Consider the following 66598-nt stretch of genomic DNA (forward strand, 5'->3'; position numbering starts at 1 on the left):
TGAAGATCTAATTCGAAAAAGAAATAACATGGGACTCATTTTGTAAAGGAGAACGCTGAATTCTGGAAAAGGATGGAGAATTGCCTGAGATCAATCCAATTAGGAGTGGGACATGTGGTATACAGAAGTCGAGTGTCCTGAATCCCACTCATGGAGGGTTGGAAGATAAATCCAATGGTTGCTCCTTATAGTACTACTCTTGGCTCAAAAGGCCATTTGCATGAGATTTCCCATTGATGAATATTGATTACTCAGTGTTTTAAACCTATGTTTGGGGCAGGGCAGAGATTGGTGGGGGGAAAGACCTTGGTTCTTTTGGTTTCCAGTTTTGAGAGGATGAGGAAGATTGGGAAGAAGCCAACTTGTAGAACTTTGATCATGTCCCCATTCTGAGCTTATTACGCTTTGGAGAATTTTCCCCTGGATTAGATTCATATTTCTGTCTCTCTCTCCCCCATATATGTACTTTCTCTGATTTCTGTTTGCTATCACATTGGAAAAATGGATCTGTTATTTGCTATATATCCATTATAGAACTAGCATTCGGTAGAAAGGGGAGCAAACCTTGGATATAAAGCTTGCTGCTCTCCTTTTCTCATTAATGAGTGGCAATCAGGAGTTTAGCCTGAACCTGAAATGCATTTCCCTTGAGGAGTAATATCTAGGGGAGCACACAGATATAATTCTAGCCTAATACCCACCCCATCTGAGGAGAACAGTCGCCAACTTCTGGCCCCAATTTCTTCCCATTCTGGTAGGAATCTGAATCTTCCTAGGACAATCCTCCTTGGAGGAGACACAAGAGATATGTATTCTTGCTTCCGTGTGAACCACCTCTAGACAGATCCATGGGGACATACATAAACACACATCCTCTTACAAAAGGAAAATTAATTCCATCTTAGAACTCTTTTCTCAGTACCTGCTCCTTCACGGAAACAGATCCAAACTTAAGCAATAATTGGGACCAAAGAAATCCTTATCTCATCCTTTATTTTGATTGGAGGGATCCTCGACCTGAGAGATTGTTTCACTAGAAGAAAGGGAGGAAGGAGACGTCAAAAATGGAGACGGAGCCTAGGAAACTCAAGAGGCACAAGGGGATCATAAAGGTCTGGGGGGAGGGAGATAATAAATGATCAATTATTAAGAGGCTCCTCTGAACCAGGTATTGTGCTAAGTGCTTTCTGCATAATGTCTGATTTGAGCTTCACAATCCTGGAAAGTAGATTTTAGTATTATCCCCATTAAATGACATGCCCGAAGCCACCTATGTAGAAAGTGTTTAAGGCTGGATTTGAACTCCTCTTCCTGCCTCTAAGCCCAGTTTCTTATCTACTACAATACCTAGCAACCCCAAAAGAGAAGTAAGAGATCATGGAGAGGATAGTGGACAAGTAAATCTTGGGGCGATGAAATAAATCTAAGGAAGCAAAAATGTTCAAGTTTTGTAGATGTTATTACATGGTCCCCCTGAAAAACTATCTTAGCTTTAAGGAAAACTGTCGACTACCCAGTATTCAAACCATAGCTCACAAGCTCCTACCAATGTTTTCCCCCAAGACCAATCAGAAGATGAGGTGAGTTCAAAGCAAAAAATATTTGCTACTTCTTTCATTGTTATTGCATCTCCTTTGGTAGAGACACTTTAAAGGTCTTTTGTCCCTCAGGGTCTTTCCCTTTGAAGCCTTTTTTTTTTTTTTATTACATTGGCCATTTTACCAGCAAATGCATTCTTTTAAAAATATTTTATTTTCCCAAATACATGCAAAGATAATTTTCAACATTCACCTTTGCAAAACTTGTGTTCCAAATTTTTTTCCTTCTCCCCCTACTCCTCTCCCCAAGACAGCAGTCGATTCTAAATAAATTAAACATGTGCGATTCTTCTAAATATATTTCCATATTTGTTATGCTGCACAAGAAAAAAGATCAGAAGGGAAAAATATGAAGAAGAAAAAACAAAACAAGCAAATGATAATAAAAAAGATGAAAAATTTATTCTTTGATCCACATTTAATCTCCATCTCTCTGGATGTGGAGGACATTTTCCATCCCAAGTCTACTGGAATTGCCTTGAATTACTGCATTGTCAAAAGAGACAATTCCATCACAGTTGGTCATTCTATAATCTTGTTGCTGTGTACTATGTTCTCTTGGTTCTGCTCACATCAGTTTGCATCAGTTCATGTAGGTCTTTCCAAGCTTTTTTGAAATTAACTCTCCTTTCTTACAGAACAATAATATTCCGTAACTTTCATATACCATCACTTATTCAGTCATTCTCCAATTGATGGGATCCACTCAGTTCTCAATTTCTTGCTACTACAAAAAGGGCTACCACAAACATTTTTACACATGTGGGTCCTTTCCTGCTTTTCATGATTTATTTGTGATAACAGATTCAGTAGAGACTGCTGGACCAAAAGGTATGCAGTTTGATAGTCCTTTGGACATAGTTCCAAATTGCTCTCCAGAATGGTTGGATTGTTTCACAGCTCCACCAACAATGCATTAGTGTCCCAGATTTTCCCCATTCTCTCCAACATTTATCATTATGTTTTTCTGTCTGAGAATTTTGAAGTGATACCTCAGAATTGTCTTGATGTACATTTCTCTAATTTCTTCATTTGCAAATTATCTGTTCATATCTTCTGTTTATCTATTAGAGAATGGCTTATATTCTTATAAACTTGAGTCAGTTCTCTACATATTTTAGAAAAGAGGTATTTATCAGAAATACTAGCTATTAAAATTGTTTCCCAACTTTTTGCTTCCCTTCTAATCTTGGTTGCATTGACTTTGTTTGTGCAAAAACATTTTAATTGAATATAATCAAAATGATCCATTTTGCAATTCATAATGTTTTTTAGTTCTTCTTTGGCCATAAATTCCTCCCTTCTCCATAGATCTAGCAAATATGTTCTTAGCAGCCCATATCAGGCTGTTGGCTAGGAAGGGATCATATTGAAATCAGACCCCAAGGAACTAATTGTTCATTTCCAAACAGATAACAGAACACGTGTGATTTCTCAATTCTGATTTTATCTTTGTTTGAAGGCTAGACTAGATGGGGTAAATGGGGACTTGAAATCCCCAGATAGGTGAGGAGATGGCACGAGAGCATTTAAGAATATAATCAAAATGATCCATTTTGCAATTCACAGTGTTTTCTAGTTCTTCCTCGGCCATAAATTCTTCCCTTCTCCATAGATCTAGCAGCCCACATCAGGCTGTTGGCTGGGAAGGGATCATATTTAAATCAGATCCCAAGGAACTAATTGTTCATTTCCAAACAGATAACAGAACGCGTGTGATTTCTCAATTCTGATTTTATCTTTGTTTAAAGGCTAGACTAGATGTGGTAAATAGGGACTTGAAATCCGCAGATAGATGAAGAGATTGCAAGAGGGCATTTAGGCGCCCTCCATTTGTTTGAGTTGCCAGACCCCAAAAAACTCCAAAGTTCTTTCTTCACTTGTGAGGTAGAGACTCAAAATTTATGCCTAATAAAAACATTTTGTCATCGATGTCATCACCACCATCATCATCATCCTCACTGCTATGCCTTCTGGTTTGTGAAGCACTTCCCATTTATTGTCTAACTTGACCCTCCGAACAATCCTACAGTATAAATGCAATTATTGCCCTCAATATACAGATGAGTAAACTGAGGCAAACAGTTGACTATCCCATGAGCCTGTTCCTGATCCAAGTCTAGGAATCTGTCCATTAAACCACCTAGAGTTTGTTGGAATTGCTCAACTCCACCTTGCTCAACAACGTGAGAACTGGATCGTGAACCTCTAGCTCCAAGTGGAGAATCTCAGGTGATGGCTGAAGGATAGTCACTAGAAGAGCCAATGGCTGTTTATGGAAGGGAATAAGAACAGAGAAAACAGTTGAAGCCTACAAACAAACAAGACTGCAGAATTCTGGAGGTTCAGGAGTACGTCCATCAGGACTCGGAGCCCTCATTTTTTCCCTTTTGTTTGCACCTCCAATAACTAGGTCTTTAGAGGAGGCAACCTGGAAGCAGAAAGCTAGACAGCTCCTGACCTTGCCCCAGTATACCTTGCACCTTTTTTTTTTTTTTTTTTTTTTTTTTAAGGCAGTAGGGGTCAAGTGGCCAGGGTCACAAGGAACTGTGTCTGAGGTAAAATTTGAATTCAGGTCCTCCAAGCTAGAGCATGTGCTCTATCCACTCTACCATCTAATTGCTCTTTTTTAGGATTGTCTTTTTATTAAAATGATAAATTTACATAATCTGAACAGTTTTCCTCAGTAAGATTCATGTTCTCATGCACAAAATAAAGGGTTCAAAGGACAGTGGAGGAAACGTGTGGCAGACTAGCAGGTTGTCTCTAAGACAGGAGGCCCCAAATCCAGCATTTTACAATTTAAGGTCTTTGAAACATTTTTTTTCTTTCAATATTTCCTCTAATACATGTCAAGATAGTTTTCAACCTTCCTTTTTTGAACTTTTGAGTTCCAAATTTTTCTCCCTCCCTTCCTCCCTCAACACAGGAAGCAATCTGATATAGGTGAAATATTCTTTTTTTTTTTTTAATAACTTTTTATTGATAGAACTCATGCCAGGGTAATTTTTTACAGCATTATCCCTTGCACTCACTTCTGTTCCGATTTTTCCCCTCCCTCCCTCCACCCCCTCCCCCAGATGGCAAGCAATCTTTTACATGTTAAATAGGTTACGGTATATTCTGGATACAATATACATGTGCAGAACTGAACAGTTTTCTTGTTGCACAGGGAGAATTGAATTCAGAAGGTAGAAATAACCCGGGAAGAAAAACAAAAATGCCAGCAGTTTATATTCATCTCCCAGTGTTCTTTAGGTTAAATATTCTTTTAAATTTATGTCCAAATTTGTCATGTTGTGCAAGATAAATCAGACCAAATTGGGGGAGGGGGGGACATGAGAAAGAAAAGCAAAAAAAAAAAAATGAAAATACAGCTTCGCTTGACATTCAGTCTCCGGAGATCTCTCTGGATTCGGATGGACGTTTCCATTGGAAGTCTATTGGAATTGCCTTGAATTTTGGAATTGCAGTACAAGGTTGTTAAACTGGCACCTGGGACTCAGTTTCTCGTCTTTGAAACGAAATGGTTGGGCTAGGTAATTTCTAAGCTGCCCCAAAGAGCTCAGCCAGAGGGCCTGGGAGGGCACCGAGGAGTCCTCCCTGGCTAGGGCACCGAAGAGTCCTCCCTGGCTAGGGCACCGAGGAGTCCTCCCTGGCTAGGGCACGGAGGAGTCCTCCCTGGCTAGGGCACCGAGGAATCCTCCCTGGCTAGGGCACCGAGGAGTCCTCCCTGGCTAGGGCTAGCGCTGCAGGGGCACTTCTAGCTCGGAGCTCAGAGAAGCCTCAGGGAGGGGAGAGCGGGAGCAGAACCGTGGGTTCTGAACTCTGTCTGGCCCAGGCTGGGGGTCCGAGGTGGCCGGGCTGCAGAAAGGCGGGCCCTGGCTCCCTCGGCCGCCCCTCTCCAGGGCCCGAACCTCCTTCGCGTGAGGTCTTTCCCGAGGGCCCCCCACCCCAGCAGCTCCTCTCCCCAAATTACCAGCACGCTTCCCCCCAGAAGGAAGCGGGCCCCTGGCACTGCCCCCCACCCCCAGTGGGCTCTTAGTAAATGCTTGCCCGCGAAGCCCCTGCAGGTCTGACAGCCGCCCCCTGCTGCGGGGCCCGGAGACTGCGCGGCTCCCTGCTACCCTCAGCGGCAGAAAGACGAGGCTGGGGGGAGGGGGGGCAGAGGGCGCCTCCTGCAAAGGCTCTCGAGGCCCCGTGACCAGAGGTGAGACTCAGCCTCCAGGCCGGGCTGCTTCGGCGTCCTGGGCCGGTCCACACAGCGCCCCACAACGAGGGGTTCATGGGCATGGCTGATCAGCAGAGGCAAGAGGCCCGCCTCAGTCTCCCCATTTGTAGAATGGCCCTTCAGTGCCATGGAACCAGGCCCAGGCTTCACCACCTGAAGCAGGAGGCCACAGTGGTGGGCTCTGGGCCCAGCCTCAAGCTCCGCAGCTCGAAAATGGGTTGAATGATCGAGGAAAGCGCTTGGTGAACTTCACGAGACTGCCACTAGGCAGCCAAAGGCTTCTGGACAAAGGTCAGGGAGGGGACACAAGGACCCCGGGCACGGATCAGCATCGGGGTCGTTCCGGCCGGACCTTTCATCAGCGACCCCGAGTGGAACCGCGGCGCGCCTGTGTCCTCGCCGGGACCGGAGAGGGCGACACACTTAGAGCTGCTGGGGAGGTTCAGGATAGAGGGACTGAAAAGAGCATCGAGACGAGGTGGAGGCTGGCTAGAGAGGATCCATCATTCCTTCCTACCCAACCATAGAGAGTCCCTTGGAGGTTTGGGCTAGAGCGATCAGTCCCTGCGTGGCCGGGAGGGGCCACGAGGATCATAGAGAACGTCCTCCCCTGCCTGCGGGCTAGAGAGCCTGCGGTATGTTGGCGGGTGAGACCCTCCCCCCATCCCCCGCCTCGCGTGGGAGGACCGAAGGGAATCCTGCCTCCAGAGGGCACGCGCTGTTAGGGTGTAGTGGCGCCCCCTGGCGCCCTCGGCTGGATGCGGGGGCGGACGAGGGGCGGGGAAATGCTTTACTGGATCTCGAGTGGGCCCCGCTTTCCCAGCCTCAGTCTCCCCACCAGTAAAGTGAGAGTTGGCCACCTCTAAGCACCTTCCGGCTCGCCTCTGGATGCGAAGCGGATTCTAGACTGGGGGGGGGGAACACCTGGAGCCCAATCCAGGCCTCAGTTTCCCCTTCGGTCAGACCAAGCAGTCTTCCCTTCCTCCTCCTCTGCCCCTGCCCCACTGTGGGCGTCAGTTATTGGGGGAAGGGGGAGCTCTCAGCCCAACCGCCCCCCCAGAGGCTGATCTGAAGCCCCCCATACAAGAACCTGGCGGGGCAGGGAGGGTCGGTGGGACTGCAGAACAAGGGCGTGGGGTGGGATGGTGTTAGCTGTGTGTGCGCGTGTAGGGACACGGTTAAATCAGCCTGTGGGGGTGCAGGGGCACCGGGGACCAGAGCCTCCCCGGGGGCTGCCGGAGAAGGGTGGAGATGAACATGGGGGGCGTTAGAGGAAGGAGAGCCGCCCCCCCCACACACACACGTGCAGGGTAGAGGATGGAGCTCCTGGATGGGGAAGAGGCCATCGGGGTTAAGTGACTTGCCCAAGGTCACACAGCCAGGAAGTTTTAAGTGTCTGAGACCAGTTTGAACTCAGGTCCTCCCGACTTCAGGGCTGGGGCTCTACCCACCGCGCCCCCTAGCTGCCTTTTTTTGGGGGGGTGGGGCCCTTTTGAGGGTGAGGGTTCTAGGGTTTGGGAAGGGGAGACACTGAGCGGGTGGGCCCAGAGATGTAGACGGCGATGAGAAGTGATTCTGAGGGGCAGAGGGAAAGGGAGAGCCAGAAGGGAAGGTCAGGACACAGAGAGGGCAAGGGGAGAGGACGGCTGAGGTTTGCGGTAAGCCCGGGGAAAGGGGAGCGATAAAGAGAAAGGGGAACCTTCGGGAGGGCACAAGCGTGGGAGGCGGGGGACGCTGGGAAATGGGCCACGGGAAAGGCAAGACCGAGCCGGGGAGAAACCCCGGGGGAGGAGCCGGGAGGGGCTGGCGAGGATGTAGAGAAGGACTGGGGGGGGGGGGGGGCCGAGGCTGGGAGCGTCCCACGGGGAGGAAGGGGGAATAGCAAGCCCTGGCAGATGCGGAGCCCGAGGGATGGCGGGGGCGGCGGGGGAAGGGGGGCGATCCCTCCCTAGGCCTGGTCCCCCGGGGATGGCCCCGCCCCACGCTCTCCCTTGGATTCGGTCTCATGTTTGGGGATCTCCAAGCACCCTTCGCCCCAGCGTGAAGCGGGAATCTCGGGGTTGCAGGCCAGGACCTTGCCCACACACCCACTCCGGCTTGGTCTGGGCCGGGTTGGGGGGAAAGGGAGGGCCCGAACACGAGACGGCCCTGGCCTTTCGGGGCCTTATTTCCAGCCGGAGTCTTTTGGGGGGAGCGCGCAATGAGCGCGCGGCCTGTCCCTCTTCCCGGCCGCCGAGCTCGGAGGGGGAGGGGCCAGCCGGGGCTGGAGGGAGGGGGAGACGCGGGGAGAGCCCGAGAGGTTCCAGAGGCTCGGCTGCGCCTGTGCCAGCTTCTGCGCCTGCGCCTGGAGAGGCGGCGCGGGAGCGAGCGTGGGCGTGCACGCGCGGGTGCAAGCCCTGGGGGCGTGCGCGCGTGTGAGTGGGCGCGGTGATTGTGATCGTGACTGTGGGCGTGCACGTGGGTGGGGGGGGGAAGGGAGGGAGGACGTGAGAAGAGAGGGTCGTGGGGGAGGGCTGGGGGTAGGGAGGGTCCGGACCCCTCTGGGAGGGGGGGCGCATTTATAAAGCACCTACTGGGTGCTGGTATATTGTGTCGCTGGATGGAGATTCCCCTCCGAAGGGCGGTCCCCGAGGTGGGGAGACGGGGGAGAGGAGGAGATTCTCAGCCCAAGAACCAGGGGTGGGGAGTGCCTCGGGAAGGCCCAGCCGGCAGGGAGCGTTTCGGGGTGGCAGCCTGAGATTCTCCCCCTTTCCTCCAGTCCGCAGCCGCACCTCCCGGCCTCTGCCTGTGAACCTCCTCCAGGGACACCATGGATCCCTGCCCGCCTCGGGCACCGGCCTCCCCCGAGGGGCGCCCGGGCTCCCCCGAATCCCTGGCCCCCCAGCCTCCCCCAAAGCTAGGCCGCCACTTGCTGATTGACGGGAACGGTGTCCCCTATATGTATACGGTTCGTCTGGATGAGGAGCGGCCACGCAGGGAGCTGGAGGCCCCCCAGGGGGAGGCCGCGGGGGGCAGGGGCACCCCAGCCCAGGGTTACAGCTGCCCAGAATGCTTCCAGGTCTTTAAGAGCCCCCTTTACTTGAAGCGCCATGGGATCTCGCACTCGGACCTCCGGCCCTATGTCTGTGGCGTCTGCGCCAAGACCTTCAAGAGGTCCAGCAGCCTGTGCCAGCACCGCCTCACCCACCGTGCCAGGGGCGGCCGTGCCCACGCCTGCCCCCTCTGCCCACGCCGCTTTCTGGACGCCGGAGAGCTGGCTCAGCACATCCGCGGACACTGAAGCAGAGGCCCCATCCCCTCCGGCCCACGGAGACGGACAGAGGGGGCTCCTGGGCGGCCTCCGGCCCCGCCTCCGAGCCTCCACCCGGCTGGGCCTCGGCCTGAGACTCTGGACAAATCAGTGTCTGCCTGGGGGCCGCAGTTCTGGGGGTGCCTGACTCCAGACCTCCGCTGGCCCCAGGACCATGAAGGGCAAGTGACAGACAGAGGTACCTTGGAAGGACAGACTGAGGGGATGGAGCTCCTTGTTTCCAGGCCTCGTGCCCCCGGGTCCCCGCTGCGCCTGCGCAGTGCAGGGGCTGAATAAAGACTTGTTGAATTGACTGTGACTCCTTCCTGGGACTGGGTCTCCCAAGGGTTCTTGGGATGTGAGCCAGGCAGCTGGCTTCTAAATGATCTCTGGAGAGTCATCTCCCTCCCTCCCTCCTTCCCCCCTGCCCTGGGCCTTGGAAAATAAAGGAATTGGAGTAGGGGAGCCTAAGGGTACCCCGCTAGTCCGGGCGTGTCTGGGTCTCAGTTCCCTCTTCAGCAAAATAGAGGCCTTGGACTTCACAAGATGTTCCCCCAGGGTCCTTGTATCAGGATGCCCCCTCCCCCGTTCTTGGTCTTCAGTCCTGCTGAGCCCAGAGCCCCCTGCTCTTGCCTCCCGTTGCATTCTGCACCTTTTCGACCCAGTGCCTCCATCTGCCCTCGAACCCCTTGCCTGCTGTCTAACGGCTTCCGTGACTCCTCAGGCCCCAAGCCGGGTCCCCTGCGGGGGAATGTGGCTCGGAAACCCCTCTCAGGCAGGACGGGTCTCACTTGTGCCCCTATGCCCAGCCCCAGCACAGGGCTCCGGATGCACTTAACCACAGGAGATGTTCCAGGATAAATTCATATGCCGGCTCGTCACTGCGGCCTAGCAACCCTACGCTTCTTCCCCAGTGGGGGTTCCCACGAGAGCTGTCTCTAAAGCTCTCCTCCTTTTCCTCATTCTGTGCCTCAGAGTCCTACAGCTCAGCTCCTTCTATTTTTTTCCCCAAGAAACAAACTTTTTTTAAATTTTTGAAGCTTTTTATTTTCACACCATATGCACAGATCATTTGACAACACTGACCCTTGCAGAGCTTGTGTTTCAGATTTCTCCCTCCTTCCCCCCACCCCCCTCCCCTAGATGGCAAGCAATCCAATATGTTAAACATGTCCAAACAGATATTAAATCCAACGTGTGTAAACATTTGTGCGATCCTCTGGCTGCACGAGAAAAATCAGATCAAAAGAAGAAAGCAAATGAGGAAGAAAACAAAATGTAAGCGAACAACAAAAGGAGTGAGAGTGTTTTGATCCACACTCCCCCAGTTCCCAGAACTCTCTCTGGGTGTAGATGGCTCTCTTCATCACAAGAACATCCTAGCTTCTTAAACTAGATCGGACCCAACGTGGAAAGTTGCAGAATTCTGCTTTATTATCAGTAAATGTTTGATTGTCTGCTTAGCTTATTTTCCTATCTGCCCAGAACTGTGTAAAAATGTCTTGAACGAAAAGGGATTTCGAGCGGAAAAAAGCCCTGCCCTACATCTAGCTCCTTTGTCTCTCGTCCGGGGTACAGGCCACAGGCTCTCCCTCCCTTCTCTGGGGGCTTGTCGGTTCGGTTATCCCCTCTCGCTATCTACCTGTCTCCTTTCGGGCTACCTCCAAACATGCCCAGGGCTCCCCATCCTTAAAAACCTGCACTTGATCTCACGTCCCTCTCTAATGATCGAAAGGAATCATCTGCTTAGTCTCAGATGCTGTGCCAAGGGATGGGGATGCTCCCAGCTCCCAAAGAAATTCTGACTTTCGAGGAACTTCCCTCTGATCCAGGTTGTCATTTTTGACTCATCACACCTCCTAAATGCTGTAGCTGTTATGTAACAACATCCCAGGATCCTGTTCCCTTCTCTACTCACCTTCACCTTCGAGCCCTTATCCCCTTTTCCCTCTCGTATTGCTTCCAGTCTCCCCCTCTCCAGCACGTCGTCCGATGGATCCATGACCTAGTCCGAGTGGATGTTCCCTGCAGTAATGTTGCCCCTTACTCGTCTAAGCCTGCCCTCCCTCTGGAGCTCTTTTGCCCACATCCTTCCTCAATATCATGGCAAGGGGGCACCAAATTTACTGGATAAGTTGTCTTTACTTCCTCTTGTTATCTCGAGATCAGAGGAACATCTGTTCAATTTGTTGGTCTTCCCCTCTTGCCAAATGACCAACTCATGGTCTTTTCTTATCCTGAGATCTTCACCGAGGTTCCTCATTTGTCACATGTTGCAGCCCACTCCGTCCAATATGTACGTCTCCATTGCTTTCCGCGGGATACTCATTAATTTGGGGGAGACTTTCCATGACTTGCCCAGCTACACAACAACAGAGATGGAATAATGCTCTTCTAAGAATGACCGTCAGAGATAGAGCAAGGGTGGTCTTTTGCTTTAGGGAACCATTTTCTGGTCATTCCGGGGCCTTTTCAGTTTCCTGGCTATGATTCAACATGCTCTATTCATCTCGTGTGCTTCTGGCCCCAATTTACTGTGTATATGTATGTGGGGAGGGATGAACTCAAGAGAGCTTTCTTCGAACTCCGCTGAAATTCGACGTTTCCCAAGAAGCTGTTCGCCATCCCACTGAGTTCAAGAAACTTCTTCAAGATGATGTCCAATTTATCTTGGACATGGTTGTTTGCATGTTCTCTCCCTCATTAGATTTTGAGTTACTTGAGAGACAGAAACAGTCTTTTCCCCTTCTTTGTGTCTTCAGTAGTTAATGCATACAGTAGGCACTTACTAGATGGACCATGGATAGAGTGCCAGGCCTGGGTCAGGAAAACTCATCTTCCTCCAGTAAAATCTAACCTCCGACATATAACAGTTGTGGGATCCTGGGCAATTCACTTCACTTTTTGCCAAGAAAACCTCAAATGGGATTGGAGAGAGTCGCTGTTGCAACAGCGACAGTGCTTGTTGACTGACCCTCCACAAGCATTTCCCAATCTGCAGCCAGCTGGCTTTGTCCACTGGGTCAAACTCTTATTTAAAGGTTGTGGATGGCACCCAGCAAACTGACCTTCCAGGGCCCGGTGCAACCTCCACGACATAAGTTGTCAACAGGAAAATCTGGAGAGCTTCACTGTCCCCAGGGAGTGCCCTCCCTTTCTTGAGTTTAATCACCAAGCATCCAGACCCATTTGAACTCCAGACGTGTTCCCCTAAAAAAGTATTTTATGGAGACGGGCCCACATCAGAAAAGATGCTCAGCTCTCTGAATAGCCGTAGCCTAAAAGATCCACGAGACTCGCCAGTATAGAGACACTGCCTCTCCAAATGCTCTCACAGGCTAAATGTGTCCAGACAAGTTCCTGCTGGTCTAATCAGCCACAGCTGGATCTTGACTCCAATATAATGTTGTCATTTTGGTCCTCTGGGAGGTCAAAGGATAACAGTCACCACCTGGTTTTTAGTCTCTTAATATTTCTAATTTGGGCCTTACTGAGTTCAAAGCTCGTTTAATTTTTTCCAAGTCCTTAACTAATTAAAAAAAAGTAAATGTATTTATTTATGTCAAATTTAAATACAAAATAGAAAAAGAAAAAAAAACTTTGTCACGTGCACAGCGGAACATCAGAGAGGATTCAAAATATGAAACAACACATTTTCATTTTAAGAAAGCCTATATAATAAATACTACACATGGTGTTCAGAGCTGTTCATCTTTCTTTTTTTTCCTTGTAGGCTTTCTTTTGTTCTCTGCTAAGAACTTTTTACTTTCTTTATTCTTTTCCCCCCTTTTCCCCCTCTCTACCTCCCCCAAGAAGGCTACAAGTATTAAGCATGGGTATGTTTATATATATGTATATATATATATATATATATATATATATATATATATATACACACACACACATATATATACATATGTACATAGACACACACATATACATAGATATCTATAATCATATACATATACTTCCATATACATCCATGTAAGGCAGTATTATACTTCTTTGTCCTCTGTTTCTCTGAAGGTGGATAACATCGTCCTTCATAAATCCAAGTCTTTCAAAATTTTTCGAAATCCACCAACTCATTAATACACGGCAATATTTCAACCTTATACTATCTAGTTATTTTAAACAGTTTAAAACAATACCGATTAGTATAATGCCTGCTATATAGTGTACTTTCCCTATTTCTCTCTTTTGATTGAATCTATTTAGTTTTAACCTTGTCTTAGATCAACCATTACTACCCCTGCTTTTTTTCCCTAATAAATTCTACTCCTGATCAACTCCTGATTTTGTGTTTATTTTCTATCCCTGCTGACTCCTCTGCTTACTTCTACTCACTACCTGGCCTAGCTATTACTTAATCTATCCCTTTTAAGGATCCCTCCCTTATCCTTTCCCACCAGCCCCTCTTTATCCATTCCATTAACCTGCACACTCTTCTGTACATTATCTTATGCTATTATGTCCTTATTTCTTTATGAATTTAGAAGATGTTTGTACCCTTCTAGATTGTATGTGCACACACACACACGCACACACATATAATACTTTGTCCTTATTGGGTCTCTTGAAATTTGTCTTTAATGTTTATCTTAAATTTCTCTTGGAGCTTATAGGTCAAATTTTCTATTAAGTTGAAGTCTTTTTGCAACAAAATCCTCAAAGTCTAGCAATTCATTGAATAATATCTTTTTTTAAAAAATTCAGCATTATCTTAACTTTACTGGATAAAATGTTTTCAGACACAACCCTAATTCTTCTTCTTCTTTTTTTTTTTTTCCAATAAAGGTTCCAAGACCTGCAACCTTTTAACGTAGTCACTGCCAGGTCTTGTGTGAGTCCACTATATTTGAACTGCTTTTTTTCTTTTGGTGGCTTGTAATATTTTCTCCTTGATGTGAGGGTTTCACAATGTGGCTATGATGTTCCTGTAGGATTTCCTCATAGTCGTGATGGATGGATTTTTTTTTTTTTAAAATTTCTCCTTTCCCTACTGTTCTTACACTTCAGGACAATTTTATTTAATTTTTTCTTGTAGTATTTTTATGAAGATTCTTTTTTTGATAGTAGCTTTTAAGTAGTTTGATTATTCTTATGTTTTCTCTTCATGATCTGCTCACTGTTCTTCAGAGCAATTATTTTTCTTATGAGATCTCACATTCTCTTGTTTTTTTCATTCTTTATATGTTGTTTTATTATTTCCTGATCTCTTATAACTTCACTGGCTTTCTCTTGCCTTATTCTAATTTTCAAGAAGTCATTTTTTTCCTTAAGATTCTGGTTCTCCTCTTCTAGTTGGTTGACTTTCTTTTCAAAATCTGTTTTTTTCTTGGATTGTTCTCTTCTTTCTTTTTTTAGTCCCCCCCGCCCAATCTCTCTCATTTGATTTTTAAAATCTTTTTTGTGTTCTTCTATAAATTCTTTTTGGGCAGATAATTATTTAACATTACTCCTTGGGATAGGAGAAGCTTTTTTATTTCAGTATCCTCTTCTGAAGATAAACTCTAATCTTCCACGGTAACTTTCTATGATTGGGTTCGTTCTTCTTTGGCAGTTTTTTTTTTTTTTTTGATGTAATCACTCTAGTACTCGGGGATGGGGGATGGTGCCTCTGGCTTCAGATCTCCCTCAGTTCTCCCCTCTGTTCTGGAACCCCAAACCAAGATCACCTTTCCGTAATTGCTCACAGCCTGGAGCATTCCTGCTGCGGCTGCTTCTGCACTTACCAGGTTGTGCAGCTTCCTTCCTGTCCGGGGCTGCTTGACATTGCTGCTGGGCCTGATCTTATCAGGAGAAGTTCCCTCCATCCTCCCTGACTGAGGCATCAGACTCCTCTCACTGTCTGGAAGAGGAAATTTTCTGTGGCTGAGGGAAGGGCTGCCTCCCAACCCAGCTAGCCCCGAGGCTCACTGCCTGCTCATTCAACGGCTGTTTATACTTGTCACAGGCCAAATATCTGTCCTGCTAGCTTCAAATCATCTCTGTCTCAAGAGACCTCAGTTCTACCCTAACTTATATTTGCCCTGAAGCATTATTTTGTCTTGTTTCTAGGGGAAATCTAGAGAGTTGGAGTTTTCTGATCTACTCTATCATCTACTCAGAATTCTCTCTCAAAAACTCATTTTCTATGACTATGATTCTCCTTAGCAGTGTGGAGCAGAGCCAGGAGCAACAGTGCCTTTTTATTTTTTTCTTTTTAAAAATATTCATGACAAGTATATATACTTTTTATATATTATATGTATATATAATATAACATACTATATATATGTTGCAATTCTTTGTCCTCTTTAATTCATTATTCTTGATAATTTTTTCTACCATTCTCACTTATCCCCACCCTTTCACTGAAGTCACTATGTATCAGTATATATACTTTTTATATAATGTTGCAATTTTTTGTCCTCTTTAATTCACTATTCTTGATAATTTTTTCTACCATTCTCACTTATCCCCACCCTTTCACTGAAGTCACTATGTATCAGTATATATACTTTTTATACAATGTTGCAATTCTTTGTCCTCTTTAATTCACTATTCATGATAATTTTTCTACCATTCTCACTTATCCCCACCCTTTCACTGACGACATTATGTATCAGAATAGGTTGCTTTAAATGGAAAGGTCTTATTGAATTCTTCAGAGAATATCCATACCTTCCCAACTTCTGTATCAGATGTTAGGTGCTGAAGTGGAAATTATTTTTTCCTGGTCTTTTAGTGCAGTGTATGCTCTAAGATGACCATCTCATCTACATTGATGAGTTGGGTGCTCAGAACACAACTTCTATGATACTCAGAGTTCTAGGGAAAGTCGTGATTTTCTATTCCAATAGGTAATGAGCCCCCACTAGTGTGCTTCCCCACAAGATTAGCGTTTGAGAAACACTCAAGTCAACAAGCCTTCAGTAGCTTTTAGAAAGGGTTATGAATGATGGTAATATATTCAAAACAATTGGTACAAAAATCCATCCCCCCCAAAATGGGTGACATCTTTTCTACAAGTACAACCAGAGACCAAGGGGAAGCATGCTCAAACTTAGAAAGCATATAAAGCAAAGAGGTTACTCACAACTCTTGGGTGTTGAAACTTTTTTAGGATTCTGGTATTTACTCCATTTCCATTTTATGAGAGAGTTTATCCCCTTCACATTCCACAGTTATGATTATAACTTTGTATTTCCCTCCATCCTAGTTTTCTACCCTGTATATAATTTTGTTCTTCTTTTCACCCTATCCCTCCTTAGAAGTATTTTGTTTCTGACCCTCTTCTTCTATCATCCCTCCTCTCTTTTCTTAAACCTTTCTGCTAGTGTTTCTGCCATCTTCTATCCAGCCCTCCCTCCTTTTCTTTCCCTTTTTGCCTCCTATTTCCTTGTAAGATAAATTTGTATACCCAACTAAGTGAATATGTTATTTCTTTATTGAGCCAAAACTGATGAGATCAGACTTCAGGCAATGCTCACCTCCTTTTTTCCCTCTTTATTGTAACAAGTCTTTTGTACTTCTTCATGTGATCTAATTGATCTATGTATGTCTATGTCTAAATGATCTGCTATGTACGCCCCCTCTAACTGCCCTCATAAAAGATACATAATTCTCAAGAGTTACAAGTGTTATTTTCCCTATAAACAGTTTAGCCTTTAAATAATATATTTTTTTCCCATTTACCTTTCAATGCTTTTGTGTCCTGGGTTTGAATTGTTCTTATTTTCTAGCAGCTTGCAGTATTTTTTCTTTGAGATCATAGTTCTGAAGTTTTGCAGCAATGTTTCTTGAAGTTTTCCTTGTGGGACCTCTTTCTGGAGGTGATTAATAGATTCTTTCAATGACTATTTTGCCCTCTTGTTCTAGTATATTGGGGTAGTTTTCTTTGATGATCTGTTGAAGAATGATATGCAGGCTCTTTCCTTTCTTTTTTTCTTTCTTTCTTATCTTTTTTATTTTTAGTCAGGAAGACCAATAATTTTTAAGTTGTCTCTTTTGAATCTATTTTCTAGGTCAGCTGTTTTTCCAATGAGGCATTTTACATTTTCTTCCATTTTTTCTATTCTTGTTAGTTTGACTGATTCTTGATGTCTTATAGAGTCATTAGCTTCCATTTACCCAGTTCTAGTTTTTATTTTATGATTTTCTTCAGTTAGCTTTTGTATCTCTTTTCCCACTTGATTAATTCTACTTTTCAAGGTGTTGTTTTCTCCAGTGAATTTTTTTTTTTTTTACATTTGGCCAATTGTGTTTTTTAAGAAATTGATTTTTGCATTTGGTCAGTTGTATTATTATTATTATTTTTTTGCTGAGGAAATTAGGGTTAAGTGACTTGCCCAAGGTCACACAGCTAGGAAGTATTAAGTGTCTGAGATCAGATTTGAATTCAGATCCTGCTGACTTCAGGATTGGCGCTGTCAATTGTATTTTTTAAGGAATTGTTTTCTTCAGTCATTTTTTGATCTCTTGATTCTCTCTTGCATACCTCTCATTTCTTTCCCCAATTTTTTATTCTCCCTCTCTTATTTGCCTTTTAAAATCCTTTATGAACACTTCCAAGAAGCCTCTTTGGTCTTGATACCAATTCAACCCTTTTCTGGGTTGGTGTTTTGGTCTTCCCTGTCACCACAGTAGCTTTCTGTGACTAAAATTCTTTTCTGTTTCTTGCTCGTTTTCTTCACCCCAGTGAGACTGACTTCAAGAAAAGTCTTTCCAAACACTGGGAAATGAACGTAAACTGTTTGCACTTTTGTTGTGCTTCCCAGGTTATTTTTTACCTTCTAAATCCAATTCTTCCTGTGCAATAAGAGAACTGTTCGGTTCTGCACACATATATTGTATCTAGGCTACCCGGTGACACATTCAACATGTATAGGACTGCTTGCCACCTGGGGGAGGGGGTGAAGGGAGAGAGGGGAAAAATCAGAACAGAAGTGAGTGCAAGGGATAATGTTGTAAAAAAAATTACCTAGGCATGGGTTCTATCAATAAAAAGTTATAATTTAAAAAAAAAAAAGAAAAGTCTTTCCTCAATAATCCTCTCTTTGCATCATGTAGCTTCTTTACTGGCCTCCTTATAGAGACATGAACCTTCCCACCTTTAGCTGATCCAGAGATGCCATTAAGACAATGATAAAAAGTCCCCAATCCTCCAGATCTTTCAAAGCTCACAAGGTCCTTCTCCAGCCAAAAGGGAAGAAAGAAACCCAGCTTAAGGCTAGTGCTGTAATCTCTTCTCCCTCACATTAAACTGATTCCACTCTTTCGAATAGTTCCAGTTATAAACTAGCTTGACACATTATACATGACTCGTAAGGCAGGACTAAGTTTCAGGCAAACCAAAGGTGATTCCTTTGGAGGAATAGAAGTTCCAAGGACTTTTACACTTAATCTAAAGCTCACATTTTGATTGGAGAAACAACACAGAGATTTCATGCAAGATGAATGGAAAAGTCTCACGGCCTTGAGGGGCAGTGGCAAAGCAGATGGTTTTGTGTCTTCGTTAAAGTCATTCCCACTGATAAAATTCCATCAGTTTTTGCTTTTGATCCATTGGAGAGGGCCAAGGATTTTGGTGAGGACTTCCTTTTCTGGGTCTTTAGTAGAGGTGGCTGTAGTACTCACAGTAGCTGTAGTCAGGCTGCATCTCCCTGAGCAGTGTTTCCCAAGATAATGGCTGAGGTCATTGGGGAAAGTGCCATTCCCCAAGCTCTTGGAAGCATTGCCATTCCCAAAGCTCTTGAGTTTAGATTCCTGAGTCATGGTCTGAGAGGACATGATGGTCAAGGTTGGGGTTGAAGTCTGTCATGGCTGGAACGTGACCCTTCCTAGCCTTAACTTAGTCGGGGTGCCCTGCTTCTTTGGATACTGCAGACAATTGAGTATGGAATGAATTGTTTGTGACTATTCAAAGTGGGGGTGGGGGAAAGATCCAAACTACTCTCAGGTAGATTTATGTGGTCTCTTTCTGCTACTTCAGTGATTTTGCATAATGGGAAAGGAGGCCGAATAGTCTAAGAATCAGAGGTAGTCTATAAACATCGATTTACCTATTGCTCCTCTCACTGTGAGATCCTTCTCCAATAATGTATGACCAAGGCCAGGATTTGCCTATCTTGTGTTTGGCAGTTGGTTGGCCATTGTGGAAATGGCTGGTCCCTTCGTAAGAGTTACTTTCCCTATTATTGTTCTGTAAGAAATGACCAGCAGGATGAATACAGAGAGGCTTGGAGAGACTTACATGAATTGATGCTAAGTGAAATGAGCAGAACCAAGAGATCATTATATACTTCAACAACAATACTGTATTGTTATGAGTTCAAATGTTGGAGTTCCTGTTCTTCTCAAGGCAAAGCCGGTTTAGAGGTTTGGAGCCCTTCGGATGTCTCCAAATCCAAAGGTTCTGTCCTTCAGCCTCTGCCTCTGCTTTCTTCTGCCTCCAACCAAGACAGAGATGGAAGGTCTCTCTTATCTCCTTCTGGGGAGCCCAGCCACCAACCTGCCGCGGAGAGAGGGCTTCTGGCGTAGCTCCACTGAAATCCGTCAAAGTGTTCTCTGCACCAGAGTCGTTCCTCTCGAGTCCAGCGCGATCAGCCAGCCAAGAGGAAAAAATGTATTCTGCCATAGATCCCTCATCGCTGGCCTTTTATCTGCCTCTTCTGAGAGAATGGGATTATGGGTTTTCTCCCATAGTGCTCTCTGGCCCAATGAGCTTTAAGGGAGGTGTGGACTCCCTTGAAGTTAGAAAGTGTACTTTGTGAAGCTAGCATATTTGTGGACTCCAATGAGTAAAGGTGTGAACACAAGCCTTGTATTGATTAGTTCTACTTAGTACCTTGTTTCAGGTTCTGGCCAAAACATCTTCTTGTAAGATTAGATCAACTCTAATTACTTAGCAGTTAGTAAGGATTCCAACACTGTATGAAGATGTGTTCTGATGGAAGTGGATTTCTTTGACAGAGAGATCTAATTGAATTCCAACTGATCAATGATGGACAGAAGCAGCTACACCCAAAGAAATGAATGTAAACTGTTTGCATTTTTGCTTTTCTACCCAAGTTATTTCTACCTTCTGAACCCAACTCTCCCTGTGCAATGAGAGATCTGTTCGGTTTTGCACACATATATTGTATCTAGGATATACTGCGACATATTGAACATATATAGGACTGTTTGCCATTTGGGGGAGGGGGTGGAGGGAGGGAGGAGGGGAAAAATCGGAACAGAAGTGAGTGCAAGGGATAATGTTGTAAAAAATTACCCTGGCATGGGTTCTTTCAATAAAAAGTGATTAAAAAAACAAAACAAAAAAAAATAAGAGTTACTTTTCCAGATGGAGGCTGGAAAGAGAGTCTGCAGTATATAGGATACTGCTAAGTTCAGGGTTCCTGTGTCTACATGACTGCTGATGAGAATTGGTCAGCAGTTATTGACCAGTTTGATGAGGACCGTGGCTTCCTTTTTGCTGGATGCAGATCTGTAGTTTGGACATTGCTCTTGCGGAGGCTTTTGGCTCAGAATCTTATGCTGTTCTCATCAGGGTCTGTGGGAAGATGGCGGTCAAGGAGTTTGACTTGTCTGGTACATGATGCTTCCTGTCTTTCTTTTAGGGTGCTTCAGCTAGCCTGGCTTGGCGATATTATTGGCTTTCCATGTTCTAATGTGAAGAAGAATCTATTGGACTTTGATAATCTCAAAGTTGGTTTTCCATGGTGAGTCCTAGAGTTCTCTCTGCTCACACAGAGCAGAATCGGGAGCAAAGGCTGCTTGATGTCAAGGACTACCAAACCATGAGAGCTGCTGCCCTAAAGTGGGATGGAATACCTTGACTCATTATGCTATCTGAGGTCTATAAAACCCCATTAAAATTTTTTAATAGCTTTTTATTTACAAGTTATATGCATGGGTAATTTTATAGCATTGACAATTCGCGTTCCAATTTTTCCCCTCCTTCCCCTCCCCCCCTCCCCCAGATGGCAGGACAACCAATACATGTTAAACATGTTAAAGTATAAATTAAATACAAAATAAATATATATGTCCAAACAGTTATTTTGCTGTACAAAAAGAATCAGACTCTGAAATAGTATACAATTAGCCTGTGAAGGAAATCAAAAATGCAGGCGAATAAAAATAGAGGGATTGGGAATTCTGCGTAGTGGTTCAGTTCATTACTGCTCCGTTGGAACTGTTTTGGTTCATATCATTGCCAAAGATAGCCAGATCCATCAGAATTGATCATCATATAGTATTGTTGTTGAACTATATAATGATCTCTTGCTCCTGCTCATTTCACTCAGCATCAGTTCCTATAAGTATCTCCAGGCCTTTCTGAAATCATCCTGTTGGTCATTTCTTACCGAACAATAATATTCCATATTATTCCTATACCACAATTTATTCAGCCATTGTCCAATTGATGGGCATCCACTCAGTTTCCGGCCACTACAAAGAGGGCTGCCACAAATATTGTTGCACATACAGGTCCCTTTCCCTTCTTTAAGATCTCTTTGGGACATAAGCTCAGTAGTAGCACTGCTGGATCAAAGGGGATGCAGAGTTTGATAACTTTTTGAGCATAGTTCCAAATCGCTCTCCAGAATGGCTGGATGTATTCACAATTCCACCAACAATGTATTAGTATCCCTGTAAAACCCCATTCTTGTAGAAACATCATAGTGGAGGCTACTTTGCTCTAAGAGTTGAACAAAAGATGAACCAGGCTTAAATCTCAGCTGTCATTTTCTACTCGTGTGACTGTGAGCATCAGCTCATTTATTCATCGGCTCATTTATTTACAAATTCATCAAACAAGCCTTTATTAAATGTCACTATAAATTAGGCACTGGTGCATAAAAGTGAGGCAGCTCCTTCCTTCTGGGAAATTCCAGTCTATTGATGCCTCAGTTTCCTTATTTGTAAAATGATAAGGGAGAGGAAATAGGGCTAATCTCTGAGATCACTACCAGCACCCTGTCTGGGTCTGCGGTCTCAATTTAATCTGCTGTGAGGTGGAGGGTGAGGCAGGTCAAATCCTGATCTCTAAACCCAAAGAAAGCCGGGAATCTTGCTCTCGAGGACGTCGGTTACCCCCACTTTCTGGGAGTGTCCAGGAATGTCCCGCCACCCGATTCCCCCTCCAGCAGCGGATCCTCCAGAAGCAACTGTATTTACACGGTATGGGCGAGTACCGGAACAGCTTAGCCTGGAGGCTGAGCGACACTCCCGCTAGGGATCATAGAGAGGAGAGGAGGATAGAGAGGATGGGAGGGGGGTGGGTGGAGAACAGAGAGGGTGGGGCACAGAGATCCTGGCTTCAAAGTAAACGGGAGAAATGGCTGCTGTCCTACCTTAGGACAAGGAGAGCCTTTAAAGATTAATATAGCTAGGGGATGGGGGAGAGGAGGGAGGAGGAAGGAGACTTCGGGGACGATTAGGAGGGGCTTGAGGGACCCTGGAGGACTCAACCTCAGCATGAACATCATCCCCGCCCTCAAAAAACTCACGGTTGAATGGAGGGGGAAAGCAGAGAAACTTGGAGGGGAGACGGACAAGTTGGGTAAGGAGTGACCAGAAGGGAAGAAAAGTCAGAGAGGTCAGTCCAGCTGAGGTGGGAGGAGGCTTTTTAAGTTGATGGGAGCAAAGAAGGGGGAGGTGGGCTGTGTTCTGAGTTCTGAAGGAAGAGCGAAAGGACAATCTTGGGATCAAGGATCATGGATGTAGAGCTAGAAGGGGCTTTTAGAGGTCGTCTGCCGGGACACTCGTTTTGTGTGTTTTAGAGAGGTTACATGATTTCTTTGAAGGCATTGATAAGTAACAGCTTCAGGATTCAGAGCATCTGACTGAATCAAGATTTTCTTTCCCATTACCCGTCCATAGACAGATCATGGGAAAAAGTTCCTTGAAAGCAAGGATTCCTTGTTTTTGGCTATACATCCCCAGCTCCAGCATACAGCAAACTGCGGGGTACATAAGTACCATGAGTACTTAATACTCATTGGACTGATTTTAATTGAGGGATGACACGAAATCAAAGCATGGAAATAACACTAGACATGATGGACAATGGAAGAAAGCACCAGTTGCCTAATTTGACTGAGTCTACAAGATGTGAGGAGAGCTACATTGAAATAAAGGTGGGGAACTCATATACTGATTGTAGGGAGCCTCAAATGTCAGGAACAGGGATTTATATTTTACCTTGTAAGTCACGGAATGCCACTGAAACATTTGTGAATACAGAAATGATGTAACCATAATGCCACACTCAGAAAGAATGGATGAAAGCGCATTTATCCAGCACATACTATGTGTCAGAATGCAAATACAAAAGCAAAGACACTTTGTGTAATATTCTTCTCTGAAATGTAATATTACCTGGGAGCAGGTTTCTTGGGGTCTCTGGAGGCAGCCTTCATTTCATTTCAGCAATCACCCCAAATGCAGCCAGGTATTAAAGTCCAAATCTTTTAGTGTCTCTTTCCAAGTCTTGTCTCCTTTCCTGTGACCCAGTTAGCTTTCTTAGAGGCCTATCTCTCTCTCCTTGGTTCCGAGAGTTTAAGCTTCTGCTGCCAAAGCTTTGTCTTCTCTGCTTCTGCCAGCTTCTTGAGGTCCTCCTGAATGTGTCTTGGTTTCAGCCTGCCACCACTTCTCTGGTCTTCCCTCATTCTCCCTGACTGCCTTCTCTGGCTTCTGAATCTCCCCAATTGAGTCCTGGCTGAGGCTGCAAGAACTTCTAGTGTGCTTGTCCCTTCTGGCCCTGAGAGCTTCTTGCTTATATGCCCCACACTGCGTATATACCAATCATTATATCACTAGGAAACCGTTATTTGTTTAACCACTTTAAACATTTAACCACTGTTTCCTCAATTCCACTTAGTGCCTTGTTTCAAGTTCTGGCCCGTAATATCTCCTTGTAGCATGAAATCAATCATACTGAACCATGCTAAATTAGATAACTATTGTCTATCAATTCCATTGACTTAATACCTTGTAATAATCCTAACAACTTTCTGCCCTCAAAGAGTTATGTACAAATGAAAAGAGCACCAATTCAGAATCTAAGGCCTGTCCTGGTTGTGGGACCTCAGGCCAACCATACTCTATGCCTCAGTTTCCACTTCTTGTTGTCCTTTGTTCTCGAAGAGGACCAAAATGATCTCACTATGTTAGAACCAAATTGCTGTTGTCCAACTGTGGCTGATCAGACAAGCTTGGAATGCTTGGCCACAGGGCGGACACAAATAGTCCCTATGAACACTTGTGGGGCAGGGGGGCTTCTCTACTTTTGTGTATCTTACATTTCTTCTAAGCTAAATGAATTCTACTTTGCTTGTGGAGCACAGTACCTTCTCTGTTAAGGGTACGCTATGCTGGGCGGTTCCACGCCGGGCTTTCCCATGTCATACAATTGATTCTAACGTTCTTCAGAGCGACAGTGTCCTTGTATTGTTTTTTTCTGCCCATCTCGTGAGCGTTTGCCCTGTGAGATTTCTCCATAAAATAAATTTGTTTGGCAAATACACACTTGGCAATAGAACACTGTGACCAGCCCAACAGAGCTGGGCCCTCTACAGTAGAGTGGGAACACTTGGCAGTTTAGCTCAAGAGAAGACCTCAGTGTCTGGGACCTTAGGCTGCCAGGGGATCTCCAGAATCTTCCTAAGACAATTCCATGGCAGCGATTCAGTTTCCCGATGTGCTGGTGGCTGGTGCAGGTTTCCCAGTCATACAACAATGAGGTCAGCCCAAAGGCTCTGTAGGCTTCCATTTAGGAATCAATATTAACTTGTGCTCTCTGACACTTTCCAGCAGAGCGTCCAAAACACCGAACTCCACCGATCTAACTCTGGCAATGGGGTGAAGGGACGTGCAGGGAAAACTAGTACTTCTGGTGTGAAGGCTGCTGAGTCTTTTACAGGGCTGCTTTCTACCTTCCGCTTCTGTAAAAAGAAAGGATCGGGCTCGCTCTCTAAGGCCTTCCATCTTCAAGTTCTATGTTCTTCTAAGATGATCCAGAGCGTGGAGTTGGATGGAAAAGCTTTGAAAGGTTCACTATCGTCGAGCAAAATGCCTCGTATTTAATAAATACTGATTATTGATTCCCAGTGCTTAACTGGAAGCTCCCCATTAGCAATATAGAAGTGTTTGTTTGGAAGAACTGCACGGGTTTAACCTATAAGGGACTGCTTGCTGTCTTGGGGAAGGGGAGGAAGGTTCGGCAAAGGCGAATGTTGAAAACTATCTTTGCATGTATTAGGAAAAATAAAATACTATTAAAATTTTAAAAGTCACCCAGAATTCCCCGGGTTACTCTTCCAGAGTTCTAACTGGGAGAGACTCCACATTCTGCTCAGTGGCAGGCCCAGGAACCCTTTGGGCAGGCTCCCGGAAAGGAAGCTAGGGCTGCAAACCAGTGGATTCCCCTCCAGCTTCTATCGTGGGCGAGGGGGCAGGCAGGGAACATTCTAGGCAATCAGGAGAGAGGCTAGTGGGGGAGACAGGAGTTTTGGAGCCTTCCTCAGGCTCTGGCAAGGATGGAGAGACCAGGATAAAACAAGGGGAGCGGGGGAACAAAGCAGTGGGCAGAGAGAAGAGAGGATAGGGAGACCCCAGACAGGAAACTGGGGAGATACTACCTGAGCCGGCATTATACTTGTGAATTAGGGGAGGAATCCCTTGGGGGTGGGAAGGATTTAACCACAAAGGTCTTTCTCGTAGGAGCTGAGTAGCCACTGCGGGAATAGAAAGCTGGGCAGGCCATTTAGGCAGAAAGCCATCCAAGTTGGGCAGGCCGGTTAGCTAGACGATGGATTTAGCGGGACAGAGGGTGGGGACACCCAAGGGAGAGGCCAGCTCCTCGCACACAGAGCTGGATCAGGTGTAGAATGGAGTAGGGGTAGGACCCAAGAAGCACAGGAGCTGAGAGAGCCGGGGCTCCATGGGAGCAGAAGGAAAAGAAGGCCGAGTTTGAATTGGGGGTGGGGTGGGGGGTGTCTCAGCTTCCTCCTCTGCTATCCAGGCCGGCTGCTCCCCCCTGGCACTTAGCAAGAGTACTCTTCACGCCTCGGGACCCCCGGCCTATGGGAGAACATCCTGGAGATGGGCTGCACAGAGAAGGAGACACGATGAGGAAGGTTTGGGGGGGAGGCGGAGTTTGGAAGGGACACAGCAGAAACTCTAAGAAAGTACAGGGTGGGCAGGGGGCAGAGTAGGGGGCCTAGGGAGGAGAGAGTGCCCTTGGGACTGAGGGGAAGCTCTGGGTGACGGCGCAGACAAAGGCTCTGATCTTGGGGGACTTCTGGGGGAGCCCTGGAATCCCCCTGAGCAGAGCTATGCAGGCAGGTGAGGGTGTAAGGAAGGCAGGTCTCGGGGAGACATTAAGCCGTCTGTCTCGCGGCTGTCCCAGGGCCAGCTTTGTGTCCAGGCCCCGGAGGCCCCTGTCCAGAGCGGCCTCTCCCCAAGCCAGACCCTTCGGCCTCTGGGCCGGTGCCATTGGCTGTACCCCGTGTTGGAGGGCGCGCCGGGCCAGGAGCCGAGGGCCGGCAGGGCCGCAGAAGGTCCGGCTCCCAGCTCGAGGCTGCGGTCCGCGGGACGGCCTCGGGGAGCCCTGCGCCAGCCTGGGGGCTGCCGGGGCCGGGGGGAGCCGAGCCCCGTTTCCTGCCCCGGGCGGCGGCGGCCCGAGGCGGGGCTTGGCGCCCGTGCCGGGACTGCACCATCTGGAGGCCCCGGCCAGCCTTAGGTCAGGGGCGAGGGGAGGCGGCAGAATCTGGGGAGGAGTCTGGTCAGCTAAGGCGTTTGGCCGCGGGACCTCTCAGCCCCCCGAATCCTCGCGAGGAGGGGGACCCTAGTCCCAAGTTTGCCTCCTCACAACTAACGCTCCTGGGCTTGACGTCATCGGTTTGCGGGCGGGACCAAAGCGCGCAGGCGCACGGTGCGGGGTGCGGGAGGTGGGAGAGACCCTCCCGGGCCCTCGGAACCTTCCTCCCGCGGACGCGGCTTCCGGCCGGAGCTCTTCCGGTAGCCCGCGCCCCGCCCCCTCGCTAGCTCCCTCCCGCCGCCCCCCTCGTTCATCCGCGCCCCCTCCCATCCCCCTGACGCCGCCAGACCCGGGGGGGGCGGCCAGGTCTGGACCTCGGACCCCGGCCTAGGGCCGCTGCACCGAGTAGGGCGCCGGGCATCGAGAAGGCGGGCGGGCCTAGAGGGGCCAATGGGGGGAAGGAAGGAGCCGGGGTGGGGTAGAGAGGGGCGGGGCCGAGGAGCCCTGGGGGAGGGGGGTCTTGAGGGATAGAGAAGGCGGGACTAAAGAGGGGAGCCCTGGGGGAGGAAGGGGGCGGGGTTAGGGAGGGCTGGGGCAGGGGAGCCCTGGGGGACAAAGGGGGAGGGACTAAAAGGGGAGCCCTGGGGGTGGAGGGGGCGGGGCTAAGAAGGGGAACCCTAGGGACAGAGGGGGCGGGGCTAAGAAGGGGAGCCCTGGGGATAGAGGGGGTGGGGCTAGGGAGATCTGGGGGAGGGGAACCCTGGGGACGAAGGGGCGGGGCTAAGAGCTGTGGGGGAGGGGACCCTAGGGGATAGAGAGAACTTGGGGTGAAGGGGCAGGCTAGGAAAGTACAGGGTTGAGAGGGTCGGGGCTGGGGAGGGGGTATAAAGGAGAACGAACCCTCGGACCCTCATTAGGCAGGTGAGGGGCATGTCCAGGTGTGAGAGTAGAGGCCCTGCTAGGGTTGGAAGGGGGCAGGGCAGGGAGGCGCTGGGGGAGGAGGGGTGATTGGCTCTGGGGAGTTCAGGCTCCCTAGGTTGGTTCCCATTGCCCCTGGGCTAAACGCTGTGGGACCTTGGAGAGAATCCTTACCATCTCTGGGTCCCGGTGTCCTCGTCTGAAGGTCAGGGGGACTGAGCCAGATGAACGTCTGGTCCCTCTGGTCCTAAGCCAGCAAGGCCCCGGGGAGGGGGAGTCCAGAGTAGGGGGGGTGGGGGGAGGACCAGGGCCAGGCTGACTCAAGTCCCCTGCAGAAGGAAGGGCCCAGAAGACATGAGGAGGCCGAGGGGGCCCTGAGACGGACGGCCATTCTCTCTCTGCAGGTCCTCCTTCTGCGGATGTAGCTGCCGCTAGCCCTTGCCATCCTCCTGGGCGATGGCCATGGAACCTCCTCCCCCCCAGGCGTCTCCCTCCCCAGAACCGGGCCCCTCGTCCACCCCCGAGGCTCCCGGACAGCCGCCCAGGCTGGGCCGATACCTCCTCATTGACACGCAGGGTGTTCCCTACACGGTGCTGGTGGAAGAGGAGGCCGAGACCCCCACGGGGGAGGTGGCGGTGGGCTCCAGCTCCCGAAAGTGCTACAGCTGCCCCGTGTGTTCCCGAGTCTTCGAGTACTTGTCCTACCTTCAGAGACACAGCGTCTCCCACTCGGAGCTCAAGCCCTTCATCTGCGCGGTCTGCGGGAAAGCCTTCAAGCGCGCCAGCCACCTGGCCCGCCACCGGTCCACACACAGGGTCGGGGGCGGCCGGCCCCACGCCTGTCCCCTGTGTCCCCGAAGATTCCGGGACGCGGGGGAGCTGGCCCAGCACAGCCGAGTCCACTCGGGCGAGCGACCCTTCCAGTGCCCTCACTGCCCTCGGCGCTTCAGTGAGAGAAATACCCTGCAGAGACACACTCGGAGGAAGCATCCGTGACAGGGGTCTGCAAAGCCTGGCTGTGTCCCCGCGGGGGCCCCTACCAGGGGAAAGGACCAGAGAGCTGGGGCCCGGATAATCCCCCTCAAGTTCAGGGCCGAGGGGCGGGACCTCTGCACGGAGACCAACCGAGAGCTCCGAGGCTGGAATCCTGGCTCCGGGCCACTTTCCTCCCTTCTGCCATGAGGGCCTTGGACTAAGGTGACCTCTAAAGTCCCTTCCAGCTCCAGCTTGCTGGACACGGGCGCAGCTCCCGGCCTCGGAGGCGCCTCTTCGAGGGGGTGGCCGGCCCTTCCTTTCTCAGAGGAAGTACTTGGCGTGTGGGAAGAATCTGAGCAGCCGCCCCACTTGGCTGTAGGTCTTCTGGTGGCCATTTGTGGAGGGGCTGAAGAGCTAGGGGAGCCTCCATCCCATCCCCACTCCCACCTGGGAGAGCTCTGGGCTGCCAGGTCCCAAAGCAGCTGGGGATCCCCTAGAACTGCCCTGGGGGCAGATGGGGATGTCTCCTCTCTTTTTGTAGGCCGGGCCTTGTGGTGGGAAAGGCCCCATCCGGACCCGAAGGGCTGTAAACCAATGAGCAGAATAAATGCAAAGAGTTTTCAGTGAGGAGACTCGAGATTGGTGTTTGACCAAATCTTTCTGATGGGTGGTCCCTCCCGAGCCCCTCGGCAGCCCCGCTGTGGGGCCCTCCTGGCTCTGCTCCTTGGGAAGGGCTCCTCTTTCCCCCGGCTTTAACCTGAGGGCTTCCAGTGGATAGGATGCTAGTGAATGGAAGAATTGGGGAGGGGGTTGGGCCAGATCTAAAGTTCATCCTTCTGTGTGGGTAAGCCTCTTTGGTGGACGTTTGGGACGGGCTTCGGGGCTGGGTTCAAGCTGCCTTAATAGCTTTCCCGAGCTCTTCCCTGGGGGCAGCTCTTTGACCGCTGGATTTGGAGTCGGAATTGGGGTTCAAAACTCCATCCCCCAGATAGTCACATCTCTCTATTTTGGAATAAAAGAACAAGGGAACGTGCATTTAGTAGGTGCTCCCTCCAGGCCACACACTATGCTCTGGGCCTAATGACACAACGGGGTGGAGGGGAACAGACGCAGGCTCCCCTTCCAGAAATGTGCCGCTGAGTGGGTCACGGGTCCAGGGCTGGGGGGGAGGGGGTGCCCCATCAGTAAGTGGGCCAGTGGCGCCCTGGGAGGGAGAGAGCGGCGCAGCCCGGGGACAAGGGCGAACCTCTTGGGGCTTAGATGGACCCACCTGCGGGGCTTGAGGTAGGATGGGGCAGTGAAAGGCGCCACCTCTGGAGTTGGGGTTCCCATGTCGCCAGTAAGGCGATTGTGTGCCCTATGACCTTGAGACAAGTCTCCTCCCCTTTCTGGGCCTCAGTTTCTCGTCTGTAAAATGGGGGAGATGGACATAAAGCTCCGAGGTTGGGTCGCAACCACCAGAACCCTAAAGCCCATTTGGAGAGAAGTAGGGAGGGGATGTGAGATATCTGGACGTTTCATGGAGTCCCAGAATTTTCCTGCGGCCCCTGGCTACGGCTCCTCCCTCCCTTCCCCCTCCACTCCCCCGTCCTTTCGGGAGGTCACGGCTTCAGGAATTTGCCGAAGGTCCCTGCCCGCCCTGGGCAGTCGCCGCAGCCCCTGGGTTGGAGGGAGGCGCTTTGGAGCGGAGGCCGCTAGGGCCCGTCACACAAGTGCCCAACTCGTTCCGTGGCGCAAGTCCCTCCCGTGGCGCCCCACGAGACCCGCCCCCCAGGTCCCAAGGAGGGCGCTAGCCTCTGGGCACGCGTGGCTGGCTCCGCCCGGTGCGGGGGCGTGATCACGCTCCGATCGCGCGCGGGGGGGGAAGGCGGCGTGGCGTGGGCTGGGTGGGGGGAGCTTTCCTCCGCCCCCCGCGCCGGTGGCACTTTGCAGACGATCCCCGGAGCTGGGCATGGGCGCCGCCACTGCTCCCGGGGCCGGAGTCCGCGCCGCGCGGGTGGGTGAGCGTGGGACCGTGGGCGGGGTGTGTGTGTGTGTGTGTGTGTGTGTGTGTGGGAAGGTATAAGGAAGAGGGGAGATCGGCCGGACCTTTAGCCCAATCTTGAGTCCCCAACCTCGATGCGAGCCAGGGGGGCCCCGTGGGACAAAGGGCGGGGGCGGAGGGGGGCCCCACGCGAGACGCACCCCTTCCCCCTCCCCTGCCAAGGCGCATGCGCTGGCGGCTCCAGTACCATCGGACAATGGGGACCGGAGGTCCACGCGTGTGCGGGCGGGTTGCGTGGAGCATCGGGGCTGCGGGGGAGGAGGGATGCCCGCGCTGGCGTGGGGACTGTCCATCGCTCCCCGCTGTCCCAGGTGTTCCACTCCGGCCCGGGCCGCTCTCCGTGCCCCCGCCCCTCCCCTTCCCCCAGCTCACCTGTGGCTGGTCTCTCATCCAGTGCCCCTGAGGCGCCGGGAAGCCAGGGTCCGGCCGAGGCTGCGTCATGAACGAGCGAAACGGCCGGAGGCGGACAAGTGAGCAGCCCCTTCCTCCCCCCGGGACCCCACCACCGGCGGCGCGCGGGGAGGTGGCGGGGGTGCCATTTTGGCGTCCCGGGCCCGAGGTTGGGGAGGGGGAGGAGGCAGCGCCCGAGATGTCGGGAGGACGGAAGCCTCCTTTCCCGATCCCACCTTCCCTCCCCTTCCCTTCCAGTGAAGAAGGATGAGGAGAGCTTTGAGATCTCCATCCCATTCAACGAGACCCCTCCTCTAGAGTCCCCCCAGATCTTCTACGGCTTGAGTCCGCCCCAGGCAGCTTCGAGGGTGAGACTGAGGGCTGGGGGAGGGGGGCGGAGGGCCCCACGCCGGAGCCTTGCCCTTCTCACCCTCTCTGGGCCCTTCCCCCCAGAGCCCCCGGAGCCCACATCCCCCACCCTGGCGCTGATGAATAGCGTGAAAACCCAGCTGCACATGGCCTTGGAGCGGAACTCCTGGCTGCAGAAGCGGATCGAGGACCTGGAGGAAGAGCGGGACTTCCTGCGCTGCCAGCTGGACAAGTTCATCTCCTCGGCCCGCATGGACGCAGGTAGTGGGCAGGCAGGGGCTCCGGCCGGCGGAGGCTCGGCTCCTCCCCCACCGCCCTTTGGGAGAGAGCCATCTCTCTCCTTGTCTCTTTCCCATCTCCAGAGGACCACTGCCGGGGCAAACCCGGCCCCCGGCGGGCAGAGGGCACGGACGGCCGTGGTGGAGGGGAGGCCTCCGACCCGGAGTCAGGGGCCTCCTCCCTCAGCGGCTGCTCGGAGGAGGGGGGCTCTGCCGAGAGGAAGCGCCAGAAGCAGAAGGGGGGCGCTGGCCGCAGGAGATTTGGGAAGCCCAAGGCCCGGGAGAGGCAGAGGGGTGAGTGTGGGAGGACAAAGGAGGGATGATGGGGGGAGAATGGACGGGGTTTTCTGGCGGATGCGTCCGTCTGCCCTCCCTGAGATCCTGGCGTCCGGCTGTCCGGCCCTCTCTTTTCTGAGCTCTGGGCGACCAGTTGGCACAGGGAACGGTGCCGGGCCTAGGGGTGGGCAGACCTGAATTCAAGTCCAGCCTCAGAACCGTGGGCAAATCACGTCACCTCCGATGGCTCGGCTGCAGAATGGGGAATAAAGGGAGATTCAGATAAGCCCTATCGGGGAAGCACTCGGCGGAGGGCCTGGCCCAGGTTCCCTTCACCCTCTGGGTGGCAGGACCGCCCGTGTTCCTCCAGTGGCTGGCTTCGGGACCCCAGCTCAGGGCAGTCGATGCTTTGCTCCCCGCCTCAGGCGGCCGGGGGGCTGCCAGCCCCACCCCTCCTTGCTCTCCCAGATTCTGCCTTCCTCTGTCTGGGAGGCCTCATGATGAATTGGAAGGCTTTGTAGAAGTCAGGGCACCTGCCATGGCTGACTTGGGAGAAGTGACCTCAGGGGCAGACCGGGAGCCTAGATACCAGGGTTCAGATCTCATCTCGGGGACTTTGGGATTTTAGGGTCAAGCCCCATAAACTCAGTCGTCATCTGTAAATGGGGGCAAGACTCCTTCCCCAGAATCCTGACAGCACGTCGGGTGGGAGAGACGGGGATGGGCGGCGGAGAGAGCCGAGCCATCCTCTCGGGATCCCGGGGGAGGGAGCGGTGAGGGACCCATTTATCCTAGGTGAGGGAGGGGTGAAATCACAGTTGTGGCCGTTGAGGTGACCGCCCCAACCCCCTCTTGGGGAACTCCTAAGCCAAGCCAGCCCCCCGGGGTGTCTCCAAGGAAGGAGCTCTCAGCTGCCCTCTCCCTGCCTCACAGTGAAGGATGCCGACGGGGTGCTGTGCCGCTACAAGAAGATCTTGGGCACTTTTCAGAAGCTGAAGAGCATGTCAAGGGCCTTTGAGCACCACCGGGTGGACCGCAACACGGTGGCCTTGACCACGCCCATCGCCGAGCTGCTCATCGTGGCGCCCGAGAAGCTGGCCGAGGTTGGCGAGTTTGACCCGTCCAAGGAGCGGCTGCTGGAATACTCCCGCCGCTGTTTCCTGGCGCTGGATGACGAGACGCTGAAGAAGGTGCAGGCTCTCAAGAAAAGCAAGTTGCTGCTGCCCATCACGTACCGCTTCAAGCGGTGATCCCAATTCCTGTCCCCAGATTCTCCCAGAGCCAGCTGCCATCTGTCACCTGCCTTCTGTCCCCTCCGTCCTGCATCCTCAGCCTCGAGGCTCTTGGGCCTGGATGCCCAAGGCAGCTGGGGCCTATCCCCGTCCGTTGGTGGAGAGATCCCACATGGACCATCACGTTTCTCCCGCCTGGACCCACCCCCTCACCCCCCAGCTGTTAGCCTTCAGGTGCTGCCTCCTCTTCCCATTTGGCTGCTTCAAGCGGCCCCTCCGGCTCCCACTCCATGACTCTGCTTCCCCTCGAAGCGGGTTTTTCAAGCGACAATCCTGTTCCCTGTGCTCTTGAGGTGTCCTCCAGAGGCAGCGGCTGGCTCGTGTCCTACGCTCTCACGGGGCTCCTGTCCACCCCTTCTCACCAGGGAACCCCTTATGGCCCAAAATGGTTCTTCTGTCCCAGGACCGATAGGTCATTTACCACTGTACCTTGCCCGCCCGGGCCCCTTAATGGTGGCCCTCAAGGAGCCCCACAAAGGCCCAGATCTTGGGTGGGATTCTGCCCCTCCCTTTCCTCCCTTCAGCACCCTCTCCCCCAGCAAGGATGTGTGTGTGTGTGTGTGTGTCCCCGCATAAGCGGTGCGTTTATATGATGTTCCAGGGGGTGAGGGTGGGTCTTGCTGGCTCCTCTCGGGGAGCCAGTGTATCTGTATGTATATATTATCTTCCATGCTATCAGCCTCAGTTTCCCAACCCCGCGGCCCTGGTTTGCGTTCCTTGATTCCGAATCGGATCTCCTCGTCCCAAACGCAAGCTGAGATGCCAGGGCGTTCTGCAGGGGCTCCCCCAGTGGCCGGGCTCGGGTGCATTTAGAGTCCCGGCTTCTCCTCACTGCTCTGGCTAGGACTCCACTCTCCTCCCTTCCCTTCCCTAGCCCTGTTTCCTTCTGCGAGACCTTGGATAAGTCCTTTCCACGCTGGGTCTCCGGGGCTTGGCCTCCCGCTCCCACTCCAAGCGCCCGGGGTGGGGGGGCAGCCCTCGCCCCTTCCCGGGAGGGGGCGGGGACCAAGAAGGGGGGCGCTCCCTCCCCGCAGCTCCCTGGGGCGCCCGGGATCAACAGAAATGAATTATTCACAGAGTTTAAATTAAAAGTTAACCAGCAGATTTGGAATAACCTTGGCCTCGCTTCTGGCTCTTGGGGAGAAGGGCTGGGAGATTGGGGGGTGGGGGTGGCGTGGGGACCGGGCGGCGTGGAGCCGAGCTCTCAGGCCGTCTCCACTCCAGGTAGCGCCTGGCCGTCCGCGAGGCCATAGCGCAGGCGCCGCTCCAGCGGGTCCTTCGTTTCTAAGGCAACCGCAAAGGGAAGGAGAACGCGGTAACAGTCTTAACTGGCCCGGGACCAGTCGGCTTTAGAGGAATAAAGTGCGCGTGCGTACTGGCGAGTGAGGGCGGAGAGGAAGGAGGGGTAGCCTTCGCCCTCTCTCCCCATTGGTTAGCCCGGCTTTGCGCCAGCGCAGTAGCCCGGGGTCCCAGTTCACCAGCTCCAGCGCAGGCGTAACTTAGGTACGGCTCGACCTCGCGGGGCGGCCCGCACAGGCGCACAAAAGCCCCGCCCCCGGGCAGGCTCCACGGCGGCGCGGCATTCCGCGGCCTACCAGTCGGCGCCCTCGGTTCCTCTCGCGAGCCGCGCCCCAAGCCGGAAGCAATCGAAACGCAGAGAGCGGGGAGGCGGGAGTCGGAGGAGCGCCTCCGGAAAGAGCCGAAACCGGGCCCGAGCGCCTCCGGAAAAAGCCGAAAGCCGGAGGGGTCCGCGCGGTCGCAGGGGCCGGCAGGAGAATACGACGCGCTCGTCCGCGTTCGATCTCCAGCGCAAACTCGAGCCTCTTCCGGCAGGGCCTGTGCGGCCTTGCGCGCCGCAACCGGAGAGGGCTCCTTTCGGCCAGAGCCCAGGAGCCGCTGAGGCAGAGGCCGCGCGCTCCGTTCGGCCGGGCGAAGCGGGGCGGGGGCCGGAAGCGGCCGAAGCGTTCCGGAAAAAGCCGAAGTGATTCGGACTCCTCCTCGAGCGAGCAGGAGGCGGGGCCGGGGGCGGAGCCTGAGTGGGGGCCGGAAGCGGGCGAGGCAGGCGCCGGAAGTGGGCGAGGCGGCGCCGAGGGCAGGCGAGGCAGGCCAGGCCGGGCCAGGCGGGGGGGACGGGACGGGGGAGAAGGCGCGAGCGCGGGCCGCGGCCGGCCGCCCCTCAGCATGTCCGACTTCGACGAGTTCGAGCGGCAGCTCAACGAGAATAAGCAGGGTGAGTACTGGCTTCGGCGGCCCTACCGGCCTCCGGCGCTCCCTTCTTCCTTCCCTCCGGTCCCTTCTCCCCTCAGCCCGCGCGACTACTTCCCCCTCCCCCTCCTGGTCCGGCGCCCCACGTGACCCGCGCGCGCCTCCTGCCGCGCCACGTGACCGCGCCTTACACGTGACCGCCACGCGCGCTCCCGCCTCCGGCCCACGCGGCTCGGGGGGACTACGGCCGGGATGGGGGCTTTGGCCGGGTCGGGACCGGCTTGGATCCCGCTGCCGACCCCCCCGTAACCCCTTTTGCCCCCTCCTACGTCCTCTTTGGTCTCTGCTGCCCACTTCCGCTTCCGGTGGCGGTCCGTTCCTCCTCCACGCCCCCTTTGTTCCCAAAATGGCCGCGGCGGGGGCTTTCCCCCCCACGTGGAGGGGCTGCTTGGGGGCCCGTCCCGGCCTCTGCCTCATTGCCTCCTATAGCCCCCAGCCCTTACTCCGAACCGGACTCCCTTGCTGCTTGTGCTCCTGGGTTGGGGGCACAGAAAGACCCCTTGGGGCAAAGGTCCGGAGGCTTCCCCCCACTCCCGGTCTGCAGCCAGAGTTTTTTCAGAGCCCTTGGGGATCACCCGCCGGCCCCCGGCTTTATCGAAGCTCCTCCACCGCCCCCGGGGTCTCTCTCGGGGAGGATATTGTCTGAGCCCAGGTGTGTGTGGCGGGGTCGGTTCTTAGTCTTTTTCCTCTCCCGCAAACACAGACTCGGGCACGTGGCCTGAGGAGCCGCCCGCGGGAGGGTCTCTGGCGGCCCGGTTCCTCCTCCCTAGGGTCCTTTTCTCCGGGGCTTCCGCCCCTCCTTGACCCCCCGGCACGGTGTACGCTTCCCCTTGTCCGGGGCTTGTGGGCGCCCCCCCTTCTGTCTCTGCTGGTCCCTCCGGGGATCCGGGAATGGGAGCTCTCTTCTGGGACCTGCCCTCCTTCCCACTGTCCTGTCCCGCGGCCGCCCTCCCCTCTGCCCAGCGCCTGAGGCTCCGAAGCTCCCCAGCTAGCTCTCCTTCGTTCAAGGGACCCATGGGCTCCTTCCCCTTAGCCCGTGAGGGCCAGGGACTTGTGGCTCTCCTAAAAGGAGAGAAGGAAAAGCCCCCGACGGGGCGGAGACCGCCTGGGAGAGCCCGAGGGGCAGAACTCTGAGCCTCCTGTTCCTGCTCCCCCAGGACCTCTTCCGGTTGAGGAGTACAGGGAGATGTGGGAAGCTCCTGGTTCTGCAACCGCCTGACCCAGTTCAGCCCGAGTCCTGTGTCCCCTGGGGCCCCAGCCACACACAGTTCTGATTCCCCACCCCCAACCTCCCTGCCTTTGGGTTCTGGAGCTGGCTCTCGGGCCTTCCTCCTCCCCTGGGTCCCTGCTGAGGCTGGAGAACCTCTCAGCTCGGGCCCCCATCGCCAAGGGCAGGGCCCGCGTTGGAGCCCAAGGGCTGGGGCCCCTTGGCCGTTTCCTGGCGTCTTACTGCTCCTTGTCGCTGTCTGTGCTGACAGCCGGAGGGTCTGGCTCTGTCAAGCTCTTGGCCTTCCTCTGCCTGCAGAGAGGCAAGGGCTTGGCCCAGGTCCCCCAGGAATAGCCCCCTCAGCGGCGCTTCTTTGTGAAGCCAGGCTCCCTGTGGCCCCGCTGGCAGGAACGCCCATAGAGAAGGGATGAAAATTAGGGCAGGAACCTGGGTGAGGAAAAGCCACCTCTCCGGAAGGGTCTTAGGTCCATTTCTCCGGAGAGGGGAGCCGGGCTGGGCCCCTTCGGCTCCTGGGCTCCCGAAGGACCCTCAAAGTCTGATTGGGCAGCGGGCCCTCAGGTTAGATGTTGGCGGGATGCTCGAAGGCCTCGGCCAGCATCTGGAGGGTGGGGGTCTCTCCCTCCGGGGCTGCCCTCTTCACTCTAACTGAGCCATGGGCCCTTTTTGACAGCTACAGGATGTTAGGAGGCTGGGGGCCGTGGGAAGCCAGCCAGGGGGAGTTTGAGGGCTGCCACGCACACGTCCCGGCTCTGGGACTTCCTTCCCCGACTCTGACTGGTGAACGTCTGGCCGCATGGGCTCTGCCCCCAATTTCCCTCCCTGCCACGGACCACGTGGCAACATCCCTTCCTAGTACGTGGGGAGGGAGGTGTCTGGAGACCTGGAGGGCAGCCAGACGGCAGGGAGAGAGGGAGGAGGGCACCCCAAACTGCCCCTGACTCCGTGTGAGGTCTCTTGTACCGTGGTCCCTTCTGAAAAGGGAAAGTGGGCCTGGCCGGAGGGCCGGGCACCCGCTTCTGCCCGGGATCTCTGTCCACAAGGCCCTCCCCTCCCCACGGGGTAAAGAGGGGCCGCAGACCCAAAGGCCCCGTCTCTGACGGTCCCTCGGTGGACATTCTGAGGAGCAGGCGGGTAGCCCGAGAACTCCTCTGGGAAGGGGCTGGTCTTTCCCAAGGAAGCCCTGGGGGGGTGGGGTAGTTGGGCTTAGGATGCTTTCCGGCCTCAGGCCGAGGAAAGCTGAGCAGCTCCTGTATTATTCACGGAGCTCGGCTAGCGGCTGGTTCAGAGGTTGGGTTTCTTCCCCTCTGCTGTATCGGATCCTGCCTTGGACAGTGGAAAAATGGGGCCGGGGAAGAGGGGGACAGGCTGCGGGCGATGTGGAGTTCTCTCCCTTGCTCCTAGCAGCCTCCCGGCCCTCCTCCCCTCCCTCGGGAGCCCAGCCTTGGGGCCCCTGGGGCCCGTCGCGCTGCTCCTCTTGGTCTTGGCGGTGCCGCCCCCGGGCACCCCGGGGAGGGTTGCCCAGCCCCCGCCTCCCGGCTCACTCTGACTCTGACTTCTCCTCCTCAGAACGAGACAAGGAGAACCGTCATCGTAAACGCAGCCACAGCCGGAGCCGCAGCCGAGACCGGAAGCGTCGGAGTCGCAGCCGAGATCGCCGCAACCGAGACCAGCGGAGCGCTTCTCGGGACCGGAGGCGGCGCAGGTACCGGGGGCTCCCTGGGGGGGAGCTTTGTCTCTGTGTGTGCTGGGCTTTCTGCGGGGCTTCCCCTCTGCCCTCACTCCCGAAGGGGGCGGGGGCCCGTAAGAGTGAAGAGAGCCGAGGGAGGGAGTAGGGACACGTGGGTCTGACCCGCGGGAGATGGTGGAGAAAGGGAAGAAAATTGAGGGAGGGTCAGGATAAGGGAGCTGTAGATCTGGCCTTTATATGTCCTGTCAGGGCAGCCCCAGGCTCCTTCTGGGCGGCTCCCGGGGAACTTGTCTCTGATCCAAAGTTGGCACGTGGCCCGTCGTGCCAAACTCTGCCCTTTGGGGCCGAAGCCTGGTTTTTCCGGGTGAAGCCGCTTGTGTGTCTCCTGGCCTCGTTGGCCTGCAGTAGCTTCTCTGCCCCCTGTGGCGTGGGGGTTCTTAGCTGTCCGGGTGCCCCCAGGCTGCCCCTGGTGTTTGTGTCCCTGTGGTCACCCAGGGCGGGGCACAGAGGAGGCTGCAGGGCCGCCTTCGGCTCCCGCCTCTGGTCCCGAGGCCGTGCCTGCGTCATCTAGCTTCTCCCGGCCCGTGGGGCGTCCTGGTGGCGGCCCCTACAGCCCGCTCTGACCCAAATCTTGGGGCTCCGGGGGAGGAGGCAGCTAGGGGGTGCACAGTCCGCAGTCGGGAAGAGGACGCCCCAGTTAGAACGGGGCCTCGGGCGCCTCTTAGCTGGCTGACCCAGTCTGCCTCCGTTTCCTCGTCTGGCGAGCGAGCTGGCGAGCAAAGCGTCCGGCTGCGGAGAAAGCCCCCCGTGGGGTCACAAATACACGAGACTGGCCGTACGTGGGCCCCGGCCGTCGCCGCTGTCTAGAGGAGGCTCCGCCTCTGTGGCGAGGTGGCCGGCGGCCCGGGGCGAGCGCGGAGGGTTTCTGCACGGCTGTCCCTGGGGAGGGCGGGGAAAGGTCCCCTTAGGAGAAGGTAGAGTGCGCGCTTTAGGGAGTCAGCCCGGCCACAGCCCCCAAGGCACGGGGAGCAGGTCCGAGGCCTGGACTGGGGGTGCCCCGACTCGGAGGCCCACGGGCCGGCTGGGCCTTTCCCTCGGAGACTGGGGGTGTCGGTCAGACGATCTGCGGGCCTTCATTAAGCGTCTGTTGGACTCCAGGTACTTTGCTGAAGCCCTGGTGGAGAAAAGGAGAAAGCAAGAGAGGCTGAGCCCCCACTGTGGTTGCCTCCCTGGGGGTCTCTGGCAGAGACAAGGCTCATCATCAGGGACTTTCTTTATGATTTGATCTCTTGCCCCCAGCCCAGGTTTCCTCCCTCCAGCCTGGGGGGGGTGTTCTGGGGAGGGGGCTGCCCCCCTCTTCCTTTCTCCTTCTCCTGTTTGGGATTGGGGGGTGGGAACTGGGGCGGGAGCAGGGCTGAGGAGAGGAGACTCTTAAGCCGCTGCTCCCCCACACCTCTCTCTCCTTCCCCAGCAAACCTTTGACCAGAGCCGCTAAGGAGGAACACGGTGGAGTAATGTGAGCCTCTCCCCTTTGTCCCTTTGTCCCAGGATCCATCCTCCCCCCTCCCCCCCCGATTTTCACGAGTCCCCAGGGGAGGGCCGCCATTCCCAAGGCTGGGCCCCCATGGCCCATCTCCCCCTTTCCCCTTGGGGATCCCCGAGTTGCCTGGGATGGGAAGGGCCGGGTGGGGAGCGGGCTGCTCCTTCTCCGCACCCCACTTTGCCCTTGCCTCCCTCTCCCTAGTCGTTCCCCTCGCCATGAGAAAAAGAAGAAGATCCGCAAATACTGGGATGTCCCGCCGCCGGGCTTCGAGCACATCACCCCCATGCAATACAAAGCGATGCAAGGTGAGTCCCCAGCCCATCCCCGGGGCCGCCGGGGGGCGGGCTGCTGAGTTGGATCATAGGCCCACGGGTGGGGGGTCGGAGATGGGGCGCGCAGAGGTTTTGGGGTTTTAAGCCAGCTCTCGTCTGCCACCAGCTGCCGGTCAGATTCCAGCCACCGCCCTCCTTCCAACCATGACCCCTGATGGCCTGGCCGTGACCCCCACCCCCGTGCCCGTGGTGGGGAGCCAGATGACCCGGCAGGCCCGCCGCCTCTATGTCGGCAATATCCCTTTTGGCATCACAGAGGTACTGCCCCCGTCTCCTCCCCCCTCCCCTTCTCCCCCCACTCCCTGCACCCCCTGCGGGTCGGACCCTCGCCCCCCGGCCCCCTTGCACTGCAGACGGATGATGGCGCTGTTCCAGGGGCCGGGGGGTGGCCCCCCCTTCCTTCCCTCCCCTCCCCCCTCACCCCAGGGAGTACACGCGCGCACCTACTGGAGCGAGGGACAGAGGCTCACGCACGCCGTCTCCCCGACCCCGATTTTTTCTCTCGTTCTCCGGCGCCGTCTCTCGCCCTGCGTTCCCTCCCGTCGTTGCAGTTTTTTTTGGCCCCGCTCCCCATCCCGCATCCCTCTCCCCCCCCTTTCCCTCCGCCCCCAGAATCCCCAGATCAAAGAGTTGTTTCCATTTCTCTTTAAAGTGAAAATTGTGGGGCTGAGATCCCTCGTAGCAATTTTGCTACCGTCGTCCAAGGCAAGTAAGGGCCATTCTGGCTTTTCTCAAACCTGCGCTTTTTGCTACATTTGATAAACCAGCCCCCGGAATCCAGGGCCAGGCCCCTCCACATCACTCTTCTCTCCCTCCCCCCCCCCCCTCTGTCCCTGTCCGCTCTCGTGCTCGCCTCCTGGCTCTGCCTCTCCCTCCGTGCCCTCCGCGCCGCCGCCGACCCGGGGCCCCTCCCGGCCTCGGGACGGCGGTGGCCCCGCTCCACCCCTCGTCTCCCCTGGCCCTTGTGGCGCTTCCTGCCCTCGTGCCTCCTCTCCCTCTTGTCTCTCCCCTTCCTCACCTCTCATTTCTTTCCCTCCTTTGGGGCCTTGAGCATTTCCTGTCTCTGTAACCCTCTCCCCTTCTCTTTTTGCCTCATATCCTTCTCTTACGGTTTCCTATCTTCCCCTTCGAATCCCAAATCTCCCATCTCCCCGTTCTGCCCTCCCGCCCCTTCCCACCCCCCACCCCACTCCGTGTCTCCCTCTCTCACCCCACCCCTCCTCTCTCCACCTCCCCCGCCCCCCCCTTCTCTCCTCTTCCCCTGCAGGAAGCCATGATGGATTTCTTCAACGCCCAGATGCGCCTCGGGGGGCTCACCCAGGCCCCCGGCAACCCGGTCTTGGCCGTGCAGATTAACCAGGATAAGAACTTTGCCTTCCTAGAGGTGAGCCGCGGCGGGCAGCCGAAAGGCCATCGCGCCCATCCCCTCCCTCCGCCCACACTCGAGGGCTTTCGCTGGGGTCCTCGAACCCGGCTCCCAATAATCCAGCGTGACGCTTTTGGTTCCTTCTTTCATTCAGTTCCGATCAGTGGATGAGACAACTCAGGCCATGGCCTTTGACGGCATCATCTTCCAGGGCCAATCCCTCAAGATCCGAAGGCCCCACGACTACCAGCCGCTGCCCGGCATGTCCGAAAATCCCTCCGTCTACGTGCCCGGTGAGGGAGCCCTGAGTCTTGGCCCTTCCCTCTGTGCGAATTCCCACTTAGCGCTCCTTTGGTGGGCCTCGGGAGTCTGGCTGGGGCGCGAGATCAGGATACGCTGACGGGGTGCCACCCCGGTCACGGGGATGGCTTCGTGGTCCAGACCCCAGAGCCAAGGGTCCCCCTTTGGCCACTTTGCATCCGTCCGAGCCCGGTCTGGTTCTGAAGATGTGTAGCGCTGAGCTGGGGACTTAGCCAGAGATGGGATCCCTAGAAAGGGCTGATCATGGGAGAGGGAGGCAGAACAATGCTGTCTTTTGTGTTTTGGGGGTTCCTGGCCGGGGTTGGGGGGGGGGGGACAGGACCCTGCTGGAATATGAGCAGGTGAGGGCCTGGGCTCAGACACCCCCGGGGGACAATCCTCATCTAATGAGATCTCCCTGATGGCCGGTCCAGGCCTTCTGTGAACATGAGACTGAAGGGTTTGGGGAAGCTGCTCAATGGATTCTGGGATTGGGGTCAGTCTGTGTCCCAGCCCGCCAGCTCCTCACTGGGCCTCAGTTTGCCCCTGAGTTTTGCTGACCCCTGATGAGCCTAATTCTGCCAGAATGAGCTCTGTACTCAGAGGCCCTGGGCCCCTGACTGCTGCCTCCCACCAGAAAGTTGGAAAAAGTCATTTTAAAAGCCGCTCATCCCTTGGAGTGGCTCTTGGACGAGTCCTACTCAGGAAAGAGTCCCCCCTTTCCTTAAAAATCTGGAAAATCCTCCAAACTCCACTCGGCTTTCTCGGCCGCTCGCCCCACTCCTAAGGCTGCGCGGCTTGAGGAAGCCCTCCCGGGCTGCCCGTGGCTGGCCCGGAGCTTGTGGTCCCCGGCCGTACCTGCCTTGGCCTTGGAGCCGAGCTCAGCGTCGTGCCCGCCCTTTGGGCGATCTACAGTGGCCTTTTTCCAGCCCAGGGTCACGCGGGAAGTGGCCACACTCGGATTAGCTCCCAGCCCCCTGCCTGCCTTGGGACCTGGGGCCCGGTGCCCTCGCCGTCAGAGGCGTCTGAAGTAGGGCAGCTTAGCGCCGGCCGTCGATCGAGGTCGATCGAGGTCATTCGGTGGTTCTGGGTATCGGCCCTGGGCCCCCGCCGGGAGCGAAGGTGGGATTTGGCGGGGTCTGGGGATGGGGTGCACCCCTCCAGCTGAAGGGCTGCCTGTCTCCATTCCCACAGGTGTCGTGTCCACTGTGGTCCCCGATTCCGCTCACAAGCTGTTCATTGGGGGCCTCCCCAACTATCTGAACGATGATCAGGTAACCGCCTGCCACCTTCCCCTGTCACCCGCTTGTCCTCTCGCTTTCCCTCCCCTGACTCGCTCCATTTCGGCCCCGCCCGCCCGCCACCCCCCACTTCTCCACCACAGGTGAAGGAACTGCTGACTTCATTCGGGCCCCTCAAAGCCTTTAACCTGGTCAAGGACAGCGCCACAGGTCTCTCCAAGGGCTACGCCTTCTGTGAGTACGTGGACATCAACGTCACTGACCAGGTGAGTCTCCCCGGGGGACCTCGGGGCCACGGGCGTCGGGGAGGGTCGGCCAGCCCCCGGGATGGGTGGGGAACGGCCCTTCTGCCCCCGTCCCTACTCCGGTCAGTCCTCCCCACGGTCTGGGGTAGGGGGAGGTGGGGGAATTTGGCCCCTGACCCACGCTCCCCCCACGCCCGCCCCACCCCCACCCCACCCCCTGCAGGCCATCGCGGGGCTGAACGGGATGCAACTGGGGGATAAGAAGCTACTGGTACAGAGGGCTAGTGTGGGAGCCAAGAACGCCACGCTGGTGAGCCCTTCGGCACGTCATCTTCCATTGGCTAGGGGGCCCCGGGGGGCGGCAGGGGGGGTGGGATTGGGCCGGGAGGAGCCGAGTGGACAGGCAGGCCAGCCAGAGGGACGGGCAGCGGCCTGGGGGGCGGGGGTGGGTGGTGGGCGTCTCCCCCGGGGCGTGTAGTCTAGGAGCGTGGCGGGGAGGAGGACGGGGTCGCAGCTAGAGCAGCCACGGTGGGCAGGGGCCGGAGGCTCCGGGGCCACCGCCTGACGTCGCCCTCCCCCCCACCCCTACCCACAGAGCACGATAAACCAGACGCCGGTGACCCTGCAAGTCCCGGGCCTGATGAGCTCACAGGTGCAGATGGGCGGCCACCCCACGGAGGTCCTGTGCCTCATGAACATGGTGCTCCCTGAGGAGCTGCTGGATGACGAGGAGTACGAGGAGATAGTGGAGGACGTCCGGGATGAGTGCAGCAAGTACGGGGTGGTCAAGTCCATCGAGATCCCCCGGCCCGTGGACGGAGTGGAGGTCCCCGGCTGTGGCAAGGTCAGGAGGCGGGTGGTGAGGGGGGTTTGTGGGCACTGGCCCCGAGAGGGGGAGGGTGGCCCGACCCCAGCCTGTGCTCGCTCTCCCCCCAGATCTTCGTGGAGTTCACCTCGGTGTTCGACTGTCAGAAGGCGATGCAGGGCTTGACTGGCCGCAAGTTCGCCAACAGAGTGGTTGTCACAAAGTACTGTGACCCCGACTCCTACCACCGCCGGGACTTCTGGTAGAAGCAGCTGGGGAGGGGGCCGGGTCGGGGGCCGGAGCCGGCTGGGGGCCCCCCTCCCTTCCCCCTCCCTCGGCCTGCTAGGAGGAGGAAGAGGCCCCTCGGAGGCAGAAGGCGGAGGGGCTGAAGCTCGGGCAGGGGAGGGGCTGGGGTGCGGACACACAGACACACACACAGACACATACACACAGGGGGATGGGGGAGGGGGGAGGGCACTGGGGGGGGGTGGGCCCCCCTCCTCCCCTCGCGGTAGCAACATAGCGTGTTTATATTTTACGGCCAAAACTTTTTTCAATTTTGTTCTCCTGACCCTCGCCCCTCCGCCCCTCAGGACCACGAAGCCCTCCCCGCCCCTTCCCTCCCCGGGACCCGCCCCCTCCCCGTGATGGTTTCTTATGTAGTAGAGATGTTGTTTCTCTCCGCCCCGCCCCCTCCCCGCTGCCCCGCCCCCGCCCCGGCAGTTTCATATTTGCTAAAGACGAATTTGCTCATTAAACATTTTGTTGTATTTTACTTTACTGCGCGTCTGATCTTGACTCGGGTCGGGGGGCGCGCGGGAGGGGGGGGAAGTGGGGTGGCCCTGGGCGGTTACTCCTGCGGGACCGCTGGGGGCCCGATCCCGAGGTGGGGAGGGTGATGGGAGGAGCCGGCCCCAGAGTCCCCAGGGACGCGGTCCTGGCCATTTCCGGGGCCGTGCGCAGTTCCCCGCGCGCTTTCCCGCTTCGCGTCTTGGGCCCGCCTGGTATCTCCCGGAAGCCTCGGCCCTCCGCCCCCTCCTCTAGCGCGGGTCGCTCTAGCTTCTCTCCTCTCGGTGGCTGGGGCGTGGACAGGAAATGACGAGAAAGGGCCGCCCAGGCGGGCGGCCAGCTGAGGGAAGCCGGAAGCGGACGGGGCGCGACTTCCGCTTCCGGCCTCCCCTTCCCGGCCGCTTCCCTTGAGCTCGGCGGCGGCCCCCCGCCCCCTCCCGGGAGCCGGAGCCCGACGATCCCCGGGGTGAGCGAGAGAAGGGGGCTGGCCGGGCCTGCCCTTCTCCGGACCTCGCCGGGCCCTCACCGGGTCCTCACGGCTCTGCTTCCCCCATGCCCGGGCCTCTCCCCCGAGGCTCCCTCCGGGTCTCTGTCTCTCCCCCATGTCTCTCCCAACCTCTCGCCTCTCTGGCTCCCCCGGTCTCTCTCCACCCCTGTTTTCTCTCCTCCACGTCTCCCTCATCTCTCCCGTGTCTTTCTCCGCGTCTCTCCTCTCTCTCCCCCGTGTCTCTGTCCCGATTCTCCGCCCAGCGTCTCTGCCCCGTATCTCTCTCCTGTGTCTCTCTCTGCTCCACGTCCCTCACACTCGCCTCCCCTTCCTCGAGCTCCTCTCATCTCTCGCCCCAGTGTCTCCTGCGTCTTCCCCAGGGCTCCCCTCCTGGCCGCGCTCCCGGTCCGGCACCTCTCCGGGCAGCCTCCGGTGCTGAAGCTGGCGGGGCGGCCCCGGGGGGGGCGGCTGGAGTGGCTGGGGCCGCGCCGGGTGGGGGAGGGTAAGGGGCTCGGGGGGTGTCTTGTGCTGGGAGTGTGAGGGACCCCTCGGAAGCAGCCTCCGGTTCGGAGAGCTGGGGGCGTTTCCCGCCCGGCGGTTCTGCTCTGCGCACGGCGGGGGCTCCGGAGAGAAGCTCTGCCAGCCGGGTACTCGTCTGCTTGTTTAGAAGCTTCATCAAGCGCCTGCCGTGTGCAAGGGACCCACGGGGGTCCGTGGTTCAGCCGGGGGGGGGGTTCCCAGGCGGTTTCCCCTTGATGTCTGCTGCCCCTCTGGGCGCTGTGAAGGGGCCGATCCGCTGAGGAGCCTCTGGACCCGGCGTGACCCGGCCCCGCCTCAGCGCTTCTCTTGGCGTCTGCCCCCAGATGCGGTGACGGGCTCCCCCTGGTCGGAGCTGCCCCCCTTCCCTGGCCCCCCTCGCCTCCCTCGGCCCTGGGGGGCCCGGAGCGGCCGCCGTCATGTCGACTTCCTCGCTCCGCCGGCAGATGAAGAACATCGTCCACAACTACTCGGAGGCCGAGATCAAGGTGCGGGAGGCCACCAGCAATGACCCCTGGGGGCCCTCGAGCTCCCTCATGTCCGAGATCGCCGACCTCACCTACAACGTGGTGGCCTTCTCGGAGATCATGAGCATGATCTGGAAGCGGCTCAACGACCACGGCAAGAACTGGAGGCACGTCTACAAGGTCAGCGGCGGCCCGGGGGGCGCGGGGGGGCGGGGCGGGGCCGGCCTCCTCACCCGCCTCCCTCCCCAGGCCATGACGCTCATGGAGTATCTGATCAAGACCGGCTCGGAGCGCGTGTCCCAGCAGTGCAAGGAGAACATGTACGCGGTGCAGACGCTCAAGGACTTCCAGTACGTGGACAGGGACGGCAAAGACCAGGGCGTCAACGTGCGCGAGAAGGCCAAGCAGCTGGTGGCGCTGCTGCGGGACGAGGACCGGCTGCGGGAGGAGCGCGCCCACGCCCTCAAGACCAAGGAGAAGCTGGCGCAGACGGCCACCGGTGAGGGCCGCCCGAGGGCGGGGGCAGGACCCCCTCTGAGGGTGGGGAAGGACCCCCTCGGGCGGGGGAAGGACCCTGGGGGGGGGGGAAGGACCCCCTCTGAGGGCAGGAGGAGGCCCCCCTCGGGACGGGGGAAGGACCCCCTGGGGCGGGGGAAGGACCCCCTCTGAGGGCAGGGGAAGGACCCCCTCGGGCAGGGGAAGGACCCTCTGGGTGGGGGGGGAAGGACCCCCTCGGGCGGGGGAAGGACCCCCTGGGGCAGGGGAAGGACCCCCTCGGGCGGGGGAAGGACCCCCGAAGGCAGGGGGAAGCCCCCATAGGGCTGGGGGGACGCCCCCTCTGAGGGCCGGGGGAGGCCGGCAGACGAGCCCCCTTGCCCCTGTCTCCTCAGCGTCCTCGGCGGCGGTGGGCTCGGGGGCGCCCCCCGAGGCGGAGCAGGCCTGGCCCCAGAGCAGCGGGGAGGAGGAACTGCAGCTGCAGCTGGCCCTGGCCATGAGCAAGGAGGAGGCCGACCAGGTAGCGGGGCGGGCGCCCGCCGGGGGGCAGTGCTGCACGGGGGCTCGGCCGCCTGTCCTCCATCTCGCCTCCCGGGGCCCCCGCCTCTCGGGCTGCTCTTGGTCCTGCCCCCCGTCCTCCTGGCCCCCCCTCACGTTCTCTCTCCCCACCCCGCCAGCCCCCACCCTGTGGCCCCGAGGATGACGTCCAGCTCCAGCTGGCCCTTAGTTTGAGCCGGGAGGAGCATGACAAGGTCAGAGCCGCACCCCCCCGTCCCCGGGCCCCGGCCCCCGTCTGGTTCATTCCACCTCCCTCTCATCTTCGTCTGCCGGTCCCCTTTAAGGGGAGAGGGTTCTTGGGAAGCGGGGAGGCGAGCGTGTGCTTGGGGGCCGCTCAGGAGCCCCCCCCCGCCGGCTGCTGACCTTTCCCCTCCCTCTCCCCCCACGCCCGCCCCCCAGGAGGAACGCATCCGTCGGGGCGACGACCTGAGGCTGCAGATGGCGATCGAGGAGAGCAAGAGGGAGACGGGGGGCCAGGAGGAGGTGAGGGGGCCTGGGGAGGGAGGGGCCTGTGAGGGGCGCAGCCCCCTCCCCCCACTTCTCTCACCTCTGACCTCTTCTCTCCCCAGTCATCTCTCATGGATCTGGCTGACGTCTTCACGGCCCCCGCCCCCCCACCCTCCTCTGATCCCTGGGGCGGCCCCGTCCTTGCAGCTGTCCCACCCTCAGACCCCTGGGGGGGGCCCCCAGGACCCCCCGTCCCTCCCTCAGCTGACCCCTGGGGGGGTCCGGCTCCCACCCCTGCATCTGGGGACCCCTGGAGACCTGCCCCACCCCCTGGCCCTGCAGCCGACCCCTGGGGGGGCCCCCCAGCTCCCCCTGCTGGAGAGGGGGGAACCCCAGACCCCTGGGGGGGAGCCGATGGTAAGTTCTGGCTCCTCGAGCCCCTGTTCCCTTTTCTTCCGGTTACAGAATTTCCCCTTGGGGGGAGGAGGTTGTGGGGGGAGGGGGCCCCGGCCTAGTAGCTCCCTCCCCCTCCTCCCCCCAGTGCTGCCCCTTGGCACACTCCCCTGATCTTGTTCTCAGGCCCCGGCGGGGCCCCAGGCAGCGGCCCGGCCGCCACCACTGACCCGTGGGCACCAGCGCCAGCCTTCTCGGACCCCTGGGGGGGCTCCCCGGCCAAGCCCAGCACCAACGGCACCCCAGGTATCGGGCCCTGCTCGAGCGTCCCGGGGGGCCCTGGGGGGGGGGGGGCGGGCCCCTGCCGGCAGGCTCCAGCGTGCCCTCTGCCCCTGCAGTGACCGCGGCCTTCGACGCGGAGCCCGACGAGTTCTCCGACTTTGACCGCCTCCGGACCACGCTGCCCGCCTCGGGCAGCAGCACGGGTGAGGTGGCGCCCCTGCCCCGGGGGCTCCGGGCGGGGAGGGCGCCGCGGGCCGGGCCTGACCCCCCTTCTCCCCGGTCTCTTGGATTCCGCCCCCCAGGGGAGCTGGAGCTTCTGGCCGGAGAGGTCCCCGCGCGGAGCCCCGGCGCGTTTGACCTCAGCGGGGTGGGGGGCTCCCTGGCGGAAGCCGTGGGGAGCCCCCCCCCGACGGTGCCGCAGGCCCCCACGCCCCCTACTCGGAAGACGCCGGAGTCGTTCCTGGGGCCCAATGCCGCCCTGGTGGACCTGGACTCTCTGGTGACGCGGCCGGGGCCGGCCCCCCCGGGACCCAAGGCCTCCAACCCCTTCCTGCCCACTGGTGAGTGAGGGAGGGTGGCGGCTCCCGGGGGTGTGTGGACCCGGCCCCCCCCAGCCCCCGCCTCCACCCTCCCTGACCCTCGCCCTGCTGTCTCCTCAGGAGCCCCCGGCACAACCACTGGCCCGTCCCTCACCAACCCTTTCCAGCCTCCACCTCCAGCCACACTCACTCTGAACCAGCTACGTCTCAGCCCCGTGCCCCCCGGTCCCGGGGCCCCGCCGGCCTTCATCTCGCCCCTGGGGGGGGGCCCTGGCCTGCCTCCCATGATGCCCCCGGGACCCCCGCCCCCCAACACTAACCCCTTCCTCCTATAACCGGGTGGGGGGGAGGGGGACGCCCACCTCCTCTCGCCCTCCAGGAGATCAGTATTGTGAGTGCATGTGAAAGGGGGGTCCCCTCCCTCCCCCTCCCCCCAGCCTCAGCCCCACCCTGACCCGGTCACACTACACCCTCTCCCCAGCCCCCTCCTGGGACGGGAGGGGGGCTCGGCGGGCAGGGGGACCCTCTATCCGGAGGCATTAGATGGGGCCGGGGCACTCGGGCACCCCTCCCCGACTTCCTCCAGCCTCGAATCCCTCCCCTCCAATCAGTGTTGGAGCCCTGATCTCCCCTCCCCCCAGTGACTGTCCCTGGTGATCACTCTTCTGACCTCTGTAATAAATGACATTTCTGATGGGCACCGGCCCCCGTGCCCGCTCTGTTCTCTGCCCTGGGCGCGGCCGCAGGCCACCTTTCCCTTCCTGGGGGACTTTGGAGCCGCGGCCCCGCCTCTGCCGGGCCTTGGGGCAGGAGGAGGGCGGTGGCCCTGCCCCCCCTGCCCAGCCTTGGGGAAGGAGGAGGGGGCCCTGGCACAGGCCGAGCGCCCCCCCCCCCCAGATGGCCTCAGCCCCTGAGGAGCGTGACCCCCGGGAGACGCCCCCGCCCCGATGCCTCGGGACACTTGTCTGACTCGGGACTGATTTGGGGGTTTTCTGGGCAAAGGTGCTGGAGGGGCTGGCCGTCTGCTCCCTCATTTTGCAGATAAGGAAACTGAGGCAAACGGGAAGCATTTGTTGCCCAGCCTGACCCAGCTCACAAGTGTCTGGGGTCAGATCTGAACTCGGGGCGTCCTCACTGCAGCCCCGGCTGGAGGCCCTCGCTGCCTCCCAAGGGAGGTGGGGGCCCGGCTGCCAACAGCCTTGCCCCGGGCGGGCTCCAGAAAGCTGTGGGAGCCCTCGCTGGGGGCCCTGGGGGGCTCTGGGCCACCCACAGGAAGCCTCAGCAGCAGGAGGCCGGGGGCTCTGGCTTGGGTGGTCAGGGAGCGGGGCTCGTGGGGGACAGCCGGGTCGGCTCCTGTGGGCGCGGGCTGGGGGGAGGCCCCGGAGGAGGCTCCTTTGCTTCGTTTGCTTCACCCTCCCAGAGGAGGGGGGGGGAGGAGAGGAGGAGGAGGACGGCGAGCCCCCTGGCCCATTCTAACCACCAGCGGCTCTGGGATGCCCACACGCTCCGTCCCTTGGGCTGGAGCACCACCTAGTGGCGGGCCTGAGCATGGCTCCCTGAGACCGGGTGCTCCCTGAGGCTGGCAGAGAATTCTGGGCACCGAGTGCCAGCACACGAGTCAGGGAGAAGATGGAAGAGCAGCCTCGGGGTCCTTCAGTCCTGCCTCGGTGGCTTCAGCTGTAAAATGGGGATTATGAGGGCTCTTTGCCCACGTTAGGGATGATCCAGCAGGGTGATACTTGGAAAGCCCCGGACACCTGCGAGGTGCCCGGTGCCCGCCCCCTTCCTTGCCCTGGCTTCCACTTCCCGAGGGAAACAGGGCTGGTCTCTAAGCCCTCCCCAGCTCCATTCGTCCCTGGGAGCAGAAAGAGGCCTCGGAGAAAGCTCGGGCTTTAAACCCCAAACTGCTCTGAGACGGGACGCGGGACAATTCCCGGCTCCGAGACAAGTTTCTTCATCTGTAAAGGGGGGAAACTCAGCAAAGCCTAAGCCTGAAGCGCTTTAGTTTGGCACCTGTGTGCGCCAGTACTGCCCACGGCCAAGAGGTGATGGTGGCCGCGGGGGTCGAGGACCAGCGCTCCGCCCTCCAGCTCCGGGCCCACGGCCCCTTCTCATCTCCACCCCGGCCCCTCCCTCACCTCCTAGGCCCCCAGGCCCGGCTCCTCCCTCACCCCCCAGGCCCGGCCCCTCCCTCACCCCCCAGGCCCGGCCCCTCCCTCACCTCCGAGGCCCCCAGGCCCGGCCCCTCCCTCACCTCCGAGGCCCCCAGGCCCGGCCCCTCCCTCACCCCCCAGGCCCGGCCCCTCCCTCACCTCCGAGGCCTCCCAGGCCCGGCCCCTCCCTCACCTCCGAGGCCCCCAGGCCCGGCTCCTCCCTCACCCCCCAGGCCCGGCCCCTCCCTCACCTCCGAGGCCCCCAGGCCCGGCCCTCTCCATCTCGGAGACTGCTTCGGGGCAGCTCCCCAGGGCCGCCTCTTGCCCACACTCCCACATCAGGCTGGGGACCGAGTCTCTCCGCAGATGCGGTGGCTCCGACCCATCCTGTCCCGGGGATGAAACGAGCGCCTCGAGGGAAGCAGCGTCCCCGGCTGTGCCGGCCCCCTGGTCCTGCTCCGGGCCCAGCGCGGCCATTCTGGGCCAGAAGCCCCGGCCCCCTCCAGTCCCTCACGCTTTCCCAGGCGCCCGAGGCCTTGACCTTCCCCGGGCAGGGGTTCTCCTGCCTTCGGCCCCCCACGCTCCGCTCTGGGCCGGGCGTCTCCCCGCTGCCGGGGCCTCATGCTCCGAGCCCCCATCGCCGGCTCAGAACGCCCCCCCCCCCCTCCCCGCCTCCGGCTCCAGCATCCCCCGGGACCTTGTGCTTCCCCTTCCTCTGGGAGTGCAGTGGCCGGCTCGGTCCGGCCCATCTCCGCTGTCCGCCAAGTGGTTTCCAGCAGACACGGGGGCGAGGCCCCCCCCCCCCCAGCTTCCAGCCTCTTCAGATGGCTCGTTTCCCACACCCCGGGCTCCTCCACGGAGCCGCCACAGGGAGAACCTGGATCTCGCCGCCCCCTCCCAGCAAATGCGCTACTTCCATGTTCCTCATCCCGCCCCCCCCCACCTGCAGGGGCCCAGACTCCCCGTCCTCTCTAGCACAGGGGCCAGATTCCCCTTCCTCCCTGGCACAGGGGCCCAGACTCCCCGTCCTCTCTGGCACAGGGGCCAGGTTCTCTGTCCTCCCTGGCACAGGGGCCAGACTCCCCCACCTCCCTGGCACAGGGGCCAGACTCCCCATCCTCCCTGGCACAGGGGCCAGACTCCCCATCTTCCCTGGCACAGTGGCCAGACTCCCCGTCCTCCCTGGCACAGGGCCAGATTCCCCATCCTCCCTGGCATAGGGCCCCAGAGTCCCCCTCCTCCCTGGCACAGGGGCCAGACTCCCCGTCCTCCCTGGCACAGGGGCCAGATTCCCCATCCTCCCTGGCATAGGGCCCCAGAGTCCCCCTCCTCCCTGGCACAGGGGCCCAGACTCCCCGTCCTCTCTGGCACAGGGGCCAGGTTCTCTGTCCTCCCTGGCACAGGGGCCAGACTCCCCCACCTCCCTGGCACAGGGGCCAGACTCCCCCACCTCCCTGGCACAGGGGCCAGACTCCCCATCCTCCCTGGCACAGGGGCCAGACTCCCCGTCCTCCCTGGCACAGGGCCAGATTCCCCATCCTCCCTGGCATAGGGCCCCAGAGTCCCCCTCCTCCCTGGCACAGGGGCCAGACTCCCCGTCCTCTCTGGCACAGGAGCCAGATTCCCCATCCTCCCTGGCATAGGGCCCCAGAGTCCCCCTCCTCCCTGGCACAGGGGCCCAGACTCCCCGTCCTCTCTGGCACAGGGGCCAGGTTCTCCGTCCTCCCTGGCACAGGGCCAGATTCCCCATCCTCCCTGGCACAGGGCCAGATTCCCCATCCTCCCTGGCACAGGGGCCCAGAGTCCCCCTCCTCCCTGGCACAGGGGCCAGACTCCCCGTCCTCCCTGGCACAGGGGCCAGGTTCCCCGTCCTCCCTGGCACAGGGGCCAGATTCCCCGTCCTCCCTGGCACAGGGGCCAGATTCCCCATCCTCCCTGGCATAGGGCCCCAGAGTCCCCCTCCTCCCTGGCACAGGGGCCAGACTCCCCGTCCTCTCTGGCACAGGGGCCAGACTCCCCGTCCTCCCTGGCACAGGGCCCCAGAGTCCCCCTCCTCCCTGGCACAGGGGCCCAGACTCCCCGTCCTCCCTGGCACAGGGGCCAGACTCCCCGTCCTCCCTGGCACAGGGGCCAGACTCTCCGTCCTCCCTGGCATAGGGCCCCAGAGTCCCCCTCCTCCCTGGCACAGGGTCCAGATTCCCCATCCTCCCTGGCACAGGGCCCCAGAGTCCCCCTCCTCCCTGGCACAGGGCCCCAGACTCCCTGTCCTCCCTGGCACAGGGGCCAGATTCTCCATCCTCCCTGGCATAGGGCCCCAGAGTCCCCATCCTCCCTGGCACAGAGCCCCAACTCCCCATCTTCCCTGGCACAGAGCCCCAACTCCCCGTCTTCCCTGGCACAGGGCCCCAACTCCCCGTCTTCCCTGGCACAGGGGCCAGACTCCCCCTCCTCCCTGGCACAGAGGCCAGGCTCCCCCCCCTCTTCCAGCCCTCTGGCTCTGGCCACCCCCCAGGCTCCATGTGGCCATATTCCCCTTTCCACACCAGCTGGCTCCCCCAGTGGGATCTCTCCAACCCCGTCTCCCTTCTGAGCTCTGATCCTGCTGCTCCTGATGAGCGTCTCCGCCCAGCATGTCCAGACTGACCTCGTTCCCTTTCTGCCGAACCCTCCCTTCTTCCCTGCGTCTCCGTGGCTGTCCGGGACCCCAGGGGACGGGACCTTGGGTCTACAGGCACCCCATAGTCTGGCCAGTTGCCAGACGTCAGCCCCTTCTCTCGGGGCTTCTCGTCCCCTCGTTCCTTCGGCCGGCCCTGCTGCCCTCGCCTTCCCAAAGGTGATCATCCTCCATTCAGGGACTTTCCTAAAAGGGAGATGTGGCCGTCCCAGGCGCCAGGGATTTCTTTTTTCTTTTTCTAATGATGATGATTAGTTTTTCTTTTTCTTTATTAGAACTTTATTTTTCAAAACACATGCGTGGACAATAGTCCAGCATCCGCCCTTGCAAAACCTGTTCCAATTTCCCCCCTTCCCCTCCCCTAGACGGAAGTGACCCAACATATGTGAAACAGTAGAAATATGTTAATTCCAACATATGCAGAGATATGGATACGATTATCCAGCGGCACAAGAAAAATCAAGTCAAACCAGAAAAAAATGCAAGCAAACATCAACAGAGCGAGAAGGCTGAGTTGTGCAGCCTCTCTGGGGGCAGCCGGCTCTCTCCGCTGCAAGGTCATCCGTCTGAATCCCCTCGGGGTTAGGAAGAGCCAAGACCCCCAGAACTGATCGGGGGATGGTCGTATCGCTGCCGGATACAAGGATCTCCTGGTCCGGCTCCTTCCCTCAGCATCGGCCCCGGGGAATCCCCCCAGACCTCTCAGGAATCACCTTCCTGCTCCTCTCTTACGGAACGCTGCCGTCACCTTCCCAGACCATCGCCTCCCCCCTGACGGGGTCCGCTCGGCCCCCAGTTCCTGCTGCCGCGGGCGTTTGGGACCAGGGCTTTCCGTCACCTCCAGGACAGACGATGGCAAGCCTTTTGAACTCGGCAGAGTTCATGGGGAGCCCCAGAACAAGGTGGCCTGGGAGGAACTGTGGCCCCTGGCTGCTGAGGGAGACAGACACGGTCCTTTGTGAAAACGAGGGGCTAGCACTGGCTCCCGAAAACTGGAAGGAAGCCAGCCAGGGTCTGCTTAAGCCAGTGACAAGGTAGCGGAGGTGAGGTTCCTTGTGGCTCCTTGCTCCGGCCTTTCTCCCCTCCACAAAAGCCTTGGGCTCGCTCCCTCAGCCACCAGGGCCTGGGATGCCTTTCCTCCCGTCTGGAGCTATCTCTGGCTTCTTTCCAGAACTTCACCTTCTGCAGGAGGGTCCTCCTCCCCTCCCCATCTCCCCTGTCCCTCGACATGATGTAGACAGATACAGATTGATATCTCGTCTCCTTGATTTGAAGGCGGGGACAATGTTTTTGCCTTGTGTTCCCAGAATCTGTCCCTCTCCTGGTACACAGTAAACACTTAATAAATGCTCATTGACTGATTTTTTTCTTTATCCGCATGAACTGATTTCTAAGTTCTTCTGACCTCCTTCTTCTGGCCATGATGTACATTTGTTAAGTTTACTTCAGAAGCATTGTCGGCCGTGTGGATATCTGTTCTTTTATCCATTTCTCTTTGTAGGTGGGAATTGTCTCAATAGCCCCGCCTATAGAAATGATACCGTTACAGTTAAGAGAACTGGAATTTTAGATCATGACAGTTTAACGGCGAGAAGTCAGAGTTTAAATGGCATTCTAGAAAGACTGCTAATTGTAATGACTTCACAGAGTTAAAATGAGCTAACAGAACTGTTCTAAGAGAACTGAGTTTAACTATTACATATATATATATATATGTTATGTTTGTGTAAAATAGGAAATAGGCTTTAATTCGTATCTTGAGAGAACTGAATGGTAGGATTGTACTTCCCGAATTTAAAAGGCAAAGAGTTGTCATCTTGGTTAAAGGTGACTTTGGCTGTGATCTTTCTCACAACAATAGATCCTAAGTCATCGTACTTTTTTGTTGTTGTTCAATCACTTGGGAGTCGTGTCCAATTCTTCATGAACTCATTTGGGCTTTTCTTGGCAAAGATACTGGAATGGTTTACCACTTCCTTCTCCTGCACATTTTATAGATGAGTAAACTGAGGCAAACAGAGTTAAATGACTTGTCCAAAGTCACAACTAGTAAGAGTCTAAGGTCAGATTTGACCTTATCAGCTGAGATTGTATGAGATTGTATCATTGTGCTACTCAGCTGTTTGATTAGCCACATGTGTTTTATTCTTCGGTAAACTGTTAATAAGTAGTATAGTAGTGGAGGGGGGGGTTGCTGCAGAGGGGGAGAGGGAGAGAGACACACAGAGATACAGAGGCAGAAAGAGATAAAGGGAGAGAGAAAGAGACAGACAGAGACCGAGAGAAGGAGGGAGGAGAGAAAGAGAAGGGAGGAAAAGACAGGAAGAGAGAGAAAGGGAAGAGACAAGAAAGAGAGATACAGGCAAAGAGAGACAAAGGGAGACAGACAGACTGAGAGAGACATAGAGAAGGGAGAGAGAAGGGAAAAGACAGAGAGAGACAGGAGGAGAGAGAGAAAGGAAAGAGACAAGAAAGAGAGATACAGGCAAAGAGAGACAAAGGGAGACAGACAGACTGAGAGAGACATAGAGAAGGGAGAGAGAAGGGAAAAGACAGAGAGAGACAGGAGGAGAGAAAGGAAAGAGATGAGAGACAAAACAGGAGAAAGAGAAAGAAACCTAAGAGACAAAAGAGAGACAGAAAAAAGGAAGAGAGAAAGAAAAGACAGAGAGAAGGAGGGAGAGGAGCAAAAACTTATAGGAAAAGAGATTTCCCCAATTTATTGTTTACAAATGATAATTTTAATAAAATGGGTAGGAAATCAACTAATTGATGCTAATAGTGATAAAAGCTAACTTTTGTATAACACCTACTATGAGCCTGTCACTGAGCCTTCAAGCACTTGACAATTATGATCTCATTTGATTTTCACAACGACCCTGGGAGGGAAGTTCCATTTTACAGATGAGGGAACAGAGCAAGTGACTTGCCCAAAGTCCCACCAGCCAGCAAGTGTTAGGTCTATTTTGAACTCCGGCCGGAGCTCTATGAAATGTAGCGCCACCTAGCAGATGGTAAGGGACATTGCAATTTTAGTAATTAATAGGGAAATATCACAAACCTCTCTCTCTCTTCCATTCCCTTACAAGCAGGATGATGAAGGAAGTCGCAGACAAAGAGATGACGCCACTTGGGCCAGCCGTGAAGACTGACCCTGGTGGACTCCTATCCCACCCCATTCTCTCTCCTGTCTGTTAAGATTGTTCCCTTTCTGTGCTGTTACTATGTCCTTGCTGTGTCCTGTGCCTTCTGACTCTTCTTTGTATTTATAGTATTTAGAGTTCACAGCCCGAAGCTTCTGCGTGATCCACCCTTACTGCTCAGTCCTGAACCACATTATCGGACTTTATGCTTCTTTCTTTTTAAAATTTATAGTACTTTAAAAATATATAGTATATATAATAAAAGTATATATATATATACTATATATACTTTCTTGAGCTACATATATATATATATATATATATGTAGAAGAAATTATATTCATATGTCCATCTTATCTTTACTTCCTTGTAAATTGTTCCTTTTTGCTCTGCGGCTGTAATTTTTTTACTTTATTCTTGTCCTTGCTTTTATCCACTTTCCCAAGCAAGCTGTAGTTAAGAAGATACATGTATACATATGTAGAAATATACATATACATGCACAAACATATCTTTTCTATGCCTTCTGACCCTTTATTTTAATTCTGCTCCTAACTTGCCTTGCTATTACTTAACCTCCTCCACTCATCGATCCCTCCCTTGTTTCTTCCTTCTTTCCTTCTTTTCTTTCTTTTTTTTTTTTTAAGATTGATAAAAGAGGTTTATTATTAGATAAGCAAAGTTAAAGTATAGGCGAAGGTAGAGATAAAGAGGGCACTGGACAGAGGGTCCAGTGGACAGAGGGTCCTCACATGGCTGGCACGTTTGGAATCTCTGCTCTTTCTTTTCTTTCTTTCTTTGATCCATCCCTTGTTTCTTTTTTATCTTCTTTCTTTCTCTTCCCTCCCTTCCTCCCTTCTTTTCTTTTTCTCTTTCTTTTTGCTGAGGCAATTGGGGTTAAGTGACTTGCCAGGATCACACAGTTGGGAGTGTTAAGTGTCTGAGGGCAGATTTGAACTCAGGTCCTCCTGACTTCAGGGCTGGTGCTTTATCGACTGCATCACCTAGTTGCCTCTCCCCTTATTTCTTTATAGATTTTGGAGAGTGCTAGACTCTTCAAGGTATATATATAGTGTGGCCTATTTAACCCATTCGCGATGTGAGTAGGTTTTCAGAAATAGGAGCCCTCCTCCCCTTCTAATACCTCTGTGCCTATTCTTCCTCTGTCCCTCATTTGTTTAAAATTCTTTTTACCTTAACTCTGCCCCAATCTTTTTTTTAAACTGCCCTCTTGTTGATGTCAATTTTAAATATATGATGTATATTTCTCATGTTAAAAAAAAAAACAATTTGTCCATGTTAAATTCCTTGAAATTGATCTTTGACATTGGCTCTTATATGTTAAATTTTCTATTGAGTTCAGTTTGGTTGATAGAAAGTCCTGAAAATCTGCAAGTTCATCGAATAACCATTTTTTCTCATTCATTATCATGGATAATTTTGCTGGATGTGATATTTTTGGCTATTGGCCCAATTCTTTTAATCATTGCCAGGACCTGTGGTCCTTTATTGTGGCTGCTAAGTCCTATGAAATTCTAATTGTAGCTCCAGAGTATTTGAATTGGTTTTTTTTCCTTGTTTTTTTGCAAAATGTTCTCTTTGATTTGTAAGTTTCAAAATTTGGCAATAATGTTCCTATGTGTTTTCTACAAAGAATTTTATTGAGGTGATGATCAGTGGATTTTTTTCTATTTCTATTTTCCATTCATGTTCTTTTACTCCAGGACAAAATTTTCTTGGATTATTTCTTGCATTATTGTGTCGAGATCCTTTTTTTGGTCACAACTTTCAGGCAGTTCAATTATTATATTTTTCTATTGTTGATCTGTTCCCCAGATCTGTTGTTTTTCTTATGTTTCACATTCTGTTCTATTTTTTCATTCTTTATAATCTGTTTTGTTATTTATCTCTCATAGCTTCATTGAGTTCCCCTTGATCAATTCTAATTTTCAAAGAGTTATTTTCATTTTTGAGACTCTTTATCTCCTTTTCTCTTAGTTAACTTTGTTTTTTTTTCATAATCTTGTTTGTTTTTGGGGGGATGAAATTTTAATTTTTTTATATTTTAAATTTTAATTTAATTTAAATTAAAAAAAATTTAATTTTTCCTCAGTCTCTCATTGGACTTATAAATTCTTTTTAAAGTTCTTTGATAAATTCTCTTTGGGGTTTTTCTTCAGATCTTCTAGAGTCCTACCAGGAGGACCCCTCTTCTGCCTCAAGTTTTCTTGGTTTTTCCCCAGTCTATTTGTGGGGAAAATCAGAGAGCTTGAAATTTACACCTCTTCAGCCATCTTCCCAGAATCTCCCATTATCCGGCTTTAAAACCCTGCTTCCTTCCTTTGGGAGCATCTGGCCCCTCTGTAAATCTGACCTTGACCTCCTCCGCTGGGATGTCTTTTTTTCTCTGTAACTGAGGTCTCCTTGTCCTCTTCCCTCTTTGACAATCGCCCTTTCCTTTTTTGCTGTCCTGGCTGTTGTGTGAGTGTCTGAGGCCTTTGGGGGACCCCTTCTCTTCCTTGTCTCTGTGCTGGAGACATCATCACCCCCATGGGTTCCCCTTTCATCTCCACATGAAGAATTCCCAGCTCTAAGTCTCTTGCTGCAGTCTCCCTTCTGATTTCCATTGCTACTTCACTACCCAGTGGACCGTCATTGGCCTTTGTTCTCCAAGAGGACCAAAATGACATCACTCTGGAGTTACCTGGGTCTGACTAGTATGAGCTCGGGGTGCCGTCCTCCAGGCCAGACCCAAATCTTGTGTTTCTTCTGGGCTAGTTCGATTCCTTCTCTGAGGAGGGCACGCCATGGCAGGCAATCCTGTGCCAGGGGCTCCCGTAACATAATCCTAAAGTTCTTAAGAGAGACCTTGCTGTAAAAGGAAATGGCAAAGGCTCCAGCATCTTTGTCAAGAAAACTCCAAATGGGGTCCCTAAGGTGACCAAACAACTTCCTGTCTAATGGGTATTTCCAACTGAGTGACCAAAGCAGAACTCATTATCTAACATTCTCCTCGTTCTAACATTATTCTCGTTGAAGGAATCATCAGCTTTCTAATCAGCCTTGTTTGTAATCTTGACCCTTCTCAGCATTATTTTGTATTTCCTTGGTGGGTATTTTGAAGGTACTTCTCTGGATATGTGTTATTCCCCTCTCCTCCCTGTAAGGTACTCGTTGGGGGCCAGGACCATTCTTCTTCTTTGCATCCCTCGTCTGGGGTCGAGTATCTGGCACAAGTCCTTGACAAAAGCTTTCTACGATCACTAAAGTTTCTTTTTTTTTCTTTCTATTTTTTTAATTTAATAATAACTTTATATTGACAGAATCCATGCCAGGGTAATTTTTTACAACATTATCCCTTGCACTCATTTCTGTTCCGATTTTTCCCCTCCCTCCCTCCACCCCCTCCCCTAGATGGCAAGCAGTCCTATATATGTTAGATATGTTGCAGTATATCCTAGGTACAAAATATGTTTGCAGAACCGAACAGTTCTCTTGTTGCACAGGGAGAATTGGATTCAGAAGGTAAAAATATCCCGGGAAGAAAAACAAAAACGCAGATAGTTCACATTCGTTTCCCAGTGTTCTTTCTTTGGGTGTAGCTGCTTCTGTCCATCATTTATCGATTGAAACTGAGTTAGGTCTCTTTGTCAAAGAAATCCACTTCCATCAGAATACATCCTCATACAATATCGTTGTCGAAGTGTATAATGATCTCCTGGTTCTGCTCATTTCACTTAGCATCAGTTCATGTAAGTCTCGCCAGTCCTCTCTGTATTCATCCTGCTGGTCATTCCTTACAGAACAATAATATTCCATAACATTCATATACCACAATTTACCCAGCCATTCTCCAATGGATGGGCATCCATTCATTTTCCGGTTTCTAGCCACTACAAACAGGGCTGCCACAAACATTTTGGCACATACAGGTCCCTTTCCCTTCTTTAGTATCTCTTTGGGGTATAAGCCCAATAGAAACACTGCTGGATCAAAGGGTATGCACAGTTTGATAACTTTTTGGGCATAATTCCAGATTGTTCTCCAGAATGGTTGGATTCGTTCACAGCTCCACCAACAATGCATCAGAGTCCCAGTTTTCCCGCATCCCCTCCAACATTCATCATTATTTTTTCCTGTCATCTTAGCCAATCTGACAGGTGTGTAGTGGTATCTCAGAGTTGTCTTAATTTGCATTTCTCTGATCAGAGTGGTAATAGTTTCAATTTCATCATCTGAAAATTGTCTGTTCCTATCCTTTGACCATTTATCAATTGGAGAATGGCTTGATTTCTTATAAATTTGAGTCAGTTCTCTATATATTTTGGAAATGAGGCCTTTATCAGAACCTTTAACTGTGAAGATGTTTTCCCAGTTTGTTGCTTCCCTTCTAATCTTGTTTGCATTAGTTTTATTTGTACAAAGGCTTTTTAATTTGATGTAATCAAAATTTTCTATTTTGGATCACTAAGGTTTCATAAGCCCAGTGTCTGGCACAAGTCCTTGACAAAAGCTTGGTACGGTCACTAAGGTTTCGGGAGCCCAGTGTCTGGGACAAGTCCTTGACAAAAGCTTGGTACGGTCACTAAGGTTTCAACTATATGCCGTTGCCCAAAGAGGTGGGATTTTCCATGATTTAAAGAGTCCCTTTCAACTCTGCCCATCACAGCCCACCTGTGCCAGCCCATTCTGTTTGCCACCAGAAAGACGCCAAAAGGGACAAGGTCTCCCGGACGCTCTCAGATCCCTGGATGCCTCTGGAGTCTGCTGTCCTTCTCGAGCCCTCGTCAAGTGACCAGCCCAGCTTCTCTTAGCATCACAGATCTGATGACATCCCTTCCTCTTGCTTTTCTGCACGTCCTTTTGTTTGTATCTTGCAACTGCCCCTTAGTCTTGCAAGGTTTCTAAAAGTTTTCTTCTAGAGAAAAATAAGAAGACATATAATGGGATAAATTTGATTTTATGTATTTGTTCCTGTACTTTTAAGTCATCTGGGTTTTAATTATTTCTTTTGAGGCTTTAGAAATAACTGGCCCATAGCTAATATAGACTATTCGTCCAGTGGGTACCTTTCTGGAAGCAGCTCTGTTAATCTTCAGAGGAAGAGTCTCTAGACCTACACTTAACGTAAGAAACTTCCCCCATTCTGGGAGCTGGGCATAATTAGCAAGAAAATGTGACAAAAAGCCTTGAATTCCCTCGTTAGGGATCTGGGTTTCCCTAGAAATAAACCCAACCCGTGTGAGATAAATTGGAACCCCTCTCTGTACCACGGGCAACATTCACTACTGTTGGAGTCCAAGGGGGACCCCAAAATGTTGGGGTTCCAGATCAGTGTCGTGAGGCGTTTCAAAAGAACTTGCAGCTCAGATCATCTCCCAAGTCAAGGGGCAAAGTTTATTATAACTGTAACACCAACTAAAGCCGGCTAAATTCCAAAGAGTCGGGTGCAAGAAGGTACATTTATAGGAAAAGTGAGCGAGCCCAGGTGTTTCTTAGTGGTCTGGTTCTGCTTTGGTGGGCAGGTGCAGTAACCAGAGTTCCGCGGCAGAGCTGGGGCTGGGGTGGAGTGGAAACTTTCTGGAGGTGTTTTTAGGCCTGAAACATCACTAGGTCAGATGGTGGGAACCCAGTTTTGTTCTGTGCCTGTGTTAACGTTAAGCACCGCGTTATTGTTGCTCGTTAGTCTCAGATACCCCGTTATCACCGGCAGCCGGCAATATTTGTGGGCTCACTGGGGGAGGATAGCCCAAGGGAAGAAACACACCATTTCTAACTGCATCCCTCCCAAGGCCAAGTGGCCGTGGAGTTATAGTTACATGTCTCCCAAGGGCTGCGTGTCACTATTCACACTTTCATTAGGGATACCCTTTGTACTTGTAGATGATTTTCATTAAGATTCTGTAAAGTTGGGAAAGCAGATAGATTGGTTGACCCTGTTGATATTCACTGGTATTTCCAGTGTGGATGAACCCCAAGCCTTAGTCCTTATATTTAGCATCTTCCCCATCTTTTAAATGTAATTAAGACCTTAATGCCTTTTCTTTATTTAATAATTTAATTTCTATCTGTTGTTCTTAGATAAATTTCCTCCTTTTTTGTCCCAGAGAAAGCCATTCCTTGTAATTTTTTTAAAAAGAGGAATAAGAAAAAAAATCAAAATATCTGATATTATATTCAATGTTTTACAACATTGGCCCCCCGACTTCTGCAAAAGAGCAAGAGGAAATGTTTTCTTATATCACATGTGGGGCAACTGGATGACAAATGGTCTTCAGCAAAGACCTGAATTCAATTGTGGCCTCAGATGAAGTGGTAAGAAAGGGTGTGATAATATGAAACAGATTTGTGAGAGCATAATTGGAAAAGAATGTTATTTAAAAATAGCATCATGGAGATTTGGTTCCAATTCAATCAACCTGAAGAAATCAAGTCAGACATCCATCACATAAAGTTTCATAAGCCCAGTGTCTGCCACAAGTCCTTGACAAAAGCTTGGTATGGTCAATGAAAATAGCTTTACTACTTCAAACTAATATAACCAGACAAAGGAGTCACGTGAATGAACAATTTGTTTTTGAGAGGACAGACTTTTAAAGATTCGGGGGAGCATTCCGTGGAACAGAACTTAGGGAGTAACAAGGGCATGTGTTTGATGAGGTCCTGGGTCACTAGGTAGGGGGGGCAGAGAAAGACCAAAGTTATGATAAGGTTACTTCCTGAGGCAAGCAGGGAAGGGCAGTGATGGAGATCAGTTCCACTTTATAGTCCCAGCCCGCTGTGGAAGTCTTGGGAAACCCCACTTTACTGTATCCAATAGAAAGTCAAGTTATAATGTCAAATTTCAATTTCCGCTATAAATCTGCTTATGGCCTGCGCCATCTTTGGGGTATCCCTTTTAGATTAGCCAGCCCTGGCAGTCTGCCTCATGGTTTCTTCCTGTCTCATGGTGTCTTTCTCCTTGTTATAGTGAACGCTTTTAGGATTTAGCCTGCCAGGCAATGGTCAACTCCCCTCTCATGGAATATGCCCTTTCTGATGGTCAATTGTGACTTGTCTTTTCCCTTGTTAATTGTGAAAATCCCTTTCCTTGCTAACTTATATGCTCCCCCAAATCTACTTCATATTTACCACTCTGGGTGCCTATTTTATATGTTCACTTTCTCTGTAACCTCTTCTAAATAAACCTACCTTTTGCCAAAGAGAAAAGTCCTTGTGAATTCAGCCCACGACCAGATCCAACACTTGGTGCCCAACGCCAACATATGGAGATACTGAGATTGTCTTAAAGATAATCTGGCAAGCCCTAGTTCTCCTAAACTTACTTGTGTCAAAGAGAAAGGCCATTGTGAACTCAGCCCATGACCAGACCCAACATTTGTGCCCAACGCCAACATATGGAGATATTGAGACTGTCTTAAAGATAATCTGGGAAACCCAAGTTCTCCTAAACTTGCTTCTTGTCAAAGCAAAAGGCCTTTGTGAACTCAGCCCATGACCAGACCAACACTTGGTGCTCAATGCTGACATAGTCTGGGAAACCCTAGTTCTGCTAACCCTACCTTTTGCCAAAGAGAAAAGTCCTTGTGAATTCGGCCCATGACCAGACCCAACACTTGGTGCTCAAGGCCGACATATGGTGATATTGAGACTGTCTTAAAGATAGTCTGGGATGCCCAAGTACTAAATACCCTGACTTCTTGTCAAAGAGAAAGGCCTTTGTGAACTCAGCCCATGACCAGACCCAACACTTGGTGCCCAGCTCCAATGTATGGAGATATTGAGACTGTCTTAAAGATAATCTGGGAAACCCAAGTTCTCCTAAACTTGCTTCTTGTCAAAGCAAAAGGCCTTTGTGAACTCAGCCCATGACCAGACCCAACACTGGGCGCCCAGCTCCAGTGTATGGAGATATTGAGACCAGCTGAAGCCCCAGTTTCCCACCAAGGCCGAAGCACTAACAATAACAAGCCGGATGACCTGGGACTTCTCCTTTTATGCAAGCGGGAGAGTTTGGGGAACTGACCTGGTGGGAGCTGACAGAGGGGCAGGCGGGGCTCCTTCCATCATCCGGTGCCCACTAGCAGGGGGGCCTGGGCAAGTCACCTCACCGCATTAGTCTCCCTTTCCTCCTCTGGAGAAAGAGCCCGGGAAGGCAATGGTCGGCTCCGCCATCTTTGCCAGGAAAATCCCAAGCGGGGTCACAAAAAGCGACTGGACAACAGAAAAGCGGCCCTTGTTAGAGATTTTGAGGCACTTGAGAAGACTTGGGACTTTTTCCTCTGTACATGATCCATGTTTAAAATTCAGAATAAAAAAAAATGAATTTTAAAAAATGATTCCTGGCAACCTTGTGGCTCAAAGCCCGGGCACAGAATTCCGAATTTTGTTTGAACTCAGAGTCACCCCTGCCCTCCCTGTGGGTACTTGAAATAAATCTTCTAGAAAGTTGCCCAAGTCAAAGCCACCATCGTTTGGGGCGCCGGCCAGGCCCACCGAGCGCTCAGGAAGGGGAGCGCTTTTCGCTAGTCGGCCTGGCTGCCCCCAGGAGGGCGAAGCCCAATCTCGCCGGGGGAGCCCAGGGGCACAGCGGGCATCTCTAAGCAGGGTGGGCTCGGACCCGGCAGAGCGGGCTCGGACATTGCCTTTTGGCCCCTAGTGGAATGGAGGCGCCCTGGCTGCCCCGGGCGGTAGGATCCGGACAGGCAGGGGTCTGCCTTCCCCATTCGCACTCTGTGTGTTAACAGCGGATAATGACGGCTTGGGCTTCAGGGGACCCGCACTGGGGAAGCGCTTTAACGTTAGGTCTCAGGCGAGCCGCATCACCCCCTGGGGGGCGGAATGATTCCTATTTTACTGATGAGGAGACTGAGGCGTACAGAAGCGCAGTGAATAGCCCCGCCCAAATCCGGGTCTCTCGGACTCCAGGCCTTAATTACATGGAGAACAAGGCGCTTGTAGTAGAGGAAACTAGTGACGTCACAGTTATCCCACTTATCGTGATTAGCTCCTGCGGGTGGAGGAGGGGCCGAGGCCGGTGGGAGGAGGGGCAAATAAGTCTTGGAGGGGCGCTCCCGTTATCGTGCCGACCCATGAAATGACTAAATGACAAAGTTTATTATTCTGATAGCTTTACAGTAGTGAGTAATTCCTAATAAACGACCAAATAAAATGCGTGTTCCTCCCAGGGCCCATTCCCAGCGTTTT

At 54.3% G+C, this 66598-nt stretch overlaps 6 protein-coding genes and 1 long non-coding RNA gene across 16 annotated transcripts; 5 read left to right on the top strand and 2 right to left on the bottom strand.

Moving 5' to 3' along the window:
• Positions 1–6457: 6457 nt before the first annotated feature.
• LOC127556733 (zinc finger protein 580-like) lies at positions 6458–9431 on the top strand. Of its 3 annotated transcripts, none has more exons than XM_051990114.1 (2): positions 6458–6476; positions 8588–9431. In XM_051990114.1, exon 2 carries the CDS (start codon positions 8639–8641, stop codon positions 9107–9109), a length of 471 nt encoding a protein of 156 aa, XP_051846074.1. In that variant the 5' UTR covers positions 6458–6476; positions 8588–8638; the 3' UTR covers positions 9110–9431. The 3 variants fall into 3 exon arrangements, with proteins under 3 accessions (XP_051846074.1, XP_051846073.1, XP_051846072.1); XM_051990113.1 differs by lacking the exon at positions 6458–6476 and adding an exon at positions 6772–7487; XM_051990112.1 differs by lacking the exon at positions 6458–6476 and adding an exon at positions 8134–8243.
• An 11648-nt stretch (positions 9432–21079) lies between these two features.
• Positions 21080–29403, top strand: ZNF581 (zinc finger protein 581). Its single transcript, XM_051990128.1, has 2 exons — positions 21080–22673; positions 28196–29403. Exon 2 carries the CDS (start codon positions 28248–28250, stop codon positions 28785–28787), a length of 540 nt encoding a protein of 179 aa, XP_051846088.1. The 5' UTR covers positions 21080–22673; positions 28196–28247; the 3' UTR covers positions 28788–29403.
• On the bottom strand, positions 23387–28202 carry LOC127556741 (uncharacterized). The gene is made up of 2 exons (XR_007952503.1): positions 27966–28202; positions 23387–26220 (listed from the first exon to the last, which is right to left on the bottom strand). It is a non-coding gene; the product is annotated as an uncharacterized LOC127556741 (long non-coding RNA).
• Positions 29404–30652: 1249 nt separating the features above from the next.
• Positions 30653–34529, top strand: CCDC106 (coiled-coil domain containing 106). 2 transcript variants are annotated; one of them, XM_051990127.1, is made up of 5 exons: positions 30653–30766; positions 31205–31280; positions 31459–31830; positions 31932–32141; positions 33057–34529. In XM_051990127.1, the coding sequence occupies exons 2-5, from the start codon at positions 31250–31252 to the stop codon at positions 33371–33373; spliced, it is 930 nt and encodes a 309-aa protein (XP_051846087.1). In that variant the 5' UTR covers positions 30653–30766; positions 31205–31249; the 3' UTR covers positions 33374–34529. The 2 variants fall into 2 exon arrangements, with proteins under 2 accessions (XP_051846087.1, XP_051846086.1); XM_051990126.1 differs by having other exon boundaries at positions 30654–30762.
• A 983-nt stretch (positions 34530–35512) lies between these two features.
• U2AF2 (U2 small nuclear RNA auxiliary factor 2) lies at positions 35513–45202 on the top strand. 2 transcript variants are annotated; one of them, XM_051990119.1, is made up of 12 exons: positions 35513–35645; positions 38475–38610; positions 40067–40111; positions 40340–40443; positions 40577–40728; positions 41738–41854; positions 41991–42129; positions 43331–43410; positions 43521–43643; positions 43846–43944; positions 44218–44466; positions 44559–45202. In XM_051990119.1, the coding sequence occupies exons 1-12, from the start codon at positions 35597–35599 to the stop codon at positions 44691–44693; spliced, it is 1428 nt and encodes a 475-aa protein (XP_051846079.1). In that variant the 5' UTR covers positions 35513–35596; the 3' UTR covers positions 44694–45202. The 2 variants fall into 2 exon arrangements, with proteins under 2 accessions (XP_051846079.1, XP_051846080.1); XM_051990120.1 differs by having other exon boundaries at positions 43846–43932.
• A 347-nt stretch (positions 45203–45549) lies between these two features.
• On the top strand, positions 45550–50121 carry EPN1 (epsin 1). 2 transcript variants are annotated; one of them, XM_051990117.1, is made up of 11 exons: positions 45550–45682; positions 46567–46887; positions 46957–47206; positions 47598–47722; positions 47880–47954; positions 48160–48243; positions 48330–48624; positions 48787–48906; positions 48999–49085; positions 49185–49442; positions 49542–50121. In XM_051990117.1, exons 2-11 carry the CDS (start codon positions 46660–46662, stop codon positions 49754–49756), a joined length of 1737 nt encoding a protein of 578 aa, XP_051846077.1. In that variant the 5' UTR covers positions 45550–45682; positions 46567–46659; the 3' UTR covers positions 49757–50121. The 2 variants fall into 2 exon arrangements, with proteins under 2 accessions (XP_051846077.1, XP_051846078.1); XM_051990118.1 differs by lacking the exon at positions 47880–47954 and having other exon boundaries at positions 45552–45682.
• Positions 50122–50773: 652 nt separating this feature from the next.
• Positions 50774–53641, bottom strand: LOC127556737 (mucin-19-like). Of its 5 annotated transcripts, none has more exons than XM_051990125.1 (3): positions 51801–53641; positions 51643–51675; positions 50775–51559 (listed from the first exon to the last, which is right to left on the bottom strand). In XM_051990125.1, exon 1 carries the CDS (start codon positions 53514–53516, stop codon positions 52395–52397), a length of 1122 nt encoding a protein of 373 aa, XP_051846085.1. In that variant the 5' UTR covers positions 53517–53641; the 3' UTR covers positions 50775–51559; positions 51643–51675; positions 51801–52394. The 5 variants fall into 5 exon arrangements, with proteins under 5 accessions (XP_051846082.1, XP_051846081.1, XP_051846085.1 ...); XM_051990124.1 differs by having other exon boundaries at positions 51734–53641; XM_051990122.1 differs by lacking the exon at positions 51643–51675 and having other exon boundaries at positions 50774–51559; positions 51676–53641.
• Positions 53642–66598: the final 12957 nt, after the last annotated feature.

The sequence above is a fragment of the Antechinus flavipes genome, chromosome 3, assembly GCF_016432865.1.
Source record: "Antechinus flavipes isolate AdamAnt ecotype Samford, QLD, Australia chromosome 3, AdamAnt_v2, whole genome shotgun sequence".
Lineage (NCBI taxonomy): Eukaryota > Metazoa > Chordata > Mammalia > Dasyuromorphia > Dasyuridae > Antechinus > Antechinus flavipes.

Coding starts and splice junctions, on each gene's coding strand:
- LOC127556733 (XM_051990114.1), top strand. CDS start 8,639: ATGGATCCCTGCCCGCCTCGGGCACCGGCCTCCCCCGAGGGGCGCCCG.
- ZNF581 (XM_051990128.1), top strand. CDS start 28,248: ATGGCCATGGAACCTCCTCCCCCCCAGGCGTCTCCCTCCCCAGAACCG.
- CCDC106 (XM_051990127.1), top strand. CDS start 31,250: ATGAACGAGCGAAACGGCCGGAGGCGGACAA. Junction 31,831..31,931: donor CTCGGCCCGCATGGACGCAG/GTAGTGGGCAGG, acceptor TCCCATCTCCAG/AGGACCACTGCCGGGGCAAA. Junction 32,142..33,056: donor GGCCCGGGAGAGGCAGAGGG/GTGAGTGTGGGA, acceptor CCTGCCTCACAG/TGAAGGATGCCGACGGGGTG.
- U2AF2 (XM_051990119.1), top strand. CDS start 35,597: ATGTCCGACTTCGACGAGTTCGAGCGGCAGCTCAACGAGAATAAGCAG. Junction 40,444..40,576: donor GCAATACAAAGCGATGCAAG/GTGAGTCCCCAG, acceptor GTCTGCCACCAG/CTGCCGGTCAGATTCCAGCC. Junction 42,130..43,330: donor TCCCTCCGTCTACGTGCCCG/GTGAGGGAGCCC, acceptor CCATTCCCACAG/GTGTCGTGTCCACTGTGGTC.
- EPN1 (XM_051990117.1), top strand. CDS start 46,660: ATGTCGACTTCCTCGCTCCGCCGGCAGATGAAGAACATCGTCCACAAC. Junction 46,888..46,956: donor ACTGGAGGCACGTCTACAAG/GTCAGCGGCGGC, acceptor CTCCCTCCCCAG/GCCATGACGCTCATGGAGTA. Junction 48,625..48,786: donor CCCCTGGGGGGGAGCCGATG/GTAAGTTCTGGC, acceptor TCTTGTTCTCAG/GCCCCGGCGGGGCCCCAGGC.
- LOC127556737 (XM_051990122.1), bottom strand. CDS start 53,516: ATGCCAGGGAGGATGGGGAATCTGGCCCCTGTGCCAGGGAGGACGGGG.